This window comes from Macaca thibetana, chromosome 6 (genome assembly GCF_024542745.1).
Source record: "Macaca thibetana thibetana isolate TM-01 chromosome 6, ASM2454274v1, whole genome shotgun sequence".
In the NCBI taxonomy this organism is placed as follows: Eukaryota; Metazoa; Chordata; class Mammalia; order Primates; family Cercopithecidae; genus Macaca; species Macaca thibetana.
This window is the reverse complement of record NC_065583.1, coordinates 88,799,195-88,871,283: the sequence shown is the minus strand read 5'-3', so window position 1 is coordinate 88,871,283 and position 72,089 is coordinate 88,799,195. Positions and strand designations below refer to the sequence as shown.

Genomic DNA, 72,089 nt, shown 5'->3' with positions numbered 1-72,089 from the left:
ATCTCAAAAAGAAATATTTATTATTTTTCCATAAAGGTTTAAGATCAACAGTCCTCCTATCAAGGAGACCTCTTCAGACAAGTGATGATTAAAAAATAATTTGACATTGATTTAATTAAAATACTAGGTTTACAGATTTAACATTTTCAGATTTAATGTCTTCATAAGGCACTTATATAAGGGTAAAAAAGAATTAATTTAAGATTAGTAGAACGTTAATTTAATTAAATTAAACCAAATCTTTAATTATTCTTAATTTTCTTTTTTTGTGTGAAGTTTGGCCTTTAGTAAAAACTTTTTGCCTTTCCTATCACAGGTAAACATTTCTTGCTATAATTCAGAAAGCTGCAATTTGCAATTGTGCCTGAAAACTGTTCTGGCATTATCTAATAGCTGGCTGTTATTAGATAATGTATTTTACATAGATTAGCCTCAATTAAGAGTCAGGAAGAACATCTTTTTCCATTTTATTTTTTTCCTTTTTCTGAATGATGAGTAACTGTCAGTGCGTGGACACCTCTTTTCAAGGAATGTGTGAAACTGTCACCCTGCTACATCGGCAGGACAATCCAGATGTTACACAATATTAAATCTGGGGCTCCGCATCGTGATGATTGTCAACTGAGAACAACCTAATCATATGCCTGAGTCTTGGTAAAATGACACTTTTTGGAGAGTTGAAGGATGCCAATAGCTTTTAATATTTCAAACCAATATCTTTCTTGTGTCAGGTTTGCAATATTTTCTCCTAGGGTAATATTAAAAATATTTAAAAATCTATTTTGGAAGAGAATTGGTTATAACTTGTGATCAGATTTCATTAGTACTTACAGAAAAAGAATTCTTATATTTTCGACGTTTTCTCTAATCATAGCTATCGAGTCTGAGGAATTCTGATCTGAGGACAATGTACGTGCCCCACTGGCATCACAACCTGTTTATGCAGGTAATGGCTGGTTTAGGATACCTCCGAACTGTCACGTACCATTTGAATTAATGAGGCCATACAGGTCTAAGGTCCCGAAAAAGGCCTCTCTAGATTAGGGTCTATTAAACCTGCCACAAGCTGCTTAGTGTTATGAAAGTGACAACAGAGGCTCTTTGGTTTAGCATTCTTTTCTTTTCTTTTTCATTTTTTTAATATTGAAAAAAAATAGTTTCCCATTCTATAGTAAACACTCTACTAACTTACAAGAATTTGAGTTCTTATAGGATGAAATGTCTATGGATTTATTAGACACTCAACAAATGTTTTAAGAACATCAAAACTCCAAACAAGAAAATATCAAAAATAAAAATTAGGTAGAAAAGCACATTTAAGAAACTACATGGTAACTTAGTAAATGAGGCAGTTAATATCTTGTTTTGTATTAAAAGCAGCTAAATTTTAGCAAATTAAAATAATAGAAACCTTAAACAAACTGGCCTGTTTAATCAGGGATAAGCAGGAGCATTATCCATCATTATCCATTATCTCTATTTAGGTAGAATTCAATATTTAGTTGGAAGAATAAAATATTATGATATAGTCATATGAAAAACACAAACATCAACAAATAAAGAAATGGTAATTAGCATTCTTTAAAGAGCACTAAAGTTAACATCATTCTCCTGATGATAACTTTATTGTCACAATATTGGCTTCATATTTTGGTGTGCATTCTTTGTTTGCTTCCTGTATGATTGCAAAATGCTCTTAAATGACTACAGTTTCTCTGAACCATGAATATTATTTCATTAATAGACTTCTGTTTTTACTTAGGAAAATTTGAGTGTAAAATCAATTTAATGTTCTCAAACCTATTAGGTGCTTAGCCTTTAATTTGCTGCACATTAACATTAAATGGTCAAAATATGAGGTTATTTTTGGAGTGATTATTATGATGGTGATAAGGCCTGACACTTGCGCCACTTCAAACACGCAACCACCAACAGTTCCATTACAACAAAAGAGCTCCCAGCATAACACATTTTAATAGTCAGAAGAGTTGTGAATTCACAGCTTTGCACAGCAGGTGTGGCTGCACATCTTTGCACCCCTAAATACACTTGCTCATCTAATCTGACAGATTAGACAATGGCACAAAACCCCCATCACCGATGTCTAAACAAAGACTTCATTTCAGAAGACACAAAGCTTCATGCAGACTGTGTTGCCACTAATAACTTTTCTAAGCGGAAAACAATGTATATTTTACTAATGAAAAACAAATTGCAGCAGGGAAGATGAATGTCTTGACTTTTCTGACATTTTAAATAATTTGCCCTCCCTTCCCTTTTGTGCCTTTCATATTTACCTTCATATCAATCTTTATGTAATTTTGTTAATTGGCCATGGTGCTGACATCAGAAAAATGGTAAGCATCACAATCGCAGTCCAGGACCTTCAAACCCATGTTGTAAGGGAAAAACGATTTTGCTATTTTTTATAAGTAAAATATATGAGAACACAGCACCTTTCATCAGAACCAGAGGTAAGCTGGACTTTGTGGTGCCCACACTGTAGTGAAAATACACTCAAAAGGGTTGTAACCTGATTTTCTATGCAACGTCATCACAGCTGAATGTTCAAAGTGAGAGTGAAGATGTGCATATTTACCATAAGGAAATGGACTGAGCATTAATAGGCTCGGGAGGCTTATTTGGAGGCAGCTGCACTTATCATGAATCAGGAAAAGGAAATAGCAGCCCTGGTGAGCTGTAGGTCAGTCAGAAATGTCGACTTGAGAGATTCATAAATCTCTAGCATGACTTCAGTCACTGACTTGCGGAACCTCCTTCTAGCATTCTCCTATAATTTAAAGATTATGTAAGGTATATTGTGAGTGTGTTTGATGAAAATATGAATTTAGAGATAAATCCTGTAAGTGCTCTGAAGCCGCAGCTTCTGCCGTGCAGTTACACTTCAAACAGGACGGGCTGCTAGTTTTGTCAACAGTAGGAGGTCATGGCAGCCTGCCAAAGAAAACAAACCTTTTTCGGTAAAATACTTTCAGTTCTAAGTAGTCACAGAATATCTCGTGTACTGTTTTATTGCTGATATTTAAACTTTGATAGATTGTCTTTTGCTGACAATTTCTTGAGTCAGAAATCTTAATCATAAAATGAAGTGTGGAACATACACTAGTGAGACAATTAATCACAGTAAAGTCTGTCTGGCAAGTTCAAATAATTTTTTGGTGTTTTTTGCCTTGGTGCCAAGAGGGGAGGGGTATGGCAGGAGGGAGTGGTACAAGTTAGAGGGTAAACTATTTCTCTGTCATTTTTGTTGTTGTTCCCTGAAAGACTGATGATGTATTTTAGTAAGGAAAATCCTGAGCCTTTGAGAAAAATGATAGAATTTCTCCACTGAAGAAATAGTTTTATTAATAATTATAATAAGATGCAATGTCATTTTAATTTATCAACATGGTATAATTGATCCTAAAATAAAAGTATTCTGCATCTGCCTCTTTGTGTAATTGGATACAATATTTAAAATATGAGAGGAAACATAGAACATATATTCAGATTTGTCATACACTTAATAGCCTAAATTGGAAATTAATGCACTTGAAAATATTGCCCAGGTAAAACATGATGAAATATGATGTAATTGATTTCCAAAAGCACCTCTCACCTTTAAGGCAAACATTCTGCTGGATAATCAGTTACTGCAATTTTCATTTGCATTCTCTGACTCTCTTTGATTTGCAAAGATACCTCTTTTGAAAATAAAAATCCATTAATGGCCTTCCATCCTGTGGTTAGAAAATAAAACACATGGTGACTATAGTTATAAACACCAAATTCTATTAAATGGGTACAGGGTACTAAAAGTACCTATTCCATTTTCATCATTGTCATTCATAAAGAGATTTTTGTTTGACTTTTTTATTTTTACCTGTTAGTATTATTCAAGCCCTAAAGATATATAAGAATACATGCAAATTTAAAATAATATAGATGAGGATTTCACATATTCTTAATGATATTCTGGAGTTGTAAGATATAATTAATATCATAGAGTGCCTGGAGAACCCAGGCAGAAACAAAATGAGAATTTAAGTCTCAGTATTACAAGAGTGTTGATGCAAAACTCATAGTTCTCGCTGTCTCCCTTTCTCTCTCACTCTTTATTTTTTCAGAGCACGGTTCAAGTGTTTTAATACTTATCTTGGTATCTTGACTGGTTTTTAAAGCAACCTGTTCATGGAGAACTCTGACACCTTCTGTGCAGGCATTATCAGCACAGTGCTATCTGTAAGCTATGCATGGCCACCTTTATTGTTTTACTGTTTTAAAAGCTATGTTCCACTTTAAAATTACATTAAGAATACAAATTTCAACCTCAAAATTATGATTCTGTACAACAGAGGTAGAATGTATGCTTTGTAGCACAAGATCCCTTTTATTTAATATTAAGCATTCATCCTCTCACATTTTTCTATTTTTGAAAACCATTTGAAATGAATAGACATACACCATAGGATTCTAGACCCTGTAGAATCCTAGGGCCTGTGGCAGACTGAAGCCTAGCAGCCTCTTGTACAGACACTGCCAGCAGAATATTTGAAGTTGATGCAGCTTAGGAAGAGGCTGATCTTCACAGAAAAGCCAGAATTTCTAAAAAAAAAAAAAAAAAAAAAAAAAAAAAAAAAGTTTTTAAAGCTATTTTACCCCTAATCATAGACAAGCATTAAAGATCTTAAAACATGACTGTGATCAGGCAATTTTTTTTCTGGCATACTTTTTAAGTGAAGACTAGTGTCTGCACAATTTAGGATGAAGGCTTGACGTTCTCATATATCCCATATAGTCTCCTTTTGAAAGCTATCATCTATATGATGTTCCTGAGTAGCAGCCTGTTCTATTCGTTAATATCGCTAACATTAATGGAAAAAGCACAAAGATTACTCTGAATTGATGTGAAATATGCCTGGTCCTAGCTATCTTATGGCTTGACTGAGATTGGCCATCACGTATCCAGATTCATCCCTTCATATTAGTCTACTGACAAACCCTCATTCTTTCTTTTCCTTTTTATAAGTATCATTGCTTACTTCTAACCACACATGGAAAAAATAAAAGGTTATCACTAGATATTAAGGAAACAGAAACAATGAGAGATATAACATTCTTAACCATTGGTTTCCTTTAACAGAATTAGTTTAGAATTTTAATTCAAGTTTTAGCTCTGAATTAACTCTACCTAGAATTTCACCATTTGGTCAGCACAAGATATTTAATATAAAGTTCCAATACCATTTATTTAGCATTAAAGATATTGACTTCACAAACTGAAACTGAATTTCTAATTGTTTACCATTAGGAAATATTGCATTGATGTGATAGAAAATAAACTTTTTTGATATTTCCCTTAATGCAGCTATAACACCAAAAATCTCCACTGTAAAGATTTTTCAGTTGTTAATTTGGTGGATAATTAGCATTCTATGATTGCTGTCATGTGACAGAACAAATATTGGGCCACAAAGAAAGGGATACCAGAAGGGAAATCTACAGTGTGAGAATCTGGGGATATGGCTGGCACAATCAGAAAATAAGGAAGTTTATTTATCTGCTGATACCTGTGAATAAAAATCAATAATTTCTGCTGTCATCTTATCACATAGATGAATATTTCTTCATATAGTAATTAGTTGTAGCTCGTTACAACATAATACCTAGAGTTCAGGTATTATGTTCTCTACTGAGGTCAGCAAGCTGAGTAAGATATAGTACTTGTCTTCAAGAGAAACTTAGAGTTTAACCAGGAAAATTCACAGCAGTTCCTGGAGCCCCATTAAAGCATTTATGACCCTCTGTTGTCATGGTCTGCAATCCCAATCAGGTCCACAAGGCTGCCTGAAAGTTCTTTTATTTTTCTGGTCAGCTCTCTCATCCATTCTTCACAACAAATGTTTCAAACTCAGTCCCCTCTCTCCAAACCATTTACCCTAACCCCAATCCCTCAGCCTCAGGACATAACCTTTACTCCCACTCAGTAAGGAAAATAAAAGTCACCAAGAGTCAACTCCTTTCACTCGCTGACATCCAGCAGATACCTATGCCAAGTCCTTTCCCCTCTCTCCTGCCACTTTCTTTACTCTACCAAAATTTCTGTCACCAGGGCTACACATGGATAAGGTTTAGTCTTTCTCTTATTTGACCTCTGTGTAAGGTGACACTTGCAAGGACTCCATTGTTATCAAAACATATTCTTCCCTTTGCCTCCCCCTTTCCCCCAGGCTTTTCTAAATGCTATACTTTTTCTCAAACTGCTTTACACATTCCTTCTCTGGGAACTTTGCCTGGTTGCTTTCCTTTGCTTGTCTCTTAAATACAGATTTTTTAAAATGTTTCTATCTTTAAAATGTATGAAAGAATTATTATAAAGCCTGGCATAGCAAGAGTGATCAAGATTTTTGTTTGTTTGTTTGTTTGTCAGGAGCTAAACAGATTTTTTAAAAATCCTGTCACTTTTTCTCATATTTTTCACTATATTTCAGACAGCCACAATATTCAGTTAATGACCATTGTGTACACAGCATCAAATTACGGAAGGACTTTCATCCCTGGCTACAGGATTAACTCTTTTCTGTGCATTAAGTGAGGCTCGCACTAACCTTTTGCAATCATCATTAGCATGCAGGAGTTCCCACCTGTTGTGCAACACATCAACTTTTGATTTAGTACAATTATGGATCAGTCTGTGCTCTCTCTATACACTTTTTCACAAACTTTCCCAAGTATTATGACACGAGTACATCCACACCCCTCAGAACCAAAGTTACTACCTCAAGAATTTGTATTGATGCTTTGGAAACCATTGGCCCCTAAAGTTTTCTATAAAAACTAAAATATAATATTACTTAGTAAGTTCATTTTAACTGCAAAAGTAGCTTAGTCCTAAAAATATACTGAATATGTGTTAAGTCACCATATTTTAATATATAGCTTGGTCCTTTTCATTATGTTGAATATTAAAGATGTCACTTTGGTACATGTTGGAGTCATGTTGCGGTGGCAGTTGGACTGGGGCATGGTACCTTATAGCCCAGAAACTATCGAGAATGTTTGCATAATTGTTTGTGAAGCATCCTCAGTTGCCATTTTTTTTTACTTTATTTATGAAGACTGGAGTTTCTTAAATAAATAAATAAAACGTTCATCTATACAATAACTATCAGGACGAGGAAGTACAGATTTTAAGTAACATTAACTTTATGCTCAGGGCATGCATGGCACCCAGTCAGGTTTGCTAAATTAAATAGATTTTATTTTTGTACTCTTGGAACTTTCTTGATAGATTCATCATCAGGATTATTTATGTTGCTTTGTGACAGCAAAATATTGAACTATAAGCATTAGTGGAAAGAACATACATTGAAGAGATCATGAAGATGATGACTGGTTTCTCTGCAGAATTGATGTTCTTGTGAATTATTTTGCTTAAGGAAAATATTATTTTTCCATTAGTAAATTAAGAGAGGAAAAAATTAAATTAAATTAAATTAAAAATTAATTTGGAATTTCATCTTTTGTAAATCTTTAGAAATGGGAGATTTACCCACTTGCACATGGTCCTCACTTGTTGAAGAAGAAAGTCTTACAATTACATGCTATGACAATTGAGAGAAAGGAAGACTCAACTAAAATCCCTCTACTCAATCACTCTACACTTTTACAGGCAGTACCTATGTTTTACTCTCTTCATTCACCAGGGCCTGACAGTAGAGAATGGAGCTAGGGAGGTAGGGGGCAGTGGAGAAGTAAAGATATAACCTGCTGGAATGGAGGTATAGACATTAGAGAATGTGTTTTCCTGTCTGTAGTGGCATTTGACAGAAAAATTAGAGCAGGCACCATCTTCCCTTTCATCCTTCCCCTCAAATAACCTCTTGTTACACTATCTTCACAGGGTATGGGGACAGAATAAAGAGGATGCAGGATGGTAGTGATGGGGGTTGGACAGGGTCTTGCTAGAGCTGCAGATATCAGCTTCACAGATCTTGCTGCTTTGCCCCCTTTGAAGATCTCTATTGTACAAAAGGCTTGTCAGTATCCCTGATAACTACTAGGTTGATCATTTAACCCTCTTATCACTTAAGAGCTATCTCTTCCTTTAGTGCTGAATCATCACAGTGTGCAAGAACAAGACATGCCATGTACATGGAAAGGGGGCATAATATGATGTTTAGAGGAAAGCAAGAAATAGACAGTTTTCATTGATCTTCAGAGTCAGAAATACAGACCTGAAAGGAAAAAAACAGGGATGTGAGAACTCTAAATTAATAGCTATAAAATTTGAGATGTGGTCAGATATTGAACAAGCTCCACTGTGAACAGAGAAATCTACTCTATGAGAAATACATTGTTAGGCATAATTTGGCCAATAATCAGCACTCCGGATAATTTAGGGGTTTGCAGATTCAAATTTTAGATTGTTAGAAATTATCTACGTTCATTATATAAATAAGAAAATTGACTCAAAGAGACCAAACTCCCAAACTCCTCTAAGAATCCAATGTCAGAGCTGAGAACACTTTCTGCATCTATCTTCGAACTCAGTCCACCATGTCACATCACCTGTTTCTAAACCTCAACCAGATGTCATCTGAATTGGATCCAAATTATAGCCTTTACCTAGGAAAGTGTAGGTAACCACGACACATTTTACATAGGTTACCAATAAATCATTTCATATAAATAATACTTTTTTCTACCTTTTGACAAAATTATTGTTGCAAAATTGAATACCTTCAGAAAGTAGTTTCTTAGAGGCACAAAACCACTAAGCTACCTTTAAAAGTAAAGCAATAACTAGAAATAATTTACTCTTTTGTACACAGTACTTCTATGTTATGAGAAGCTATGAAGAGTTTGGGAAAAATGATAAGGTTCTACTTGAGAATACTCTGTGTACGATGTAAACGTACTACAGCAATTTAGAAAAACCCTGGCAGGGGGAGATCGGGCAAAGTATCTTATTCCCAGAGTTACAACATAATATTATTATACTAAAATGTTCAGTTTTCAACCCCCCCTAAAAAATTAGAAGGCATGCAAAGAAACAGAAAATTATGGCTTATAGACAGGAAAAAAACAATTAGTAGAAACTGTCCCTCAAGAAAACCCGCGCATTGGATTTACTAGACAAAGACTTTAAATAAGCTATTTTAAATATTTTCAAAGATCCAAAGGAAACCATGTCTAAGAATTTAATAAAAGTATGAGAATGACATTTCACCAAGTAGAGAATATAAAAGAGATGTAATATATATGCATACATATGTGTGTGTGTGTATAAATATATACACACACACACACATATGTAATGCACAGAGAAAGAAATTCTAGAGTTAAAAGTTACAAAGATTGAAATGAAAAATTGTTTTCAGGTGTTCGATAGCAGATTAAAGCTAGCAGAAGAATAAATCATTGATCTTGAAGATAGGTCAATTGAAATTATCCAGTCTGAAAAATAGAGAGAAAAAAATAATATTTAAAAGTACAAAAAGAAGTTAAGATACTTGTGGGACATCACCAGGCATAACAACTTATATATAATGTGAGTCTCAGAGATGAAAGAAAAGGGACAGAGTATTTTTTTAAAATGACTGATGAAAAACATTAATCTACACATCCAGGAAGCCTAACAAACTCCAAATGGGATAAATTGTAAAAGAGTCTCAAATCATAATCAAACTCTTAAAGACAAAAAGAAAGAATCTTAAGAGCAGCAACAGAAAGGGGACTCAACACATACAAAGGATTATCAATAAGATTAAGAACTGACTTCTCATCAGAAACCATGGAGGCTAGAAGGCAATGGAGTAACATACTCAAGGAACCAAAAGAAAAAAACTGTCAATCAAGAATTTTATACATAGCAAAACTCTTCTTCAAAAATTATGAAGAAATTTAAACATTCCCAAATAAACTAAAACTGAGTTTGTTGCTAGCATATGTGCCTTACAAATTGTTCTTCAAGCCTACATAAAAGGACAATAGACAATAACTTAATTCTATATGAAGAAATGAACACTGGTAAAGAAACCAGCACAGGTAAATATAAAAGGATATAATATATAAAAGACAGCATTAATGTATTTCTGTTTGTAAATCCTTCAGCAAAATTATGTGACACAATATTGATATTCAAAATTTAGATGTACTTCTATGTGATAGCAATGAACAATCTGAAAATAAAATTAAGAAAATAATTCTATTTATCAATTATTAGTATAATTCTTAGAATCTCCTGCTCTTGCCCTGGTGGGAGTGCAGTGGCTTGAACACAACTTACTGCAACCTTGAACTTCTGGGCTCAAACAATCCTCCCACCTCAACTTCCTAAATAGCTGAGACTACAGATGCACACCACCACACCGAGCTAAATTTTAATTTTTGGTTGAACCCAGGTTGATCTTGAACTCCTGGTCTCAAGCAATCCTCCTCCCTTGGCCTCCCAAAATGCTGATATTACAAGTATGAGCCATAGCACCCAGCCCAATTCCATTTATAATAGCATCAAAAGGAAAAATATACTTAGGAAAAACTTCAACCAAATAAGTACAAGATCTGTACACTGAAATTTATAAAACATATGGAAAGATGCCCTTTGTTAGTAAATTACAAGGCTTACTAATTAAGACGGCAGTACTTCCCAAATGATATACAGATTCCATGCAATCCTTATCAAAATTCCAAGCACCTTTTTTTTTGCAGAAAAGACAAGTGATCTGAAAATTTATAATGAAATTCAAGTGATGTTAGACAGCTAAGACAATCTTGAAAAGTAAGAATAGTTGGAAGACTCACACTTCCATATTTTGAAACTTACTGTGAAACTACAGTAATCAATACTGTGTGGTGCAGGCATAAGATTAGACATATAAATCAATGGAACAAAATTGAGATTCAGAAAATGAACCCATTCATCTATATTTAATTACTTTTCAACAAAGGTACCAAGAGTATTCAATGAAGAAAAATAAATTTTCAACAGATGGTGTTGGAAAAACTGGATACTCTTGTGCAAAAGAATGAATTTGTATGACAACCTAACATAATAAACAAAAATTACCTCAAAAAAATCACAGACCTAAATGTAAGGCCTAATACTATAAAATTTTTGAATTAATAGGTGTAAATCCACAGGACTACTGATTTGGCAAAGATTTCCTAGATATGACACCAAAAGCACAATAGACTAAAGAAAAAATAGATAAATTAGACTTCTACCTAAATATAAAAATTTATTGCATCAGAAGACAACATTAACAAAGCCAAATGATCACAGAATTAAGTGAAAATATTTGTAAGTCATCTATCAGATAACAGTCTAATATCCAAAATATAAAAATAACTCTTACAACAGAATGAGAAATAGCCCAATTATAAAATTGGTGAGGGACTTGAATAGGCCTTGATTCAATGAAGATTTGGAAATAGCCAATAAACACAAAAATGCTTAACATCATTAGTTATTTGGGAAATGCAAATCAAAGCCACAGTGAGATACCACCAAACACCTCCAAGGATGGCCATTTTAAAAGAGAAAGAAATAAAAAATGTTGGTGAGGATGTAAAGTTAGAACCATCATTGAAGGTGGGAATGTAAAATGGTGCAGCTGTGGAAAATAGTTTGGCAATTCCTCAAAAATTTAAGCACAATTACCCTATGTCACAGCTATTCTTTTTCTCTACGTATATACCCAAGAGAAACAAAAACATATATGCACACAAAATATGCACACAAAATATGTACGTAAATGCCGGCAGCAGCATTATTTCCAATATGCAAAAAGTGGAAACAATCCAAATCTCCATCAACTCATTAATGAATAAATAAAATGTGGTATATCCATGCAATGGAATATTATTTAGACAAAATTAATGAAGTACTGAAACATGCTACAACATGAAAGAAACCTGGAGGTATTATAATAAATTAGTGAGTGACAAAAGACTACCTACTATATAATTCCATTGATATGAAACGTTCAGAATAAGTAAATCCGTAGAGACAGAAGGTAAAGACTTGTTTGACAGGGTAGGGGGGAATAGAAATTGGTCGTCGTTGTTAAAGGATATAATGTATCTTTTAAGGGTGAAAGAATTAATGGTAATGGTTGCACACCATTGCAAATACACTAAAATCCACTGAATTGTATAGTTTAAAAAGGTGAATTCAGGCTGGGCGTGGTGGCTCACGTCTGTAATCCCAGCACTTTGGGAGGCCGAGGCAGGCGGATCACGAGGTCAGAAGATCGAGACCATCCTGGCTAAAACGGTGAAACCCCGTCTCTACTTAAAACACAAAAAAATTAGCTGGGCGTGGTGGCAGGTGCCTGTAGTCCCAGCTACTCGGGAGGCTGAGGCAGGAGAATGGTGTGAACCCGGGAGGTGGAGCTTGCAGTGAGCCAAGATCGTGCCACTGCACTCCAGCCTGGGCGACATAGCAAGACTCCGTCTCAAAAAAAAAAAAAAAAAAAAAAAGTGAATTCATATTGTATGAAAGTTTTCTCAATAAAAACGACAGAAAAGGAATTATGGAACCTCCATTCACCTGGATTCCCAAGTGACTATAAAAAGCAGAATCTTCTTGTCAACCACATAGACAATAAAGGGGAAATTAAATTTGTTTTGAGCCACTGAAATTTGGAGTTCTTGTGTTAGCACAGTATAAATCAATTTACTACTAATACAGCTAATGAGTAGGAAATGTCCACAGATTACTTTAGAAATCCATGCCCTTGGTGGCGTGCACCTGTCATCCTAGCTACTTGGGAGGCTGAAGCAGGAGAATCGCTTCAACCCGGGAGGCAGAGGTTGCAGTGAGCTGATATCGCTCCACTGCACTCCAGCCTGGGAGACAGAGTGAGATACAAAAGCATCAAAACAACAACAAAAAAAATTCATGCTGTGTTAAAATCTCCAAAATCCAATCACCTGACAATATATAAGACTACCAATTTATTTAGCCTTTTAAAGGTCAATCCTGGTTTGAGATCAACTCTATATGTCATTGAACATACGGAACTACTTAAAAGTGACGTAGAACTTAGTGAAGACCGTAAAACCAAAAAACAACCTGAAAATCGTTGGAAAAAAAATCTATAAGGAGTATCTGTTAGATGTTTCCAAATTTTTATTTACTTATTTATTTTCCTTTGACTTTACTTTTCTCATCATCTTAGAGGACCAAAGCAAGAAGATTAGATACTGGGTAATTACTTTCCTATACATCAAATAATTTCCTTTTGCTGTTTTGAAAAGTAAACCTTTCAAATAATTGTAATATCCTTAATATTGATGTATGAATATCACTGTGTCACATTTAAAGTGAATAAAATTGATACAAATTGAAATTGCAGCAGGTTAGTGAAAGACTTACTATATAAGCATCTGCCGAACTTCAATTTTTGCAAATCACTTTATAATTTCAAAATGTATCCTTTTTCCTACTTTCAAAATCTTTACCTGTCACAATAGTACTATTAGTACACTATTTGTTTAAAGTTTTCTAAGAATTCTCATAAACGTCAGTGTGTTTACGTTAATTATGTGAGGTTCACATGAGATTGATTTTGTAGCTTAATTTCCTCCTTAAGGCTCACAGGAAGATTTCTTCTTGGATTGTATATATGTAGATGAGGATTCTATGCCTCAAGAAGACCAAAATTATGTCCCAGATTTTTCATATATCCTTGAAATGGCTTTGCTAGTGTCACAATTTTTATTCCCAACAAAGAATAAAATTATCTGTATCTGCCATTAGTATCCTAAATTATTGTTGTTGTAGTCATTTGACAAAGCAACTGTAATGAGATATTTAAATATAAATTTGCAAATAAATCAGTTTGCATCACTCTTTTGCTTAAAACACTTCCACGTGCTTAGACTAATATCCATAAAACTTAACATGGTTTACACAAATCTGTGTGTTCTGTCTCCTGCCTGTACTTCTGATCTTACTTTTCTCCAGAATCATGAGCTCATTCAAGCCTCAGAGCCATCCCTTTTCTAGTACATTGTTACCTTCACTCCAGATTTCACATGCTGGGGTCTCACCTTTGTGATCTCAGGTCAAGTAACACCTCTTCAGAGAAAGAATTTTCTCTAACAATGCCAGGAAAAATCCTCCTATTACTTTAAATAACAATATACTGTTTAATCAGATTGATTTACTTACATAAATGTCCTGGGTTATTTATTAGTTTACTTGTTTACTGTTGGTATTAATATTATGCCTCTAGAATAGAAGTCTATGAGGGCAGATGATGTACACTATGTGCCTTGAAGAATGCTAAAATTGTGGGAAGAATAAAATAAATGAATAATGCCTTGGATAACTCTGACATTAGATTTGATGCTCCCCACCCCACTACCTAACACATGCATATCTTTGCACACAACATTCTCCAAGTCGTTCAGCAACTCCTTTGTCAAGATTAATCTTGGACATTCACAGATTAAAGAAACCTCTACAATCCAAGTCAATTCTAAAATATATTAATAACCATTAATTTATACCATTCAATATTGTGCAAATAGCAAAAAAAAAAAAGTCTGATTTTGGACCATGCGTTGTTGCATGGAGTCTGCTTGTTTTCCTGGACCTCAGTGAGCATTTTCTATGCTTGTCTAAGGGCAGGATTTGGCCATGTGTGGTTAGTTGATTACAACAAACATATGGGGAAAATGGCTGAGAATGCTCAAATATTAAAACCATATGTTACTGCATAGGAAACTATGCCTTATTAAAAAACAAAATAAAAACTGAGAATCCAGTTAGAAATATACATTTCAAACCTTTTCTTTAGAAGCTTAACAGCAATCAATTTATTAAAGACTTTCTTTTAGATTGAACAGAACCTTTACATGTCAAACCAGCTACTTAAATAAAAATATTTCCTTTGACTACAGAAGGTTACAAAAATCAAACATCTTGCAAAATTTTCAAAACTGTTTAAAAGTGCCTTGAATCCTGTGAGATTTTTAATATTCTATTTTAAATGCCATGAGGACTTCACAGATTTTATATATACTGTTTATATAAATGGGAAGTTTTTACTATTTTCTCAAATACTATCATACCATCTTCATAGGAAAATGGTGCAGACAAGGAACTTGACTGTCATACTTAGAAAAGATGTTAGTCTTGTAATTAAAGACTAAGAAAATTTAGATCAGAATAGCATTTATACCAGAAGTAATGCTGGGTATCATTGGAAGACCTTAGACTCACACACATTTTCTTCTAATCCTCTGATGAACCTTATTACTATCCTTCATCAAATCTAAGGTGCCATTAATTATAAAATGCACCACCATTAAGAAATAAAAAACGCTGCCAATTTAGCTATGATATAATGCTAAAATGTAATATAAACTCCTGATTTCGAAGAGTTTAAAATGTGAAAACATATGCATGTTCAAATCAATAAAGTATGGTGGTTATACAAACTTGAATTTTGGCTTCATGTCTTAAAATAAAATATAAAATATAAAGCACTTAAAGAAATTTTTAAAATGTTGTTTTGGTCCTCTCACATTTTCTTTTTCATTTTGAGGTCTGTTCTCTTAGCTAAGGAGCTCAATGTTTCCTCCTTATTTTCACCCCACACCACCTCCCAGCCCTCTCCATATTCACACAGCCCTTCCTGCAAATAGTCTTTTCTGAGCTTCCTCTTCCAGGTAGGGCCAGTACTCCAGAGTTTTCCATATAACTATCCCTCTTTATTGCCACTGTTAGATATTGATCTGGTAGATTACTGTGGGCTAGGAAATTTGATAGTCAAAGATAACCACATGTTAGCGGTTTAACAATATTTGCATTTTAACTGTGGAATCCTAGATTCACAAATTTTAGCTCAAATAAACCAGTCTTTTACAGTGTGTTTTGAAGTATAATTGCAGGCTACATTTTGAAATATACAGACACTTAATCCATGCAAATTATATCCTCATTTCCATTTATATCTATAGGGAGGCAATATGTTATAATACAAAGAACATGATGTTTATGACTCATTGAGACCTTTTTTTTAACATGTACTATGCAATCTAGAAGTTGTTTAATATCTCTTAATTTTATTTTCCTCATTGTTAAAGTGAAAATCATAATAAACACATTTCATAAACTGTATAAGCATTAACAAGATACCAATTATGTAGGCTATTTTCTAGTATATAACCATTCTCCAACAATGTAAAATGATATATAGTGATATAACTATATAACATATAAGCATATATTATATATGCATATGTTTTAGACCTATATAATATATGCATATGTGTATTAGTCTGTTCTCAGGCTGCTAATAAAGACATACCTGAGACTGAGTAATTTATAAAGGAAAGAGGTTTAATTAACTCACAGTTCAGCATGGCTGGGAAGGCCTCAGGAAACTTACAATCACGGTGAAAGGGGAAGCAAACGTGTCCTTCATCACAGGGCGGCAGCAAGGAGAACTGCAGAGCAAAGGGGGAAAAAACCCCCAACGAAATCATCAGATCTCGTGAGAACTCATTCACTATCACAAGAATAGCATGGAGGCAACCATCCCCATGATTTAATTACCTCCCACCAGGTCCCTCTCATGACATGTGGACATTATGGGAACTACAATTCAAGATGAGATTTGGTTGGGGACACAGCTAAACTATATCAGTATCTAACAGGTAAATATGTATTCATATACACATAGTTTCTCTCTTTTGAAACCTCCATCAAATTGTCAAATTATGCCTAAGTAACATTAAACACCTAACCTCTACTAACTCTACTATAAATCACTAGCTGTTATTCTTGATGGTTTTCTATCTAACTTTGCATGTGCTGTTTGTGCACACATAAAAATCTTCACCTAAGGATCTAGGCAGCTATAGAACTATTCTGTGTCATGTCAATTTTTTGAAATTATTTTATTCATCCTCACATAAATAAAATGAATTATCTATATCACTAAAGTATTTTTGAGTATTTGGTCATTATGCTTTTCTTTCTATGCAATTTTTTCTATTTTATTGTAATTCAAAACTTTATTGCTTTCGTAATAACACAGCCCTACAATGAGACTGTCACACCTTATGAATCTGTTGATTTATGAATTTCTCTGATAATTCTCCTCTTTCCTAATTTGTTCTTTTCCCTCTTCCCTTTATTCTCCATGTCTTCTGTTTAATTTTGCCCTTTAAAAAAAAAATGGAACTCCCTTCTCACCTTTTCATCATCTCTCTTCAAAATTCCAGGGTTTCTTCTCGTACTGCAGACTATAAATCCAATGAACATGCATTTATTTCTAACTTGCATTTTAGATAGTTAAGAATTAAAACATATCTATTGATTAAAAATTAATTTTGCTCATCCCATACTTAACTCTATCTTTCCTTATAAAGTTCTATAAATAATTTTTTCAACATGTTTATGTTCTCTGAAATCTGAAAATTTTAAAACAAATACAAATGCTAAACATTTTAAAAGAAACATATGGACAACTGTAGCAAACTTCTATTGCATGGAAATCCCACTACCTATGGAGAGGTTATTAGATATTGAGACACAGAGGGGAATTGCCAGAAATGAGGGAGATTGGTTTTCACCAGATACAACAACGAGAGTTCCCCTAACAAACCTGGCTGCTCAATTGCTGTCCTTGGAATTGGACAGAATAAGAGAGCATGGGACATAGGTTTAGAGTGTGATTTGATGGGCATTCTAGTATATATGAAGGTAATATGATGTTTAGTACAGCTTAAAGGAACCAAGAAAGAAATGTGAGTATGGATGCAAATGTATATACATATTTTATATATACATATATATCTACAGTTTTACCATCCTGATTTCTGAAGTATCACTGCTACTTTAAGCTTCAAACTGGTAAGAATAAGCTGACTAATAATAAAGGCAAATACCTTGGTATATTTTTATGTATGTTCTTTAAAATACATTTTGTTTATAAATAAATAAAACCTTTCAGCTTTCTCTGTATCTAAAACAATACTTGTCTAATTATCAAATATTTAAAAACAGTTTTTGGAAAGAAGGGTAAGTCAGAGCTTTGCTAAGTGACATAAAAAGCTGTTTGAGAAGACATCATTTTTTAAGTTATATTTTAAACATGATGAAATTTAAATATCTGCAGTACATTTAAATAAATACACATAATAAGCAGATGGTGATGTATTATCAGAGCTGGAGGAATAAGAAAACTAAACAGGTGATGTAGGCTAGGGAGGCTTATATCTAGTGTATAAATTCAAAGTCATGAGGCTATATGACGTTTTTAAAGACAAGAGACTATAGAAAGATTTACAGGGAGTTAATAACAGAACTTGGGCAAGTATTCACATCAAATGATAAAAACATAGAGGAAAAAGTCAAGTTATTTAGAGAAAATCTAAGACTATACAGGCAATAGGAAGAAAAATGAAACATTGTTAAGTAACATTGGAAAAAAAACAAAGCATGAAAAATGCAAAGAAAATGGTAGTGGCCAACGGTCTCAGATTCTACTGTGAAGTCTAGAGAAATGAATATTGATAAAATATAAATGGATTTGTGATTGGTGACCTTGGGGAATTCAAATTCAATACAATTGTTGAGGTGATATAATATGCTTAGGAAGTAAAGGAATCAAGGAAAAGAGAAATAAGATGGAGCAAGACTGCATAGTAAAGTGAAATCCTTTTAAAAATGGACATACTGGAGAACTATGTAGACAATGGTAAATGTTCAGTGGTTAGAGAAGACTTACAATGTAGAAGGAAGAGGGTAATTGATGGAGGAGAAAGGACAAAATTATGGACTTGACAGTCAGTTTAAACGTTAATGGAGAGTTCCTGAGTGTGTAGGAGCAGCTGCTGACAGGAGCTCAGCATATGCCAGTTTTAACTAGCACCCCTAGGCAGATGAGTCCCAAATACTGTCTCTTGACTTGACCTCTTCCCTGAACTCCAGTTGAGTGGGTGGGCTTGTCACTCAGGGAAACACCACAAGTGATGCAACCATGTTCCTATCCAACTCATTCCATTATTAGTCTACAGACACACATCTATTTCTGTCTGCCAATTTGTCTCTGTTAGCTTCACCAAACCCGTACTTTTCTTTTCACACTTGCCTTCCAAAAATACATGACTTAATACATTGACAGTATCACTGCATGTGATTTGAAACCTAGAACCTAGAAAAGGAAAAATGTTGAATGGATCAATGAACAAATGAATGGATGGACAGACGCATAGGTGGGTGGGAGGATGGATAGATGATTAAATTTATTGATTGCTTATTATCTACCAAGTACTACTCTAGTCCTTTCTTATGCAGGAGTGAAAAAGAAATAATTTTTCTGCCTTTACTGCCATATTTATACAAAAAAATTATATATTAATTTGTAATAAACACTAAGAAGATCAACAACGCTTAATGAGAGCATTGACAATTGCAGACTGCAGGAGCTATTTTCTATTGGTTGATCAGGAAAGACCTCCATGAATAGCTGACATTTGAGCCTAAAACTAAATGAAATGGGAGAACAAACTACACTTGATACTTGGGGAAAGAGTTTTGCAGGTACAGGGAAGACCAAGTGTAAAGGTCCTACAGTAAGAATATACTTCACCTGTCTGAAAACCAACGAAAAGGCCATGTTAGCTTGATTAAAGGGCATGAGGAGGAAAATGAGACCAGAGTGACAATGGAAGACTAGATCATGGAGTACCCTTTTGACCAAGATATAGGTTTGCTAGATTTAGGACATAAGGGCACAGAGTGTCCAGTTAAATTTGAATTTTAGATAAACAGCTAATATTTTCAATATATCTATGTCCCTCATATTGTATCACACACAGGCATTAAAAAAGTATTTGTTGTTCACTCGAAATTCATATTTAACAAGGTATCCTGTATTTTATCTGGAAACTTTAACGTGGTGACATCTTTGCATTTTACTCTGACAAGGAATTGTGCTGAAGTATTTTGAATGAAGAAGTAGAATAATTGCTTGTATGGCAAATAAATAATAAAGTGGTAAGGATAATCACATGAAGACTGGCGAGAGGGCTATTGTTACAGTCAAGGCAAGAGATGATGGTAGCTTGCCAGAGCGGTAGTGGAGAAGAAAAGGTAGCAGTAGAAAGTAGTGAGGAAGTTACCAGTAGTAGAGGTGACAGATTAGATTTGTGATGAAAAAGAAAGAAAAGAGTCAAAAAATATTTCCAGATTTATTGCCTAAGTAACTAGGAAAACAGAGCTGACATTTCCAGAAATGGAGATTAGAGGAGGAAAAAAATTGAGGCATAAGATCTTGAGTTAAAAATTTTGATTGATGTGTATTTTCCCTACCATAAATTTCATCCATTTGAACAATAGCATTTCATGATTTTTAGTAAATTTAGAGTCGTGCAACCACAAATACAATCTAATTGCAGAATATTTTCACTCCCGCCGAAAAAATTCTTTTAGCCTATTTGCAGTGATTCCGTATATCCACCTCAGTCCCTTGGCAACCACAAAATTACTTTCTGTCTCTATATATTTGTCTTTCCTGAACATTCCATGTAAATGGAATCTACAATATATTGTCTTTTGTGCCTAGTTTCTTCTACTAAGTATTATGTTTTGAGGTTCACCTATGTTATAGCATATATCAACTCTTCGTACCTTTTTATTGCAGAATTGTATTCCATTGTATGGATAGATCACTAATTGGATTGTTTCCAGTTTGCAGCTATTAGAAATAATGCAACATTGAACATTCATGTACAAGTCTGCATATAGATGTATGTATTTACTTCACCTGGGTAGATTCCTTGGAGGAAAATTTCTGAGTTATAAGGTAAATTTATGTCAATAGTTTGGTTTTGAGCTAATCTCCAGTAGAGATTTTGAGTGGGTACCTTCCATATGGATCTAGAGTTCAGAAAAAAATGTAAATGTAAAATTGGAATTTAACATCATAAACATGATTTTGAAGTCACTGGGCTGAGTAAGGTAACATAAATAGTGAATACAATTAGAAAAGAGAAAAGGTCTAAAGATTCACTCTTGGCACACACTAATTTAAAGGTTAGGAGATAAGGAAGTTTGATGAAAAGAGAAAAAGAGCAAACAGAAAAAGGGTCTAAGCAGATACTTTTTGTGTCCTATCATATCTCCTTGACCAATTTTTAGGCTCAGCTGAGCTGTGGTGGACAGTTTCAGTACATGCTAACAGCCTTCCAAGTTTTTCTGCTTTACTGCCTCCAGACTTCTTACAAAGTGGAAAAGCTCACTCAGCTCTTGTGGTGGTGTATGGAATCAAAGACCACAGAGGTAATTCTTGGTAAAGAGAAGATGGGATACGGGGATTACAAAGGCCTCAGTCTCCTATTCTTTGGCAAGATAATTCTGAGACTGGCTCAGCCCATAAACGATCCAGGAGATTTTGCTGTAAGCAGTTTCAGAATAACAAAAAGACTGACTGGAGTTGATTCAAGAAAAAAATAATGGAAAGAAAAGAGAGGAAATTGAGATGCCTCTAGGATCTATTTCTAGGAGTTTTGCTGCAAGGCAGAGGAAAGAAATGGCATGGTAAGTAGACAGAGATAGGCAGTGAAGACAGTTCAAAGGAAGGATTTGTGTTAAAGGTGGAGGATGTTACATTGCATTTGCACAGTTTAAGGGAACAGTAAAGATGCAGGAGATAGAGGGAGAACTGCTGGAGTGATATCTTTGAATAGATAAGAGATGTGATGAGGGTGCAAGTGCAGAGTTTTATCTTAGAAATAGAGAAAGGCAGAGCTTTTGGATATAGATACGAATATATTGGTACATTTAATAGTGGAAACATGTGCTCGCCTCTTGACTCGAAGAATAAATTCCTGTCCAGATAGTGGATAGCCACCTTCTATTTGAACCCACCAACAAGAAGGAATTTTTATATTTTAAAAATAACCCATTCTGTTTCAGACAGTCCTAGGGTACCACAATTTCTTCTCCATAGTATTGAGCCAATGGGTAGACAGTAGAGGTATAAAGTCTTAGGAATGGATGGTAGAGGCACATTTGTTACAGAATAAGAAACAACAATTATAGCAGATGAGGAGGGTAGGGCAAATATTCTCATCTACCAGCCAAGACTAAGATTGGAAAATACTAATGCAGGAAAACAAAATCCCCAGGGGAAAATATAGTTTTGACAGTCACAAGTATTAACAGACAAATTTAACCACAAAGCAAGTACAATGTAACTTCTTCAGCATAAGTAAATCTGTTTTATTTTATTTTATTTCACATTTGAAATTCTCATTCAACCTTATTGAGTTGGGTACTGACATAAAGATTTTGATTCACAAGTCTTATTGGAAAGGTGTCTCAAGTAAAATCACATAATAAATTGTTACAATAAAGATTAGAAATCTGCTCACTTTAGTTCTATTTCTGCCAGTCTCAGGCTGTATAGTAATTCTTGTCAATTCTAAAGAAAATAACGACTTATGTTAACATTTAATTGGTACCTGCTATGGTCTCACGTTGATAGGTGACAGAGGTAAAAATGTCTCCTTCCTGATGGCATCATTTCAGCAAAGTATTCTTTAAAAACTCTGAGAAAAAGTATATGACAACATACTAGTATTCAATGACTTTATCTAAGAGGAGGCGGTGAGATCATGACAGAGCAGGAGTCCCAGGAAAGGGGTGTTAAAGTATAATGAGGTTGAGTAAGGGGCAAAATTTCAGACAAGAAGCCAAAGTCCCTTCACTCCTTGTAAATTTAGTCTTATGTCTGTACAGTTGGATTATATCAGGGCTTTTCAAACTCTTTTCATAGATTTCTTTGTAAGCCACATTAGCTGGAAAGATCTTCATGGAGAAGGAAGTTAAGATGAATGATCAGAGCTTTAATACTCTCACTTATATTTCAACCACAGATATCTTTGGAAAAGTAAAAGGGGTTCCATTAATTTAAAAAACTTATATGTGGAAAATCACTGTTTTATATGATCTCTAAAAGTCCTATCAAACAATTCCATGAAAAGTCTCTAAGGGCCCATTGTACTCATTGGTGTGATCCAAACCGAAAATGTGTCCTGGGGACTGCATCACAGATGCCAATTTAGATGATAAGTAGTGGGAAAGGGGCAAAAGGAGGCAGTGGTCTTTGTAGGGACCAAGTAGACAAAGGCATTGGATGAGAGAAAGACAATTTGCTGAAATGTAAAGGCAGAAAGGAAGTGGAAATATATTGCAGACAAGCTGCCTAAGATCACATTTTGTCTCTGAAATGCCAATTAGAACATCCAAATAAAACGCTATGAAGTTATAATTATAAAATATGTCTACATATATACAGACATATTTATATATTTATGTGCATGTTTTATATAGGCACCCACGCCTTATAAAATTATATTGAGAGAGAATAGTGAAAACTTATCTAAATGTGTGGCCCATGCCATCTAAAAGTAGTCCAGACAAAAGATAAGAAAAATACAGCTTATAATACACACCCAAAAGAATCATGATTGTGGGGGTAATTCTAGTATTCCTTTTATTTATCATTTAATCCAATTTGAAGAGTCAAACCTGTCGACTGAGGTTTGACTTTTCCTCCCTATACACAGTATTAAACTTAATTATAAGTTGATTTTTCTTGTTAATGAATTCTCCTTTGAACAAGCTAGCATTTTATTTAAAGCAGTTCTCAAAGCTATCAATGATATCTCCAACAAAACAAAGTTACAAAAGTTTTCTCATTAAAAAAAATAGGTAAACTACTGTTTAGACAAGCCTGGAGGTATGATGTAGGTTTTTGCATTGCATAAATAAATGCCTTCGTTTTCCATGGGTTTCTTGCTCAGATTCTAATTTTCGATGCCAAGGGTCATACAGTCTGTTTTACATGAATAAGTCAAAAAAAAAAAAAAAAGGCAATATGTTCTATTCTTAGAACCCCTACTTTTCCTACAAGTAATTTTTTTTTTTAGTGGGAAGAGAGTAGAATCCATCCTTTCCCTACTCACCTTACATCATTTTTTTCTGACTAGATAACAATAAAATAATTACCTTTACAAAAAATACAGATTTTTTATGCTAAATACAAACTTTGGTTTATCTCATGTGTATACAATTAGTGTGTATATCTTTGGAATTATGGTCCAAAACATACATTTTTAATGTATTTTATAAAAAACATTTACACTTTAGCCTGCTCTGACTAAATTCAACTGGTGCTACTGTGTTTCACAGCAAGACTAACTTTCTGACTTTGAAAAGTGTTCTTCACGTTGCTTTTTATATGACATCAATTTCATTGTGCACCAAAGGTGACTGAGAAACATTTTATTCGTTAAAAATATTACAATAAGTGACTGTCCTCCATGCAATTTCCAAATAAGAATCAATCAAATCTTGTGTGGCGATGTGCAAATTTTCAGTCAATTTTAACTGGCTTGGTTCTTCCGAAGGTTAAGGTAGTTTAATGGTTGAAAGCACATTGCAGTGCAGCTAGCTGCAAAAGTCAAAGGCTAGAGGATGAGGATTTTATTTCCTTTTAGCTTTTGCCATGTCTGTTTTCTGTCCAATCTGCCTCTTGCTGCCATTTAACCCATGCTTTTAAAGACAAGAGGGGTTGAGATCTTGAGAGCCTCTGGCTTCATTTTAACAAGGCATCGCTAGCACTTTGGTACATAATTTGTCATAAATGTCAGAGGTCACTGGGTGTTCGAAACCTACATCCAGCACATGGTCATTATGACAGCAGTTATGTTTCAAAGGCAAAGGATGTTTTGTGGTATTTACTTTAGTGTGTTGGTGCTATACCTCAGAGTATATCTGAGAAGATTCTACTTTAAATGAAATCATACTTGTGGTTATCTGCCTAAGAAGCAGTAACAAAAAACAGATGAGCTTTCAAAAGATACTCTATTTGGTTATTCTGAAATAAAATGTACACCAAGTAGTACTTTTTCATTTTTACCTCATGTTCAAGTGCTGATAATGAATTTTCCAGCTTCACATTTCTGAGAAGAGTTATAAAAATAAAATTAAGCAAATTATTAAAATGTGCTAATGTGAATTTCTATACCTAGCTTAGATCATTTAAACTGCCTAAAATTATAACAGCTATAGATGAATCTCTATGCAACAGCTAAAGATCATTATCTAATAGCATCATCAGATGGAACAAATACAAAGTAATAGATTTCACTATACCTCTAAATTTATTAGTTTAAATTTTAATAATTTCTTCATTATTTTACTCTATTTTTTACTTATGCTATTTTATACTAAACATTTTTCAACAGGACCTGACACCTAAAATTGAAAAGCAAGATTCAAATCCAATCATATTTTTATGAAATAATCCCAGCAGAATTGGTGAAGAACTAACACTTTATGTTAAATGAAGAGGTCCATGATTTCTCAAAACACACTGAATTTTAAGGCATGAGTTTAGCAACAAGAAGCCCTGGACATAAACTAGTCAGGCACCTATGATAAAAAAGATAAAAATGTTCTTAAAACTGGTTGAAAATAAAAAGTGAGAGAACTCTGGTGCCGCCCTGAGAGAAGTGTACTATTAAATGTCTGAGCCTGTAGGGAATGTGAATGATTATTTCCTAATACAGCTGATAAAATGGGCTAGGAAAGATGCTGATACAGCTGTGGGGCCTGGATCTATCCACATAGCCGTGGGGACATCAACTCTGTTAAAAATCAACCAAACTTCCTGGGAGATCCTTCACTAGTGTTGCTCATAATTTTATCTCACAAAATATAGAAAGGGTAACAAGAATTGTTACTCTGAACTTCACTTTGAAACATAAGGAAGAATTGCTTAATGATCTAGCAGTGACAGCAATCTTGGGGGAAATTAAGACATCTTATAGTTAGAATTAAGTTTAGCTGCATGCAACAGAACACTCAAATTAACTAGTTTAGTGCATAAGATTTCATTCTTTGCTAAAAGGTACAGAGGTCAGCTCACCAGGATTCGTGTAGCGAGATCCCAAGTGCAGGTCCCAGGCTCGTTTCAGCTTTTCATTCAGAATAGAACAGGTTAAGAGCACAGATAGCCCAACTTCACCACCTCCTAGTTATTTAATCTTTGGCAAGTCACTTCATCTCCCTCTGCCTCAATTTCTACATCTGTAAATAGATTTATAATCACTAACTATAAATTACTTTAATGAAAATTGTTAATTGGAACTGTGGATAGTAATTTGTAATAACTACTCAAAAGTAATAGTAGCTAATGTTTAATGAGTGCTTCTCATTTTCAGACTCTATTCTTAACTCCTTACTTGCTAAATAAGGTACCAATTGTATAATGCAGGATCAAAATGCTGGCCCAGGCAATGCATCTGCATGATTCCTGCTCTTAAGTACTACTTAGGATGAAGAAATTGAGATCCCTAGTTTATATGATTGTTGAGAAGCATGTATAAATTAATACATATAAAGTGTGAAGAATCATTCTTGCTACATAGTAAGTACTAAATATACTGCTGGCTATTACTTTATCTTCTTTATTACTACTGCGTTTCTGATGTGTTCATCTTCACCCTAGTCCAAGATGACTGCTAAAGCTCCAATCATTTCATCCTCATTAAAGAAGCTTATGTCACCTTCCTTTAAGGACACTTTCTGCATATACATAATCTCTATTTCCATTAAATTTGTCAAAATTTAGGCCCAAGAACATGCTTTGCTACAAGAGGCTGAAAATATGGTCTTTATTATGTGTTCTGGTAAAATTTGTGGACTTTTTCACTCAGAAAATAAAGAAAAATATTAAATACTGGGGAGACACAAGCAGCAGTTTCTGCCATGTTACCTATGAGTTCATAAAAGTATAAAAATTGTCTATTGGAGATTCTCAAACAGACATGTAGGTTTTTAGAGCATTTATTTAAAAAGTAGGCAAAGTATAGGCATGATGTGATGTCTAGAACCTCCTCCTTTGCCTTTCCACCCCCAAAAATATTTTTAAGAGAAAAAAGGATAAACAAAACAAAAATTAAACCTATGTATAAATAAAGAATAAATATCTAAGGGAATAAAGAAGGAATATCTAAAGAAATTATATGGATTTTTTGAAGAGCTCATCTTTATAAATAAAAGAGAATTTCATAGACCTCTAAGACTAACACTAAGAAATGAATGTCAAAGGAGAGATAAAGTTTTATAGATAATATTGAAAACAAGAAAGTCAGCTTTAGCTGTCCTTGGTATACAAAAATGAGCCAAAAGACAGAATCACTCGGTTTGGGAAGATGGAGGTGAAATCCACAACTACCCATCTGTTATTCTTTATTTTTAACCTCCAATGTAAAGACTCTTGATATTGAGAAGAGCATAACAAACATCATCAAGACAGTTACATGTAGCTATTGTGCCTTTCGTGCATGGTGCTTTGCACATGCTGTTTCTCCAGTCTGGAATACCTTTCTTATCTTCTTCACTCAGTTAACTCCCACACAACCTTCAAGAAATAGTTCAAACAATTCTAGAAAGCTCAGAGTGAGTGGGAGAGTTTCAAGAAGACACTTCTGTGCAATGAGATCCAAGATCCTTCTTACACAGGGGTAGGGTAGGGCCAGTTGAACTCAACCAGATAGGTCAGACTCAGAATTTTGGTTCCATATGCCAGAGCTCCTCCTAAACAAGGAGGCCAGAAAAAGGTACATCTAGCATATGAGTAAATGTCAAAATGAGGACAAAATGGGAGACAAATTCACACATCAAGTCCAGTGAGCTGAAAACAGGGCATAAGTAACCCTTCATATTAGGTAGAAATGTCAAAAAAAAGTAGAGCAATTAGGTAATGAATCTAATTTGAGTTTTAGCGATTTCCACAAATGTCTTTGGACGTCTTCAAATGTCTTTGGATATCTTAAGTTGTCTTTTCTATTTGTCAGTTTCAGTTTTCTCAGCTATAAATGGACTTTCAGGACAGGTTATGACAATTAACTAAGAAAACACATACAAAGCACCCTGCTTTGTTTTTGGCACAAAGTACTTGTTCAATACTATGTAGCTCTAAAAATCATGAATGATTGAATACCTTGCCTAAAATAAAGAGTGGAAATGAATCAACAGTTTCCCAATTTTCAAAAAGAAGATGGCATTATCTTCACTTGAATAACATGCATACCCAAATTTGAAGTAACTATGCTTTCTTTCTACTTGACTCCCAAACCAGATCCTCCTGAACTCTCTGCCAGTTTCTTCACTTTTTTGTCTCTGTCAATGTCTTCACCTTTCTGGGTTATACAGGCTCAAATATTTAAAGCCCTGTTTGATTCTTTCTGCCTCATCCTTGCATTATTCACTTGTCAAGGTTTATGTAGATTCTAAATGCTCTGTGTCACTCACATCCATTTCCATTAACGGAGTTTGAGCCCTCACTCCTTTTCTCCTGAACTGTTTAAAACCATCCTACCTGCTCTTTCACCTCTTTGCCACCCCCATAATAATGCATCCTCCAGAATTCTTCCTGTCGAATGTCATCTCATTTACTTTAACACATCATTTCAATCTGTCAGTATCATTGCAAATCCTAATTCTGTCATCTACAACTTATTATCCCTCCCTCACTGTATCCCTTACCTTTGCTTTCTATATTGTTTTCCAAATTATATAATTTAAAAATATGCAATAAAATGAAGTAAACTATTTGCCCCACATAGTTTGAAACCATTTGCAAGAGTGATATCAATTCAAACCAACTTAATAAAATAAATATGTATATGTTTCCTTCCTTCTCCAAGGTGGTACGTGTGACAAAAGTATTTTACAGTCTTGCCAGGGATACAGGACTGGTTTAAATTTCTAGATTTTCACTTGGTAGTTATTTGAAAACGTATTTTAAGTTCACTGAGTAGGCAAAATGGTAATATTGATAACTGGACTATGTTTTAATGTTAACAAAATTATTGGTAAAAGCAATCCAGCTCACTGTTCAGAATATGAGTGCTTAATACATTACAATTCAAAAAATTTAACCATCATACTAAATCTACAGAAATACAAAGAGCGAGACACAACTATTGTTAGAAACTTACAGCCCAGTTGAGAGAGATTATCGATGTGATAAGAAAAATGCACATATATTAATACAAAAAGCTGAATGTAATAAATCCTAGTGAAATGCAAGGGGATTCAAAGCATGGAGAGGTCACACCAGTCTCGAGGATAGGCACTAGTTGATTGTTCTTGAAAGGGACTTAAGGGCAATTGATTTGAGGGGAATTGGTGAAAGTTTTTAAAGAGGGAGTTGAATGATTAGAGCTAGACTTTAATAAAACTCGACAGAGAAACACGTGGGTTATATCATAGGCTTAGGAAGAGAAAGCCAGTAAAAATATATTCAAATTGCATTTTTCTCTTACTTGACTCCTAAGCTGCATTTGAAGCTATTGACATTACTTCTTTTTTGATCGAGTTCCCAATCTCTTCTTTTTTCTTCAAGTTACCTCTCTCTCAAGTTCTTGTCAAAAATCTTTGGTTATTTTTCAGTCTTATTTCTGACACCTTTTTCTCTACTCCTGTTTAACTATTGATGTCTCCAAAGTTCTTCATAAGCCTCCTTTTATATCATTCCATTTACACTCTCTTTACATAAATTTATCTGGATCAAGGCTTCAAATCCTGTCTATATCTTGGCAATTCCCAGCACTAAATATCTTTGCAGAATGCTCTTTTGACCTAGAGATTTGCCTTCATCTGGCTCTTAAACTTCCACAACTGAATATTCAAACACCTCTAACTCAAGCAACTCACCATCTTTAAAATGAACTCTCATTTATTCACTTATTCCACAAATAGTCTCTGAGCTTGTATTCTGAACTATGTGCCAGTTGAAGGTATTAGTATTTGGGCTTCACCATCAAACAGAGAGATCAATCCTTCTAAAATGGCATTGAATTCACACAGCCAAAGGGTTTTCAGTATGGTAATTCTGATCTTGACTCCCCTCTACTACCTTTTTCAAATCCTTCATTTGCTTGCCAATGTCTTCAGGATAAAATTCAAACTTCTTAGAACAACATTTTCAAAACCAGGACAAATAAGTGATCTAGTCCATACTTACCTACTCAGATCTTTTTTTGTTTGTTTGTTTGTTATATTTTGCACTTTATGTAACTTGCAATTCACATATGAGCAATCCCAACAAGTAGCAAGGGCAAGTCTTAATCTTTGCCTTTGCTATTTCCTCTATCTGAAAAGCTTTCTCCTCATGATTCCTTTCCCATCTAGCTAATGCCTACTCACTCTTTGAAACTCAGCATTGGCTCTTCCACAATCATTCTTTTATTTCTTTAACCTGAATTATGTGCCCATCTCTATACTCCTATGAACATTTTGTATACTCCATCATAGCACTTACCTAAATCTATGACAAATATTTACTTTTTAATCTCAGTTCGAGTTGTTTCTGAGCTAATGGAAAATGGGGACTTTGCTGTTCTTCTCTCATTTTCTGTGCTACTTATCATGTTATTCTTTCTCAGTTCCAAATCCACTCTTCTTTCCCTGCTTTGTAATATTATATATAGCTGGACCATGTCAACCTTTCTCCTTTGCCCAGTGACTCAGTGTTAGACCTGCTAGTACAGAGGTCTGCAGGAACATAAGCAAATATTAGAAATAGACTTTCCTTAGTGACCAGCCCATCCATATCCTCCGACTGTTTTCTTGACCACTTGGTAAGCCTGTTGTAGGGACCAGGTCGGGCTTGTGCCCTCCAGCAAGTCTCTCAGTCCCTCAAAAGGGACATTCCTAAGGCTGAGTGACACACTGCCCCACAGGTTTCCCATCCCTTCTATGGATCACTTTTTTCTTCAGCAAGTTTCTTAACCATCAGCAGGCCATGTGTTTCTGTGATAGTCATACTTTCTCCCATAAGGTCTGAGTCTGAGTTAAGAGAGAATTCCTCTTGTAAGTTCTTAGTTTCTTCTTGTTCCCTCTCCCTTAGCCTTAGATATAGTAGCTGCTTTCTGCATTTACTATTTCACTTGAATTGGAGTCCTTTTTTAATCGTATTTATTAGTTAACAATTCTTTATTTTATATATACCCTGTTCATATTATGGGTGTAGTTTTCTTCCCCTGGCTGGACTCTGACTAATATATTTCTTGGCACAATGCTGAGTATGGATTGAGAGCCAAGGAAATTGGGGTTAGATTTCTGACATAATGATCATGGAAAGGTGCTAAAAGTCTAAACTGCTAAGTCAGCTGGAAGGGCTAGATGTGAGGATCATTGAGAATTCAGACTTTACTGAAGATGGTAGCTGACTACAGATGAGGGGCAAGATGGAGCTAGTGATAACCAGCACCAAAATTTTGAGGCTGAGACACTGGGAGAATGGTCTTACTGTTAAAAGAAAGAAAGAGGCAGCTAAGGAGTTGGATTTCTTTAGAGAAAAAGATGGTAATTTTCAGTGACTTATTTTTTAAATAACACGCTTATTTTTTGAGAGAATAGAGTTTATTTTTTTGCAGTGGACGGAGAATATGTGATCATATCAATCATTTTACTCCAACTGGTAAAACACAATCTAAAAAGCTCAATAAATGTCTTACTGGGCAAGATGTCTCCTTCTTGCTCACATAGCAGCTCAATGTCAGCTTTTGGCTGAAGAGCTCCGACATGGTGATTTGGGGACCCAGGATCCCTTCAGCTCATGGCTCTACTTTCTCTCTGGGAATCCTTGGTTAGAGCTTCTGCATCTGCTTGCAGATGGGGGAAGAGAGTGAGAAAGAAAAGTGGCCAAATTCAAATACCTGTGGCACGATCAAGTGAGAAAATAAAGAAGAAAGAAGAGCCCATACCACTTTAGTCTTTTTTGATTATATTAAATATCCAGGTTTGTGTGAAGCAATCCCAAATGATACTGATATCACTGTACTATGAGCTATAAGAGAAATGTTTTAAACTTCCCATTTTAAGGAATAGTTTTTTTATTATCATGGCTTATAATTTGGGCTTGTTTGTAAAATTAGTTAATTAGCTTGTTTTCAAAACAAGGGCTCTATTCAGTGATTGCCAGGCGTATTCCATGAAATTTAGAAGAGTTTGCCTCTTTAAATAAATGGGGGCTACTGACAAGGACTACTCAACTTGTGAAAGTCCAACTTGCAAGCATCCTTAACATCATTTCAGGACAAAAGTCACCTAGCCAAATTTTTACATATATAACAATATAACAATAACAACACTCACTGAAACTTCACTATATGACACGTCATGTCATGAAGCATATGGATTATTTCACTTAAGCCTTACAACTGCCATGAGAAATACTGTTTTAGTCTTTATTATGACAGTTGGAAATGTACTTTTTTCAAAACTGGGAACAGACAGAACTTCAACTCTGTATTCTACTTGAGCCTTTTTCCTTTCTCCACTTAACTCCTCATTCCACTGTAGCTTATAGAGACTTCTTTGGAGAGTTACTATTTGGAGACAAGTTGTAAAAAAAAGAATGTCACAATTTTTCCTGCTGAGAACATGCTTTTGGTTTTGCAAGTAAAAATTCAAAGTTAATTCCCACAAAGAAATAAACATTAAAATAAAAGTTAATCTGCCTGTATTACTGTCATAAATATAATAATATTTTTGTAGAATGAGACTTGATGAATATTTTCTGTATAAACACAAATAATAATGACTAATGCCTATAAAACATCTATGTAGTTTCCCTTTGAATTTGGAATTAAATATAAACTCTTTAAAAGGAATTTTTCTGTTTAATATGGCTCTTGAGCCATATCTCCAAATTTACTTTGAGTTGTTATCTCATTTTCTTATTTTGCTTCAGTTGTAGTGGTTGTGTTGTTTCGTTTTCCTAGGAATTCTAGAATTTCTAAGCTCTTTCCATTTCAGGGACTTATCACATAGCTGCTCCTTCTCGGGAAGTTCACTCTTTCAACCTTCCCTTGGCTGTTCCTTCCCATCTTTCAGGCCTGACTTAAATTTCACTTCTGAAGTGAAATCTTCCCTGTACGCTAGATTCTTCTAGTATTTGTGTTTCATAACACTCTTTTAGATTACTTCATAGTATTTATCAAAATTTATTATAATATATTTATTTTGCTTATTTATTTAACATAAAAGCTTGTGCTTGTCAGGCCTCTGAGCCCAAGGCAAGCCATAGCATCCCCTGTGACTTGCACGTATATGCCCAGATGGTCTGAAGTAACTGAAGAATCACAAAAGAAGTGCAAATGCCCTGCCTCACCTTAACTGATGACATTCCACCACAAAAGAAGTGAAAATAGCCAGTCCTTGCCTTAAGCGATGATATTATCTTGTGAAATTCCTTTTTCTGACTCATCCTGGCTCAAAAACTCCCCCACTGAGCACCTTGTGATCCCCACTCCTGCCCGCCAGAGAACAACCCCCCTTTGACTGTAATTTTCCTTTACCTACCCAAATCCTATAAAACGTCCCCACCCTTATCTCTCTTCACTGACTCCTTTTTCGGACTCAGCCCACCTGCACCCAGGTGAAATAAACAGCCATGTTGCTCAGACAAAGCCTCTTCACACGGACGCGCATGACAGTACTATTAATTCAATCTTATATTCATTCATTCAACAAATCTAGAGAAGGAATGAGAAGGATAAGATTATAATTGGATGTGAAAAGTCAAGGATTTTAATATGTGTAAAAAAATGAACATATTTGTTCCAGTTTTTTCCAGCTCTGTATTGTTATGTAATAAATTATCTCCTAAATTAGTGGCTGAAAACAACAACCACTTTATTATACCTCATGTTCTGTGGGTCCAGAATTTGGATGGAGCCTGGCCAGGTGAATTCGTTTTTCCATGTTCCAGGGATGGCTGTTACTTGGCAACATTCAGCTGATGGATGGGCTGTAGCACCTAGATTGAGAATAGAAGATGGAGGACAAGGCTCACCTGGACTTGGTGACTGGATCCTCTTTAACACAGAGGCCTCTGGTTGTTCAGGCTTTTTATATGGCAGCTCAAGGGTCCAAGAACAAGTGTTCAGCAAACAGAACAGAAATATCATGGCCTGTTGTAAACTAGCTTTGGAAGTCCTAAGTGTCATTTCTAGCATACTCAATTGTTCATAGTAGTTGAAAACCCAGCCAGATTGAAAGAGAGGGGAAGTTGACCCTATCTCTCCATTGCAAAGTGTCAAAGAATTTGCAACCATGTATTAAAACCTAAATAGTATTCACATTCTCAAATGCTATGCTAATTGAGCTCTGGATAAAAGAGATTTGGAAGTCATTGCTATTCTAATTGAGCTCTGGATAAGGAAGTCATAGCCTTACTCCTAAGGGGTATATAAGAATAATGGGAAATTGGCCCATAACAGTTACAGTTCAAGGAAGCAAAACATATTCCACAGAGTGTAAATACATCTTTACATGGATATCCGAAACATTCAAGAAAGAGCATCTCTTTCCCTCTCTTGTCTACTCATAAAATCTTATTCATTTCTAGATTCCAGATTAAATGTCAATCTTGTAATCTAAATTAATCACCAATTCAGATTAAATAGTAACACTTTTAATTTGAAGTCTTTCTAAATCTGTCAGTCAGAACAAATCTACCATTCTACTCTTCTCCTAGAATACTATGAAAGTATATTTACTATATGATTTATCATCATATATTCAATGATTCCATATTTTTTTTCTGCTAGACTGTGTGCCTAATAATCATAGTGCAAGCTTTTGATGTGGCAGAATATACACTATATAAATGGATATTCAATAATGAGTACTTCTTTTTAAAGTTTTTTTTTAAGAAACGAGATAAAAGTGAAAATAATGAGTACCTTATAAAACATAAAACACAGCAAATACGATCCATAAGTTTAGCACAGAAATCTGAACCATCAGTTGAACAGATTTTTGTGAACTACAGAGTGTATTTATAACAGCAATACCAGGAGTTTGAGACCAGCCTGTGCAACATAGTGAGATTGTCTCTAGAAAATAAAACAAATTAGCCAGATGTGGTGGCTTGCACCTATAGTCTCAGCAACTCGGGAGGCTGAGGCAGGAGAGTCACCTGAGCCTAGGCATTTGAGCTTGCAGTGCGCAATGATCATGCTATTATGAGACCTTGTCTTCAAACAAAAAAACAAACTCTTAGAGCAATAACTGGCACACGGTAAGCATTTATCAAATAAACCTCATGGTTCTTTGTATTTCAATCAGAGCAATTGGCACACTTAGATATGAACATGCCTGACTTTTTTCTGTATTTTGAGATCTTAGAAATCAGTAATCTTGTCTCATACAACTTGCTATCCCCTATAACATTTTAACAATACTTTATAATTACAATTCGCATTTGGTTTACAGAGTTTTTTCATGTTTATCATTTATACCCTTTTAAAAGATGCTTAAAGCAGTGGTCAGATGTTTCCACCTTGTCAAGATGAGATCTGAATATAAAGTTATCCATTCAAAAAAATAATAACCTTTTGGGAAATCTATATAAGTAATTCCCCAAGTAATTTCTGAAATTCTGTGTTTCTGGGAATTCTATACAATTTTGAATAGGATATTCATTAAAATAAAACATACATACTGAAAAAGGCACAAATAATAAAGGTCTCCTAGACTAATTTTTATAAATTGAACGCAGCTGTGTAATCACAACCTGTATTATATATTGATAAAATTATTTTATAATTAAAATATATATTTGTATTAACACATCTTTTCAAGTGTAAAATTACCTTTGTTTTGGCATTTATATTTTAAAGTCAAAAGCAAACGCTCTTCAAAGGCAAAAGAATTAAATTGCTAAAATATAGTAAGTATATCTGCACTTCCATAGTCTTGCCAAATGCATAATCGGGAAAGGTGCTTTGTGTCAGGGTTAAGTGTTTGCTTTAGAAGTCAATGACTAAAATGTTTTTAAGATTTATCACTTGTTATCTCAGAAGAAAAATCTACCATTTCTATAAGGCCTTATCAAATAAGCTGTAAGCTATATAACACATGTATTAACATATAGTAGTATAAATAATGATAAAAATATGCTTATATTCTACACTTGGATTTTCAGTAATTAAATTCACTCATTGTATTAATAGAGTTTCCCTAAGAGGCTAATCACCACTCACAACACTGAAAAAGTTAATAATGGAATTTAAATGACACTTTGAAATTGTGGTTGAATCCCTCATGGACATTGAAGTTTTATTTCCCATCAAGACATCTACCTAGAGAATCTTCAAGATTATAAAACACACGTACCTTGATATTTAGTGGGGAAAAAATATGTTTTTTTTCTTTCTTTTTTTAATACTTCCTCTTTCCAACCCGCATTTGGTCAACTTTTTTCTCCTCATGTAGTGTATACATTCTGAATGATACCTCTTCAGACATGGATTTTCTTTTTCCACATAAGAGCAAGGAAAATAAAATGGTATGCAAAAAAAAAAAAAAAAAAAAAAAAAAAAAGATATTCTGCCTAGAAATTTAAAGTTGGTATAAATTTAAAGTTTGTCGGAGTAAATTGTGTGTGAGTTTGCATCTCACGTGATTCACATGTTCTCTATACAGCATGAGTCTTATAAAATAAACAGTTTTTCTTCAGACTTAATTAAACAGAATCAAGTTTCAGCCATAGCATTTAGTCTTGGATTTCAGAATGCTTCTTGTAGAAAGTACTAGGGAAATGGAACGTACAGAAAAATCAAGGAATGGCAGGTAGGTAGCCACTAATTAATGAAAAAAGGCCCTAAATAACTCTAAATATTTAGGCTTGATAGTTTAAATGTGCTTACAGGGGTGGCTATTAGCCTGTTTGAGAGATGGTCAGTTCATTCAGGGGACAATGCATGTCCCTCAGAGACACCGCTGTGAAGAGGAACAAAGAACCGGGGCAGCCTCACCCTAACCCATTCTCTACTGCAACACCCCTTGTTCACAAAGCCTCTTTCAACTGTCCTTTATTCTAGATGTTTACTTTTTCTGATTCAGGTCTCTTTTTGCTATCTCATGCATTGCATTTCTAACCCTCCAGCAGGCTGGACCCCAAACATGAGCTACCCACAAAGGCTGCCACAGAAGAAAACAAATCTCAAGACACAAATTCAATAATTTTGTATAAACACTTTGTGAATTTTTCACTTTTTACAAAACAATAACCAAACGCACCCTTGTGCAAGCTCAAATAAAGCTCTTGGAGAGAAATATACTGTAATAACAAGTTAAAGTTATAGTATAAGCATTTAGAGGATTCTTTCATCTTAATATTTCAAATAATCACCTATTGGCAAATATTACCACCTGAGTAATAGAAGAAGGGTAGAGCCAATATTTGTTGTGTTATAAAATTGCTATGTTTGGTTTTGAGTTTGATTTTTAGGTTTTTGTTTTTATAATTCAAAAATTTTTAAATGTGTGAATGTGAGATAAATGAATGTGTATATATGATAATACCTTAGAGAATTATTTGTACACATAATATTTTCCTAGAATATGTGGTTTTATATATATAAAGTTATACCTGAAAATGAGTGTGGTGTGGCTTTTAATTAAGGCTTCTTCTAAGTTATTAATTAAAAAAAGAACCAATAAAACAATGAATTTCTAATTTTTTGAAAAATATCATCATAATCTGGTCAAAAATATTTACAATGCTATTGCCATTGACAGTTGGAAATGTCAACAGTAGCAAAGATTTACTACACAATTCTCTGAAACATTTATATAAAATTGAATAGATTCTATTCATTCTCAACATTTGAGAAGAAACTACAGTATAATTTAAAATACATATTAAATAATAAGAAAACTAAAGAGTGGTAAAACCTATGAGAAAACTTTATTTTTAATTTGGATTAAATTACAGGTCATTGAATCTAGTAAAAATTACTGACTTACTATTCCATATTTTTATTTTATAAAAAACTTGCTAAATTAAATTTGTTTTAATAAGAGGCCTATTTCAAGCCTTATAGGAATCCATATCATAGTAATCAAGATTTGTAACAGCATTATACAGCTTTAATGCTGTGGATTTCTTTCAGGCCCTTTGACGTAAAAAGTTAAAACAATTTTCTATATCAAGGGGAAATGTTACTATTTCCCAGACGACCACCTTTACTTTAGAAGGGGAACATCACACACTGGGGCCTGTTGTGGGGTGGGGGGAGGGAAGAAGGATAGCATTATGATAAATACGTAATGCAAATGAGGAGTTAATGGGTGCAGCACACCAACATGGCAGATGTATACATATGTAACAAACCTGCACGTTGTGCGCATGTACCCTAGAACTTAAAGTATAATTTTAAAAAAAGAAATATGTAATAAATCATTATTAAAGATTTCCTTAAAAAAAAAAAAAGAAACATGCTCATATTCAATCTATTATTTACACATTTGTTTTAAAATTACTTAAGATTTTATCTCCCTAATCAATAATAAAAGAGTTACATAAACACATTTTTAAATTTCCCCGTTTTCTTTAAACACATAGCTCATGTATGTATTTTTAATTGGGACAACGCTGCTCTTCCAAAATCTCAAACACTTTTAATAAAGTGCATGTGCATGCAAGCAATGATGACCCTTAAAAGCAGTCATAAATTTAGTCGCTGGGAAATGAGAAGGCTTCACAGATGACTTAATTTGCTGTGGGAACCTGTGCTTCCTCCATGTGTAACCTCTGCATTTTGCTGTCTGTGACCTTCAGCAACATCCACCTGCTGGAAGCCATGTTTGATTCTCTGACCAGGGAAACGCCTGCTTGACAGCAGAATGGTATCATAGGACAGTGTGATGGAATTTTTCTTTCTCTGTCATCATTAAGGGGGTTCCCCCTATGGTGAGGGGAATGAAAAGTACGATTTAATGTTCTCTGGAGAGTGGCGGGGGGAAGAAAGGCTCAAAGCTTCACATGCTGCTTTCGGAGTGGGTCATTTCAGTCCTTGTGGCGAATGGGATGTCCCAGTGGAATTTGCCATAGACTGGTCTGAAAAGAAAGGGATTAAGACCCTTTTAAGGATGGAAATGTAACAAAAGGACCACTTTTATGATGTAGCAGCATAAAATAAGGGCTCTATTGTACAACTGATTGCTAAAGATCTTTGAATTGGGTAGCCTAGCCTGGTAGGCCCTGTTTCCTGAGGGTTTAGAGGCTTGTACAAATGATATGTCTATACTAGAATCTGAGTTCTGCTCTCATTTAGGGGCAAGTAAGAGATTATCAGTTTGTTCCTACATGATTTTTTTTTCTACACCTACCGAAAAGTGGCCTGTAGGGAGATTATACTCTAGTGAAAGTTGCTGCTAATTAAAACAAGTAATTAGTGTTCCTCCAGGCTTTGCGGTTTCACTCACTTTTGCCCGCCAGACAGCATTAGTTTAAAAGCAATCCAATTTCTAGCAATAACAGACTGTAAAAAAAGTCATTTAACAAGTACATAAGTGTAAGGTTACAGTTCAGGCATTGATTTATCTTTTCTGGGCTATTTAGAAATACTGTAGCAAAGTTGAAGAGAAAGAAAGTCAAATAGCTTTAAAAAAATAATGTTAAGGAAAGAAAAAAGACCACATGCCTCAGTCCATTCACCAAAAAAAAAAAAAAAAAAAAAAAAAAAAAAGACAAGCAAAAACTGGGAGCATATAAGACTTCCTAAATTGCATTAGGAAACCAAAATTGGATTTAATGCTGTTTTCTCATAGAACCCTCACTTAGCATTTTGTAAACAGATCATTTCATTAAGTCCTTTTGTTTCTTCTCCCGCCTTTGCTGAAACAGGGACTTTTTATTGACTGATTCTCATTGAAATGAATTGGAGCAGTAGAGTTGAACACAACACGCTATTACCTCCTTTTTTTTTTCACAATTCCAAAATGACTAGCATGGTTTTATTTTGCATATCTGGTGGGAGGATTTAGTTAAACTAGAGAGATCTTGAGAGAGATTAAAATATTTTATTATAAAAAGATATAACAGAAATTAATATTAAAAAAAAACCATACCTACATTGAATCATGCCCTGATAAATTCTTGTCTAATTGCTCAGTTTTTGTAACCTGACATCCTTCTATAATTGCTGCCTTTGCTGCTTGAAATGATCTATTTCTGAGGTTGGTATCATCAAAGACATGTGTGCTATTGTGCAAGCAATTCAACATAGCTCATCATTAAAATCAGCTGTAACTCTACTTTCCCTTTAACAAATGAATTCATAATACTTTAATTAATGCAAAATTTTCAGATTTGTAGTTTCTCCAATGCTTATTTTTTTAAAAATGCTGACTATTCCTCTACAAGATAAAAACTTTGCTATGTATTTCAAAGAGCGCTATTGATATAAATAATATTGTATGTGTGAAAGTCATTTATTATAAACTGTCAATGCCACAAAAATGTTTGCTGTTATCCCCTTTTCAACTGGTGGATTCCAAATTTAGTGATCTTTTTCAATTAATTACAATTAATTATTAAGTAGCCTGAATTTTATCATTACAGGTTAATATAAGACTGTATACTTATTGTATTTTAAAAATTAATTTTAGAATATAAAAATGTTTTTCATAAAGACTGGCAGCTTTTTAAAATTAATAAAATAAATTTTCATCATGTGACTTATAAACTCTTAACTGTACTTTAAAGTTTTAGTATATGCTTTTCCTTTCCTCAAATTTATTTCCCATCGTATTTATAGAAGAGTTTGGAACACCAAGCTTAAAAAAGAAATTTTGCATGTAAGGGTCAGTAAGTAGACTTTATCTGAATCTCTGCTTAACTTTTAAACATACTGTGAGAAGAGAAAATAACTTGGTGATAACTTATTTTCCTAGGAAGGAATATGTGAAATAATGAAGATGACTTTCATTAATAAGTGCATTCCATGTATAGATCATTTCCCCAATAGAAACTTACAGTTTCCGAAAATCTAAAATCAATTTATAATTCTTGTAGAATGTCAGCCATAGTAAGCTGAAAATGTTTCCTTCATATTATACCTTTTTCCTGATAATTAGAGCTATGCTCAACTGGCATTTTAAGATAGTTTTTTTTTTTTTTTTCTTTTTGTTTAATGGTAGAAAACCTTCTTTCAAAACCAGTCTTTGACAGTATTTGATTTTCTGAAATTGAATTCAGGCTACTTCTATCAAGTCTCCTTTTGAGCTAAGAACTTGCTTTTCATTTCATAGTTGATGAGCTGGAGAATGCGACTGGCAGCACAGGCCTAGGGCACCAGAGGGCAGCCTGTACAGATACCTGTAAGAATGGTCAGCACTCTTCATGGATGGTGATGGAACCATCAGGGACACTACAAGAGCGTTCATTTTATGTATTAAGCCAGATTTGCACAACAATACCATTATAATACAAATGTAATCTTTAGAAGTAATTTTAAAGCAGCAAATGTATAAATGCCAACTCTCAAGTAAAAGCAAACAATTTTCCTAAGCCAAATGTCTTTTATAAGAGATTTCAATGGTCATTTGAATTTAGTTTAAGGATCATTTGACCTTATGATTCACCCGATTCTTAAATGCACATCTCAAATATAATTGTCTTCATTTGGAGTTGATGTATAAAAAATAAAAACAGTGAAATAACCCTTAGTGATTTGTTCTACTGCTGTGCAGTGCTTTTGTCTAACTACAAGAAACTCTAAGTACACAATTATCAGTATTAAAACTGATGTCTCCAAGAGTTCAATGTTAATTTTACTTAAAAAATGTATACTGAAAAAATGGCTTCTCCATATTCCTTGTAATATGGCTATTTAATCTAAGTTCACCCAGCTCAGCCATACAGTCTTTTGAAAACAGAGATGATTAGATCTTCATATAATGTAATAAAGATCAAAAGTGTTTATGAAATTTAATACAATTAAATTTCTTTGAATTTTATTAATATTTTACTAGATATAGGGGTAAGTATAAACTTTTATTGTACCAATAATTCGGGAGTTTCTGTAAGATATAAGATATGTAAAAGATTGGACAATCTGTTGAAGCATGCTATCTAAAGATCAGTCTTGTGTCATTCTATAACAGGAAACACCTCTACCATCTGTGGAATTTATCCTCTACACAGAAGAACTGAGCAGGAAGACTAGAATTAGCATTTATGAAAAGCTGCAAAATGCCAGGCATCAGGCCAAGCACTTTACATATATTGTCTCATTAATTATAACAATTTTGAAGATAAGCACTCAGCAGCTAAGACAGATTAAGTAAAATACTCCACAAAAGTTAACTGAAGGGGATTTATTTTAAAAATCAACATATTTGTTGAAAAATATTTATGGAGTACCTACAATGTACCAGCCATTGTGAGAATCACACTGTGGGCAGCTGTGGACAAGAAACATGAGCTCCCTGCTGTCTGGAAACGTACATCCTAGTAAGGGAAGAGATGCTACACACATGTAGACAAGCAGGTAAATAAATATACAATATACTGATAATTATATAAAGGAGTTTAAGATATTTTATAATCAATTGTTAAATAAATTTGTTCACAAACTGCTGCTGAGTTTTTCCAGATTATTTTGACTTTTGCAGCCTAAATTTGGACTTTTACATTTGGTTCTATTTAATTCTGTACATTTTAGTCAGTTTTTCTCATACTTTAACTTCTTTTTGATCCCTGAGGTTTTCATTCACTGAAAAGGTATGGCCATGCAGACCATACCACTTATGTTATGCAGACCCATGCCAAATGGTACTCACTTTTTCCAGGTAAACTTTCTTCTTAAGAGATTTTGAACGCTACTTCAACCCTCACCCTAGAGAGAATTTTTGGTGCCAATTTGGTCTACTGGCTTTTGTCCCATGCTGTCTTGACTTGCCCCTTTTTCTCTTATGTAACTCGTCTGATTCTGTTTTATGAAGGAACTCTTTGGTTCCTTGCATTTTTTCATCTTCAATATTATAGCCACCATTCACTAACTGTCTCCTATGTGCCTACCACTATTCTAAATATGCATTTCTTTACAATTGGGTCTCATGTAATCCTCCAATTGACATACAAGAAAAAGTATTGCTGTTATCACCATTTTGCAAATTAGAAAAATGAGGTACGGAGAGATCATATCCCCAAGATCAGACCTTCAGTAAGTGATAAAGCCAGGATATTTAGAAGAAGCCAGTTCAGTGATGTTACTCTTCATTTCATATTTCAGAGTCTTTATAGCACTGAATCCATATTCCAATTTAAAATGAATAGCCATGGAATCCAGACTCTTTTTCTCTCAACATTTTTAAAATGTTACCCTGAAGTCTAGGGTACAGGTTAAATTATGTTCAGTGTTTGTTGTCATAGTTGTTATAAATTCTGCGTTAATAATATCACAACATCTTGCATTTCCAAACACCACTTTTCCAAATCATGCTTCAATAGCAGGAAAAAGGCAGAGTAGAAAGGGCATGGGCTGTGCAGTCAGTTATGGTTGCATTCAAATCTAGCTCTTTTGTTTTACCTATGTCACTTTGGGCAATTTATTTAATTTCCCTTAGGCTCGGTTACTTTTTCTTCTCATTAAGGATAATATCTGTTTTGGGGGATTGCTATGGGAATCAACTTAACACAAGTAAAACTGTTTGGCACATGCTTTGCACTCAATAATTTTGTCTTTATGTTTACTTAGAATTGAGATTGAACTTGTGATTCTTTTTATTTTTCTGCAGAAGTTTGAGAGAGATTTTTTTCCCCAAAAGTTGAGTCATTTTGTCAGATGCTCTGTGTTTAGTTTCATGACTTACCATAGTCTGCATAGAGTCTGCCATATATTCACTCATCATTCATTCACTCATTTATTTAGCAAGTAAGGCAGCAAGCAAGCATATGTAATAGAATTATTATGCCAGACTCTGTGCTAAACAGTGATTCAGAGGTATGTGAGAGCAATCTAGAAGTTCACAATCATATAGTGACAGAGGTATGAGAGAAATAAACAAGGGAGCTAAGTTTATATTAAAATCTGAATAGAGACAGTATTATCCAGATCTTCTCCCTGCTAAGGTGATCTGTACTCAACAGCTCCTTACATTTGGTTTCATCCATAGTTACCTAAATGTCCTTATAAGATTCATTTCTTCTCTGAAATGCCATGCCTCTATAATCGTGTCATGGTTGGTTCTCTTTTTAAATTCTTACTTAAATGACATTGACTACATTCCCTCACTAAGGTTTATAGAATTTATTGGAAATAGAATGCCTAATTTACAACCAGTATCACTTTGCATCCTTTATAATAGGTCAGGTTTGTACATAACATAATGTTTTCAGTGTGGCCAATTTACCTGATACCTAGCTGGAAATTTTTGTAACAATCATTTGCCCTATTTTTTCTAACACGTTTTGGGGACCTCCTATAACCCCTTTTATTTTTTCTTCATCTTTTCCTTTGTTACTCAAAGTATCTAATAGTTTTATCTGGGCATTCCCCCACTAAAACCTTCTATTAAAGTAATATTTTAAAATACATATCACATTGACCTGAATATGTTTGGATACATACAGCAGAATACTCAAGCAGCCGCAATGTGATACACATTAATACACACTTGAAGACACACTTGAACTTCAATCATGATATCCTTGGGTTGAACCTCTGTAAAGAATTAAGGTAGAAAATTTGGCATACTCTTGCCTGTTGGGAATAAGTTTACATAAGCAAAGACAGAGCTTTGGTGGCAAACTACCACAGTCAAACTTACAGATGACATAAAGAAGGCTTCAATTGTTGACCTTTTCTAGCATTCTCTACTTCCAATATTCTGTTATTCTTTCCTTTCAGTGCATTTATACCACATTCTTTGTATTATCACCTGCCTCTATCCTAGTATGTAAGTTTCATGAACAGAAGAAAGTTCGGTAACTATTGTGTTACCAGGATGTTCCTCAAATAAGAATGAATGACATGAACTGGTAATATAGCACTGAAAATATAGTAAGAGTTAAATGTTTTAGTTAGTATCATATAGTATTTGGAGAGACACTTTCTTTCTTTCTTTCTTTGGAGGCAGAGTCTTATACTGTTGCCCAGGCTGGAGTGCAGTGGTGCGATCTCAGCTCACTGCAACCTCCGTCTCCCAGGTTCAAGCGATTCTCCTGCCTCAGCCTCCGGAGTAACTGGGATTACAGGAGCATGCCACCATGCCCAGTTAATTTTTGTATTTTTTTAGTAGAGACAGGGTTTCACTATGTTGGCTAGGCTGGTCTTGAACTCCTGACCTTGTGATCTGCCCGCCTCGGCCTCCCAAAGTGCTGGGATTACAGGCATGAGTCTCCGCGCCCGGCTGGAGAAACATTTTTTCAAGACGAAAAGATGTATTCTAAATTAGAGCCACATATGGAAATTAGGATTCTTGCCTCCTCCAACTCTAAACTTACGCAATTGTAAAACCCCTTTGCTAGAAAATGCCAATATCATATCTCTTTTGGAGAGACACTTTCTAAAACAGATATGATATTGGCATTCTAGACCAAAGGGATTTTACAATTGCAAGAGTTTAGAGTTGGAGGCAAGAGTCCTAATTTCCATATGTGGCTCTAATTTAGAATACATCTTTTCGTCTTGAAAAAATATTTACTATCATGGAAAATTTATTGCTATAGCTGTAAAATAATGATCAAGCTGTAGAATGAAGACTAGGAAGCTCAAGTTTTCTTTCATTCCATCTTTACAACAATGATTTTATTTATTCATGAGTGGAAGGTTATGGCACTGAGAATAGAGATGTAGATGCAGAAAAGAAAAAGGTTTAATCATTGCTCTTGAGCATTCTCTGGCAAAATAGGATAAGAAAACTTACAATTGAATCAGAATGTATGAAGGACTAGCATCTAACTAAATGTGGCACAGAATTATGCTCCTAACAGAGATTGGAGTAAGGGAAGATAAAGTAAGTAAATCTCCAAATGGAGACAATTAATGAATTGAATTTTTAAAAAGTAAAGAGAAGTAAGGCAGGATGTTCAAAATGATGAAATTCTAACATGCTCAGAATAATACTTTTATCACGTGGACTAATACTTTCCATGAATTAATGTTGATTCAAGCAATTTAATTCATGATTTAATGTATGTGTTCTTTGGTCCTATACTAAAGAACAATTTGCAACTCATGAACTTTAAGTATAAACACAAATAATACTCTTGTTTCTTATTTAGTTCATGTAAATATTTCAGCAGCACAATGAGAGCAACGAACCATATTTTGAAGCCTCTGCTCCCTACAGGTAAAAGTTTTCCTCTTTATTTCCTTAATGATTTCAAACCTGCAAAAGTGTCATCTGTATTCCTTATGACCAGTTTCCTTTGGCTAAATTCAGACTTTTTCCTATATAAACTGTTATCAACATAGCCACCAAAATTGTACTCAAAAGAGATTCAATATTCCTCCACATTTTCCTTTTTTTATGACTTCCCTTGCTACCACACACAATTGACCACAATCTCCTCGTGGACAATTTTTATAGACTTACCTTTATAAACTTCCTTGTTTTCCTAATGTTTTCTAATTGATTCTCACTAGAATTTAAGCTCCAAGAAAGCAGTGTTCTCACTTGTTTTGTTCACTGACATATCCCAAACTCTGAAACAGTGCCAGATGCATATAGGCACTCAAAAAATACTTGAAAACAATACATTGTTCACTTCCCACTTTGTAGGAAAACAGGTAGAGACTGCTAAAAACATGAACAATGTATTTTTAATCCTTCCTGTCCTTTTCACTAGATGTCAATTTCTTTTTTCAATGACATTATATGAGAAAGATTGTTTAACGTTAGGATAGAAATACATATTCATTGCAAAAAATTTAGAAATAAAACTTATAATTTCACTCTACCAAGATAAAACTACTGTTTATATGTGAGCATATATAGTTTCAGGGTTTTTATCTATGTGTATAGATTGGATTAATATTTAATTAGATCACAGATATACAGTTAGGAACATGATAGAATAAATGGTGAATACAGAAAAGTTCAACTGAGATCAAAGAAAGAGACACACTTTTTCACATGCTAAGTGAGATTAAAAAAAGATCAATTTTAACATTGTTAACTAAGCTTGTAAAGACATTAAAATCTGGTTACTTTAGCTAACTTTCCTGGTAGGATGTATGACCTCATTAATCACTTTAGAAATCTGAAAATTGATTTAAGAGGCTGTCTCAGAAAGGCTGTCTTAGTTAGTTCAGGTTACTATAACAAATTACCCTTGGCTGAGTAGTTTAAACAACAAACATTTATTTCTCACAGTTCTGGAATCTGGAAATCTGAGATCAGGTGCCAGCATCATCTGGCAGTGAGGGCCATCTTCCACGCTGCAGAAAACCAGCTTTTCCTTAAAACCCTCTGCTAGTTCTCTGGCGTCTTTTTCTAAGGGCACTAATCCCATTCATGAGGGCTCCACCCTCGTGACCTAATCACTTCCCATAGGCCCTACCTCCAAAAAGCATCACTTTGGGGATTATATTTCAAGATATGAAATTTGGGGGGGAGGGGGCACAAACAGTTCATAACAAAGATAAAGCAAGATGTTAATTTATCCTTCCCACTTAGGATGATAGGGTTAACAAAGAAAATAGTGCACCTACTTAAAATTTTTTTTTAACTTGCTGTTGTAATTTAAAAGCCATTAACCACCTACTCTTGTCTCATAATCATTGGAATTGTTGTTGATTAACCAATGAATGCATAATTTATTCTGAAAAATAAGCTCACATGGCCAGTTTTCAACATGTTTATAAAAATTGTGTTTATTAATTTTGGCTGGGCATGGTGGTTCACACCCGTAATCCCAGCACTTTGGGAGGCTGAGGCAGGTGGATCACAAGGTCAGGCATTCGAGACCAGCCTGGCCAACAGAGTGAAACTCCAGTGGCGGGTCTCTGTAATCCCAGCTACTCAGGAGGCTGAGGCATGAGAATCACTTGAACCTGGGAGGCAGAGGTTGCAGTGAGCTGAGATCGTGCCACTGCACTCCAGCCCAGGTGACAGTGCAAGATTCCATCTCAAAAAAAAAAAAAAAAAAAAAAAAGTACTATCTCCTAAAATAACTCAAGTCTCCTCCAAACTTCCCAAAGATGTATTTTTCTTCTTATTTCTATGAAAGCACCCATAGTTACCTTGAAAGCAGGACTGAAGCTCCCTCAGCATAAAGAGCACTACAATTGAAACCCACAGGCCAAGATCGAATGCCTCGTTCTTTATTTTTTCACCATATGACATTAAACAAGCAACCCATTTTTCCAAGTTTTCCTGAGCCTGGAGCTTCACCAATGAGAAAAGTAGGTGAGGTCATCTCTAAAGACCCTATCATTCTTATATTTTATAACCTTATAATAAATCACTTTATATTACAAAGATCTTTAGGGTTCTGTGTAGTTAAATGTATTTCATATTTTAAATTTTTGTTGTTGTCATTTTTTTTCCTGTATGTTTTTCTATAACCACTTTGATTGACAGGAGTCTCTTTACCTGTCCTTTGCAATGCTGCGTAATCTTTAGCAATTAGGTTAGTCAAACTGACATAAATCATGACTTCCTTCCTACTACAAATTTTTATGTGAAATGTGTACAACTAGAAACGTGGGCTATGGAAGTTTCACACAATTCAATTTTTCCATTATAAATGCAATCTATTTACTTTAAAATTTTTCTAGCGGTTTAAACTTTGCCTGAACCAGCAATTTAGAGCAGTCTCTAAAAAAAATAAAATTAAAGAAGGTAGCATTCATATTTGTGCTGACCTCCAACTCACACTGTGTGTCTCACAGTGAGTCTTAGCATGAGACATGTGATTGAAGGATACTCCCGTGAAACAGCTGCTCAGAGGGAAGGATGTATGATCTGAGTCCAGTTCAGAAAAGACAGATGTCCACCTGGAAATCCCTCAGTCTAGTAGAAATGACAATCCTGTGTGTTGTTGTGTCATCCAAGAAGCTCAAAACTGAATGGGCATACAGGCAATATTAATCCTTTGAACCTTCAGAGGGGCCACTGCTTTGTGATTAAAGATAGGTCCTAGTCACCTGGTCCCATTAGTTCATGAATGATGATGACCTTTTTAACAAGACTCTGAAGTCAGCTTTAAAGTAAGGCACCAAAATGGAATTTAATAAAACACAGAACCTAGAAAATTGAAAACAGGAAAAAGTTAAGGTACTCTAACATTACAGGACTTGAAAGCATTCTTCTTCTTCTGCCATATCAAGCAACCTAGTTTTAAAAGACCCAGTAAAGAGAAAAATAACAGTGATAAGGTAATGAATATTTTTATGGAATGGTTACTGTACGTTAGAAAATGTTTTGAGGTCTTTATTAGACCAAAACAGAATAATTCAGTTTTAATGCCATAACAAACATTACATTTAAAAATGTAAGTTGAGTTCTGACAGGGTGTAGCTTTATATAATCTGTAGGTACTTAATACATGCTTAAGGGAGAATGATGAGAATATTGATCACTATCTATCAATAGTGATAGAATATGAAAACAGAATATGGCAAAAGGAAGTTCTTCCCTTCTGTTTATGTAGTCATACTTATTTACCTTATTTTAATTAAGAAAGATATGTTAACTTAGAAAACCAGAATGAAACTAATCTAACTTTCAGAATCATCAGTATGAAGAAAAACTTTGTTGAGGGCTTATTTTATTCCCCAAAATTCAGAAGATTAAAACCATTTTTAATTTAATGTGGCCATATTATTTCCAACCTGAATTTCAAATAAATTATATGACCTATTTCAAGACATATACAACTGTTTCAAACACACTTTGAAACAATTAAATAGAAAGTTTGCGCCTTCTTTGAAGAATGTGGTGTACACTTCATTTTTTTTTAGTTTAAAATTATGCCCATGGTTGAAAATTAATAAATAAAACTTCTAGATTTTAGTTTAGTAACCAACTGTGAAAAATAACCTCTCAGAACTGTATCAGGTTTTTTTTTCCTTCTTTTGCTCTTTCTTTCTTTTTTCTTTCTCTTACTTTCAATTGTATGATAAATTCTGGATTATGTCTTACTAAGGCTTCAACACTACATTTAATGAAGTTGTTGAACTTTTAACCTTTGAGTTCAACACACTTGAAAACTACCACCAATATCTACTGCACTTTTTTCTGTAGTTCTGTGTCAAATATAGTGAGGGTCTTTTCGTGTAGGGGACTATTTACACAGGTTCTTTGTAAAAACAAATGGAAGGCATTTCATTTTTACTGGTCTTTTTTAAAATTCTGGAAGAAAAACATGCTGGGGTTCCCTAGAACAACCTCCTCCCCTATCCTGCTCCTCTGTTGGTAATTGCTTTACAAATAAAGAGTTCCTGAGTGTCAGCTTCCAGTGAAAAGTCATTTATTCATAACCAGACATCCAGCTTCCCAACAGAAAGGATTGTTTTTTCCGAGATCGTCTCATATCTTTCAAACTCATCCTGTCTATTCAGCCATGCATTCTGCCTGCAAGGCAGCACAAGCAGCATTTCTTAGTTTCATAACCAAACAGTAGCAATGCTTTCAAAGGAATCAAAAGGAAGGAACTTTTTTTTTTTAATGTAGGATTTATACTTACCTTTTCCTCTTTGTGTCATTAAACCGTTATAAATGTTGGCCCAAGCTCCGTTCTTCGATAGGGAACCAAAAAAAACCAGGCAATTCTCTGTCTTATTTGTTAGAGGAATAATCTGATGAGCAGTGAACACTAGAGGGGGAGCTTACCCGTTCAGGAGCGTGAGTGAAAGCTTCAGACCCTCTGGAAGAGGATCAGAGTGATACCAGAGCTGCTGACTTAAACAAGGCAAGCTAAGATTTGGTCAGCAGAGGTTCCAAAGTCAAAAGGTCAAGAATGGTAGGTAGCCAATTTATTGTCACTTTCCAAAACGGCAAGAAATCAGTGACATTGAGAAATTTAACTGCTGCTTATACCATGATATGGAATATTTTAAAAATCTCTCTGGAGGCAGCTATACCATGAGGAGTAGGATTACAGAGGCTTTCTCCCCTTGACTAGGACTCTCTGTCATTTAAATGTCTAAGGAATGATGGAATGAATTATCATAAAATTTTGACAAATTTGATGGCTCAAGCAAGAGGGGAAAATAGGCATTCCGATTATTAGGTTGTAATAAGACATGACATTTAAAATGAGTTTACATGGCAGTTAGACAGACCTTTGCTTTTTTCCCCTTGGTTTAAAAACACTGGGATCCTTTTATTTGGAAAGGAATTAACTTATTTCAGTTTCTCTTCTCTCTAGTTTATCAATTATGAATCCTATTACACCAATTATACATTTCCATCCCTTGTAACCATAGTCCAATTGCTTTCCACAATTTGCCTAAATTTAAAAAAAAAGAACATACCTTGAAAGCAGTAGAATATTTAAGTAGAGATATTTAGTATAATTTTGGTAGAAAAATATAAGAAATATAAGTTGTTTTTTCATTTGTTATTAGGTTATTTTTTTCTGTATCATCTTATAACATCTAGATAAGATGCATTGATTTAGAAGAACAAACTATACTTTTCAAAAAGAAATAAAGCAGTAAAAGTGATTAATCAAAGAATTGAAAAACAACAGTAATTTTCTCTGATGCCATTCACCCCTACTTCTTTACCAAATATAAACTTCTCTTTCAAATAATCTATCTCTCTAAGTCACATGAGCAATCCAAATTATTATGTTTATATTATTTACTAAAAATGTTTGGCTTAAAAAAGATAATTCAATCACAATCTGCTCTTTGGAAACATCGTGAAATTCTAGTTAAAAATTAATAGAGTCTGTGGCATTTTAAATCTATGTACCATTAGTATGTTAGAAAACAGATATTTCTGTAAAAAAAAAAAAAAAGAAGAAGAAATAAAGACTTTTTTTAAGAACTATGTTTAGCATGATTTTAACTTTGTCAGACTCCAACTACTAAAAGCGGAAAGAAGTCCCCTGACTTTAGAAAGTGAGCTCTGTATAGATGGCCTGATAACTGATCACCTGACTTTACCTAAACTTGCTTGAATTATACGAACAAAATAATGTGGATGATGAAATTTTTCCCCAGCAATACATAAAAATGTAGATTTGTCTTTGCTTTCCGAGAGACGTTTTGGAACCGTGATGACCAGATCTTTAGAATTTTCTTCTGATTCTAGTAGTGCAATCCCCAGAGGTTAGTCAAAAGCTAGTAGTCATTTCCCACAGACCTGGATAGCAACAATTACTTAGACAGTTTTTATTTCCATAACTAAATAAAAGAGCAGAGGAAGTGTGAATTAAATGTAGTTATTCTAAGTTTCTAGGGTTTACCGCATGGAAGCCAACTGTTGAACTGCTAATGAAAACCAATTTTGAAGCTGCTGAGCTGGCCTTCGAATGCATCCTTCATGCTCTGCTCACAGGTACCTGCAAATTGTGTAGGTGGCCAAGCAATGAAGACATACCTTGAGCTTGGAGTATGCAGTTTTGGGGTTAAGCAATTTGGAGGAAGCAGGAGCTGGCCAAGTAAATGTAACGTTTCCTTTGTATCACTGGAACTAGAGCCATTTTGCTCACCCAATAAAAATGTCTAGCTAGGCCGGGCACGGTGGCTCAAGCCTGTAATCCCAGCACTTTGGAAGGCCGAGGTGGGCGGATCACGAGGTCGGAGATGGAGACCCTCCTGGCTAACTCGGTGAAACCCCGTCTCTAATAAAAATACAAAAAATTAGCCGCGCGTGGTGGCGGGCGCCTGTTGTCCCAGCTGAATCCGGGAGGCGGAGCTTGCAGTGAGCCGAGATCGCACCGCTGGACTCCAGCCTGGGCGACAGAGGGAGACTCCGTCTCAAAAAAAATAAACAAATAAATAAATAAATAAATAAATAAATGTCTAGCTAATAATTTTGGTCACATCACAGGAAAAAAAAAAAAAAAAAAGATTGCCTGTTAAAAAAAAAAAAAAAACTTCTAAATCATCTGTGAATATTAATTAAACTGTACTGGAACGTTTCAATTCCTTAAGTCAGATCCAAAAATACAACAGAAAGAGAAAGGGGACAGGGCCTATCAGTAAACATAATATGCTTAGAAATTATATCCAACATTAATCACATTTTTCCTGAGTCCCTTGGACTGTGCAGTGCTTGAACGCTTTCTGACCAATTATTTCCTTTAATACATGAGACATTTTTTCTTTTAATTTTTTAAAATTAAATGTACCTAAATTTAGAATTTTTCTCTTATTCTAACTTTATGCTTAGTAAGATAAGATTTTTTCTTATTCAATTTCAGTTTTTCCATTTTCATTTTATTTTTGGAAGGTGAAAATAATTGATATAGAAAACAAAATATTATCTCCTGGGAGTGGTAGCTCACGCCTGTAATCCCAGCATTTTGGGAGGCTGAGGCTGGTGGATCACCTGAGGTCAGGAGTTCGAGACTGGCCTTGCCAACATGGTGAAACCCTGTCTCTACTAATTATACAAAAATTAGTTGAGCATGGTGGTATGGGCCTGCAATCCCAGCTACTCGGGAAACTGAGGGAGGAAAGTCGCTTGAACCCGGGAGGTGGAGGTTGCAGTGAGCTAAGATGGCACCACTGCTAAGATGCCTGGGTGACAGAGCGAGATTCCGTGTATAAAAAAAAAAAAAGAAAAAAGGGAAGGAAGGAAGGAAGGAAGGACAAGATATCTGGCATGTTTATTTTATGCATGTCATTTACTATATTAAATGTGTTTCTCGCATTAACTTTATTGTGCCAAAATTGCAAAGATGAAAATATTACAGCCAAGTCATTAGTTAAGTCTCTAAACATCATTTTAGACACATAAATAAGTTTGACACCTAGAAGTATGAAATAGAGAAAACACAAAATGATTACTGTTCTTATAAATTGTTTAATAGAAAATTAGCTAAGTATTATGGTTACTTGACAAAAAAAAAAGTAATAAATTTTCCTACGGTTTTTATTTATAAGAATAGATTAGTATAAATGTCTCTGATAATGATTACCAATCCAGAATGAGAATCCATGTCATTGTTCTTTAAGGTTTTTTAAAATATCATTCCCAAACATTTCATAAAAACAGGCTTCTGTTTTTTGTTTTTTGTTTTTTTTTTTCCTGTGGCCTACTTACGGCATATTTTACTTTGAAACATAAAATGAAAGAGAGAGAGAGAGAGGTGAGCATGTATTTGTAAAGAAAAGTAATAAAAATATCCAGAATCTACAAATAACTTAAACAAATTTATAAGAAAAAACAAACAACTCCATCAAAAAGTAGGTGAAAGATATGAGCAGATACTTCTCCAAAGACGACATTTATGTGGCCAACATAAATGAAGGACAATATGAAAAAAGCTCATCATCACTGGTGATTAGAGAAATGCAAATCAAAATCACAATGAGATACCATCTCATGCCAGTTAGAATGGCTATCATTAAAAAGTCAGAAAACAACAGATGCTGGAGAGGATGTGGAGAAATGAGAACACTTTTACACTGTTGGTGGAGTGTAAATTAGTTCAACCATTGTGGAAGGTGGAAGACGGTGTGGCAATTCCTCAGGGATATAGAACTAGAAATATCGTTTGACCCAGTGATCCCATTACTGGGTATATACTCAATGGATAATAAATCATACTACTATAAAGACACATGCACACGTATATTTATTGTGGCACTATTCACAATAGCAAAGACTTGGAACCAACCCAAATGCCCATCAATGATAGACTGGATTAAGAAAATGTGGCACAGGTACACCATGGAATACTGTGCAGCCATAAAAAAGGATGAGTTCATGTCCTTTGTAGTGACATGGATGAAGCTGGAAACCATCATTCTAAGCAAACTATCACAAGGACAGAAAACCAAACACCGCATGTTCTCACTCATAAGTGGCAGTTGAACAAAGAGAACACATGGACACAGGGAGGGGAACATCACACATTAGGGCCTGTCAGGGGGTGGGGGTCTAGAGAAGGGATAGCATTGGAAGAAATACCTAACATAGATGACGGGTTGATGGGTGTAGCAAACCATGATGGCACATGTATACCTATGTAACAAACCTGCACGTTCTGCATATGTATCCCAGAATTTAAAGTATATAAAAAAGAATATAAATATTAAAAATAAAAATTTTTTACTAAAGATTTGAAATCAAATGACAAGTTTGTTTCTTTACATAGAATTGTGTTAGGAAATGTGGTTGACAGTGGAAACGCATATGTCTTTATTAGCAAATTGTTCTCACAGAGGTCAATACATACTTCATTGATTTATTGATTCAATAAATAAATATTGAACACCTACTGTGTAGCAAGCGCTATATTCAAGTCTGGCTTATTTTTGTGAACATGGCAAGAAAAGTGAGCAATATTATGAAGCTTATACCATAGTAGAGGTTTAGGTAAACAAATCCACAAGTATGACAAAGCAAGAGAAGGTTACTATTGCATATAGAAGGAAATCCCTTCACCCAGATTTCATTAATCTTGAAAGATGGTCAGGATAAGTGGTAAAACTGGCCTGAATGAGTGAAAAAATAATGTAGAAAGAAAGAGGAGGGGATTTGAAAAAAAAGAGACTATTACTAAAGGAAAAATGAATGTGAGAATGCAATAGTCCAAAGAAGAAGGAATGGGGTGAAAGTAATAGGTCCCCAAAGGCCATAATATAAAAGGAAGTTGTTAGCCATGTTATGAGTTTGACTTTATCCAGAAGTAATGGAGAGCTATCGAATGGTTTTAAACAACAGAATGATCAAACCAGATTTGCATTTCAGAAAGCTTCTTCTCACAACCATGTGGGGAATGAAGGGGGACAAAATTTAAGGCAAGGAGTTCATACAGGAGAGATGATTGTAGTCTAAACTAACACAGTGACAGTGATTATGGAGAGTAGCAGCCCTAGAAAACAGCTATTTAGAAGGTAGAATGGGCAGAGGTTAGTCTTGGCTTGGATGTGAGAGAAAAGGGAGAAGTGGTAGTCAAAGATATAAGCAGTATACAAATCATACCAAATTATTTCAATGCTACATATAATTTCCTTATATGTGCTAATCCACTATATACCCAAATATAAGGAAATGATACCATAAAGAAGAAGGTGTCATAAATAGAAGTTTATTTATCTAAACATTCTCCATAATCTCAAATACCATGATGATACTTTGACATGCAATCAGTTTTTCTCATTTTTCGGGGAACACAATTTTTTCTTAACCATTTTACTTTTTACCGATACTTTTCAAGTTTAAAGAAAATTGCTATGTTTTCTATAAAATTACGTAAAACAAAAATGTCCAAAAATAAGAAAAATTATGGCCTGTATAGTATCATCAATACTTGCCAAATGATCAATTACATAGAAAATACCCAATAACTTACAAATAAACTTTTTTCCCAGTCTTAATAATGACAAGGTCAAACCAAAAACAGCACTTTGTGGAGAGATATTATAATATTTAGAAATGTTGTTTGTATAATTATTTATGTAAGTATACATCAAAATATGTGCATTAATCTTTTAATTTGGTTCTATTTATCTATTGTATCATTCAACAAACTATCATTTTATGAAATATAAACATTTATGCAAATTTTATATGAAATTATAAAAATCAAGGGAATTATAGGCTTACAACATTCCCTCATTCTAGGTTTATTATTTTTAAACATTGTTGGAGAGAGAAAAAGAGAGACAGAGACAGAGAAACAATTTAGTTAGCACCAAATAATTCACCTCCATTCTGAAAAACTGACCTGGGGAAAAGATGAGAATAACCAGGCAATAGTGAATGTAGATATTTGCCTAGAACACTTGATCCCAACATTTACAGTTTTGATAGTAGTATGCTTTTGGTTCCGTGAGAAGATAAGTGAGGTCAGAATCCACTGATCTGGCAGTTTCTTTGGTTTCATAATAAACATCCCAGTGGTTTAAGCAAAAAGTAGGAGTAGAACATAGGGCAGGATGAGAGTGTGGAATTTTGTTAATTTCCTGCTCTTGATTTGGGTGTCTAATACACACTTTTCTGAATTAAAAAATGTTTTCACTGCCCTGAAGTCAGAGCAAAATCAATATTCTTTGAACCACTTGTGTCACCCTAGATCTTCCAGGAATCAAGATGAATATGGGCAGGTGGGGTGTACCATGGACTTGCTAGTTGGCCAGTTGTTGACATTTTTTGAGACTGTCAAATACAATTACATCTGAAATTTTAATTGATAAATATTTCTAAAATATACAGCCAAGTATCTCTAGCCTGCTGGTAGGAAAGAAGTTAAGTGGAGACTACTGGCTATGAAAAATATAATACAGAAGATTTATCTTGTGGTGGAATTATTCTAATATTTATGAGGACAACTTATATATTACAAAGAAAGTTCCTTATAGGTAAGATGCCATATACTTTTCCAGTTTATTTCACATTATTGCTGTTTCTTAGTTTTATTAATAATAGTACCGTTTTGTTCTTAAACACATTTAACTCTTTGCAAGCCACTGATTTCACTGGGTCTTTTGCTGGGCACCTTCATTTCTTTCTCAATCAATTTCACTTAAGATTTTCAAGTCTCTTAAGCCTAGGTTTGGATGATAAAACACATGGTTACCCTCCTACTAGGACTTTAGGATCATAGATGCTTGGGCAATACGGGCATATAGTATTCTAGGGTGAACCTCGTATTTTCAGACATTATAAAATGACATAGGGTTCAATATCAAATGGTGACATGATGTATTTTGACATTCAACTGGTTCTGAAAATGATAACAATAAAGATAAGAAAATCCTAAGATAATGAAATTATGTAAAAATTGTGTGAACAAGGCACTAAGTATGTATGCTTTGTGTAACTGGTGAAAATAAACCTTTGGTTACATAACTTTTATTGGTTATTCTCATGATTGCATTATATTTTAAAAGTTATGAAAAAGTAAGATCCAAAAGTTTCTCTGACTCGGGTCTCCATGAATGGTATTAGGGATTTCTAGTCTCATAAAAAGTAAGATTAATGTTTGACTATCAGCACACTATCTTTTGTCATCCTGCACAAAACTTTTAACTTTGGAATATCGTTTTACACTAGTAAACCATTGGGAGCTTGTACTCACATTATCCTCAGCTCATCCAAATGAGCTCACTTGGTTAAATGGTGCAAATTAAGGAGCAAGTTTTATGAAATTTGTAAACCTTAAGTGAAAATGATAAAGAAAGAAATGAAGGTGCCCAGCAAAAGACACAGTGAAATAAGTGGCTTGCAAAGTGTTAAATGTGTTTATTTGCACTTTCAAAGTTCAAATTTCCTCATACATTTTCATACTGATGGAGATAAAATGCTAAAGTCTTAAATCCCTCTATGCCATGCTGAGTTGCTAAGGGCTGTTGAGTTTTTGTTATTTCTCCTCTCGAGTTAGCTCTGATTATGCCTGCTGAGTGAAAAATTTGTATTTGCCGACAGAAATAGGAACCACCCCACGTGCACTTGCACTCAGCAAATGCTCCAATACATCACAAAGATTTGCTCAACCCACCTTCAGAGGCCAAATCGAGCATGTTATTTTCTGTTTAGATCTGATTCTGGAGCCTATCAGTCAGGAGTGTTTTCCAATCTCTGATTAAAGCAAGGCCTACAAAGCTGGAAGTGTTCACACACAGTCTCATTAGAGCACTGGATAGAGTGACCCAGGCCTTCTAACACAAAGCTCTGAGTGAACTTCAAATATGAGAGTGCATCAATCAAATCCAAGCAAGGCTTTTATGTCATTTTTCTACTTTGCCTTTAAAGTCCTATAGGAATGCCCTTTCCAGCTGTACAGCCGAAATGCATTCAATAGAAACAAAAAAGCAAAGACCCCCCCCAACCCCCTGACCCCTCCAAATGGGTATAATTTTTACCTCCCCCACAAAGCATTAGAGAGTCTTCTGGCATTTTAAATTATTTAGCATGTTCAACAATACAGCGGAGAATATATTCGCATCACTCAATGGCTCTGTATTAATTATTAGTGCCCATTTGAAAGGGAAACCAATAAGGTCAAAGGCAATGAGATTGCATATTGTATGTTTTAAATAGAGGTAGCTGAGAGACTGGGGGGAAAATAAGGCAATGCTGATGGAGCTTTTTTATGCCCTGTCCCCAATTTTTGCTTTTTTGGAGTTGTCTTATATCATTAAGAAAACAAAAAAGCAAAAGAATAAAATGAAAAAGCATCACCAAAACTCGTGGCAAGAAAGATGATAAGGCATAAGTCTGAGAAAGAGGAGTGAGGCATTTAATGTTTGTTTTACATGCTGCTCAGGGCGCTAGAGTCATTTTCAAAGATACATTTTTAAAAGATACGCATAACGGCAAACAATATAAATTTGTCCACTAATATCATTAGAGGAAAATGCATGAGTGCAGTTAGTAGTGATTATTAAATTTAAGAACTTTTGCTCCAAACATTGTGCCAAAAAATATTATACCACAACATCAGTATGAATTGAATAAAATGAGCTTTCGAATCCCGAAAAACAAAATAATTTAAAAGGAGAAAATATATCTTCACTACAGAGTAGATAAAATTTCCTGAATTTTATACCTCTTTGTGAATAAGTCAATGGTTCAACTATGGAAGATAATCTATCTTGATCCAATTAGAAAAAGCGATGTACCAAAAGTATAGTGCATGTTGTAATATAGGGCAAATATATCGTTTATTCAAGGGAATTCCCTGTATGTGTACATTTGTTTCCATTTCTAGTATTTTTAGGCAAATACTAACCACAAATAGCACTTCACCCACTCAAATATATTGCAGCATGTAAAAGAGTGCTTGAATTTAGAGCAATATATATATATTTTTTTTAATTTAGCATGTGTTTCTTTACAGGGCTTCAGATGTTTGGAAGAATTATGCAGATTTTATAAATGAGTACTAGAGCATTATGCTACTTGATAGTGTCCCATCTGTGCTTCCCCTGTAGTGTTTGACAGGGCATCTGTGTAAATTGCTTTTTTTTAAGTTAATTAGTTTATTACATAAAACTTAATACGCTACCTGATAAAAACTTTTGTTCATTTCAGCACTTTTCCCCTCTGGAGCTGATGTTCATCTTTAGTTCTCATCAGGCCTAACTTCTTCCTTTGTAGGTTCCTAAACTGAAATAACAAAATAATGCTGTTTTCATCTCTATTTTATCAGGCATATTGGATTCTGCTTGTGTGATAATAAATATTAAGATTGTAACTACTAATTTAAGTTGATTACCTCAATATTTCACATTTTTTAACATTGCTTCCCAACAAAAATATTTCCTAATGTACTTTTAAAGAACATTTTAAGAATTTTTTTTTTAAGGAAACCAACTTCCCAGAGATCAAATATACACAGTCAAGAAGTGTGTACAACCAATCCTTTTCTCTCGAGGGTATTCCTGCCTCCATTTAAACTGTTTAAGTTATGTCGGTATAGGACCACAAATCTTGTTGAAATGTAACAAACAAAAACAAAACACATTATAAAATCAGCTTGTCATTTGTATTTTGTTTAGTAAAAAATATCAGAAATATTAAATTATAAACTACATTTTTCACTTTCATCTCAATATTTGTCCTCCAGAAAAGCAATGTGAACTGATGGAAAGAGGCATCCAAGACAGGAAAGAAAAATACCCAAAAATTTTATAGGCAATATCAATCACTGGGTAAAGGAATAAGTTCTGAATCAACATATATCAGCCGTGTAACACTGGGAATTTTTTTTTCACAACTCTATACTCCACTTTCCTTATCTTTGAAATGATCTCATAATGATATTTACCAAATAGAGCACTTGTGAGTATGAAATGAGTTTATATTTGTCAGTGCATAAAGCAGTATCTGGCATGTAACAATTACTCAAGAAAAAAAAACAACAACAACATTGGCTATTATCTCGATATATCTGAAAGAAGTCACTGTTGTTTTTTCAAAAACTAAAATACCTATTTTTATGTAAGATAGAATATTTAATTCCAGAAGACTAATCTTAGCTATTTTGTGAGATATATCGCCTTTTAAGAATAACCAACAGGATAATGCTTTAGAAATAATCCTATTTTATAAATCTTTTAAATTGAAGACTTGGCACATAGTCGGCCAGTTTCGAATTACATAAAAACTTTGATTTTTGATTTAGTGCTGTTGTTTATTTTTCTATCATGATGGTCATTGTATATGTGAGATCCTTATGTCTTAAATACCATATAGGTAGACATTTTTATACTTATAAGGCCATAAAAATTATTTGTCCAGTGATACTATTTATTTAGTGAACACTGATATTATAATCGATCTATAATATGATGTGCTAATATGTGTGCTCCATTGTGCTCTCAGTCCAATAGATTATTATCTAGATTATGTATATTACATATATAGATCATATATAATCTATTAGACTGAGATTATAATAATATAGATTTGAGTTTGATCTTGAATTTACCTTACCTAAAGTCTTGGAAAGCCTGTCAATGAGGTGTGCTCTTGTTCATCTTAAAAAGTCAATGCAAGTGAACCAGCTAGAAAGTAGAATCTGGAACAACTTTTCAATATGTGAAAGTCAAAATCAAAATGTCAACTACTCTGACTTGGATAAAATTGAGTTATCAACTAAACCCTCACACTATATAAATGGATAAGAATTCAGTAAACTCCAAGAGGGTTCTTAAACTCACATATTATATCTATTCTGTCCAATACTATAAAAAGTTTAAAAATTGTTCTGTAGGATGGAAATACTTGTAAGCATCTTGCCTCAAGGTTTAAAATACAAAAGTTTCTAACAGTTACTTAACACGTAAGAAAAAGAAAATAAAATTTGACACCTGTCATAAAATCTATTGAAGAAAGAATATTTATAGTCATAGCTTCCCTTTCCTGTGTGAAAAATGATGCATAACACAATCTTAATTGAGAAGCAATAGTGATAATTCACATTAAGTGTACCAGATATTCTAAAATTTGGTCTCTACATTTTCTCTTCTTTTCTTGGTAATATCACCTTAACAAACACCAGAAAATGAAAATCACACAGACACACACACACACACACACACACACACACACACACCCCATTATGAAATGTTAAAATCAAATTAAAAATTCCTAAAGTTTGGAGAGATTTAAGTAATAAGAAATATTTTATGGAAATCAAATCTATATATGACTTCCCAGCCATTGATGACTCTTAATGGCATGTGAGATTGACAATTACTTAGTTTTCCCTTGATAGAATAAAAGCAGTTATTAATCACATACCTTTGCTTGATATTCCACATTGTGCTATAAGAGCTACTTGAAGATGTCTGGATTCCATCCTTACAATTTATGTATTACAAACAAATGCTGCTTTGGAAAAGTTGGACCAACTTATTTTTTCTAAGCTTTATTCTATCTATTTGGCAAGATGTTCAAGCTCGTTGGTAAATATGTTAAAATTAATGTCCTCTTCTCTAAAAGCAAAATAAGTCATAATCACAAGTCTGAGATCATTTCCATGTTTTAGCCAACCTGATTAACTTCCCTTTCTTTAATAAAATTCAACCATAGTTTAATTTTTAAGATGGCATACCTTTTCTAAAGTAATACTCCTTAATTTTATATTTGTGAAAATGTATAATTCTGTGTCTCTCTCCAGTATTGTCACTATGAATTGTTTTATCCAAAAGATAAGAAAAGAGACTAGTTTTTCAAAAACAAAAACTGTTAGAGTAATTGGAACTGGTCAAATGAGAAATCAAATATACACACCGCCAGTAGCACTGACAAAGCAAAAAGTATCCAGCCCAAGTTAAAGAATTTCCTAAATTTACTAATCATTATTTTTTAGACCAAGTTTCCACCCACCTACCCCCACCATTATATCAGGTTGAAGAGTCTAAAAGAAGATAGACCCAAAAGAGCAGTTTAAAATGCTTTAATTTTTTTAAATGTGATACTGTTCTTTTTAAGGGTTCTTTCATATGTGATCAGTCAGAGATACTGACTTTTGTGAGTTAACACAAAAGTGAAATCGCACTTTTAAGTGCTGTCTCTCTTTGGAGATTTAATGTGCTTTGTAATATCTCTGAGATCAGTCAGGGAGAGACGAGAAGAAAGAAATTTGATTTTGAGTCTGGACCAAAGCTCGGTGACTTGAGAGGCACCTAAACATAATGAAAAGGAAGAAGTTTCAAAGAGAAAGTTGGCAGCTATGACCAGAATCCACAGGGCTAGCAGGACTGACATCAACCAGAGGCAGATTTAGAGGGGTACCCTATGATCTCTCTTGATACCATTGACACTTCAAGACCCAGTTTCATTGGGGAACAGTCCAGTAAAAGAACATCTCCAAAGAACACAGCATGGTTGCAGTATTGAGAAAGACATGAAAATGCAGGCACCAAGGGCCTAACGCTGTCCTTTTCTCCTCCAAAGATCACATACATCTGGGGAAAGCAAAAGTCAACATCTGAAACATGCTTTTTTCAAGCTTGACTTAAATGATATAAAGTTGGCCGTATAATAGCTAGATGCTTACCTTTGTGACCTAGGTTCAGTCCAATCTAAGAACAAGTTATTAGCTGATTCCTGGTAGTCTTCACTTACCTCCTGGTGAATAACTTTCTACCTCATCTTTTTTTTTTTTTTTTTAATTAAAGTAACCATCAGCTAAACGTGTGTCAAATATTGAAAATCAGCACAGAACACCCCCATTGCTTTCACCCTCATTGCTTTGTTTCCAATGTTTTCAATGATCTATGGATTTCTGACATTTCTGAAGGTTGCAATTTATGCCCAAATAGCTACATATGAAATGTAAATTCTAAACTTGGTATAGAAATATCTAAACACAAAATAATAGCAATAGTGATCATTAAATTAAAGAAATCATACAAATATTTTAAACTAGAATGTGTTTGTTGACAAAAGGGGTGAGTGCTTAAGTTCCATAGGTAAAGACTTACATACCCATTCGGCTTACACAGTATAAGAAAATAAAATATTTAGAACAGTGACTGTTAACCACATGTGAGATTTGAAAGTTATAGACCAAATAGATTTATCATGATGATGTCTATGATAAGATGGCATCTCACTCCAGTGATGTGGGCTAAATTAATTGAATTGTAGCTACAGAAAGTTTTATAAATTTGCTTACATTAGATTTATTTTCAAAATAAATAAAAGAATTGAGTTACTTGTCAAAATAAGGTAAAAAAAAATACCACATTTAGCCTAGATACTGAGAAAATACTTACAAAGACCTAATAATTACCATTTCAATTTTACTTATACTTCTTCATAAAAATTACTGATTTAGGATATATCTTCATGACATCAAAATATCTGATCAATTTGACATAAAGATTCACTTAAATTTAGTAAAATAATAGTCAAATGTTTCATAGAACATTAAATGAAACATTTTGTTTTAGGGGGTTATGATAGCATTTTGTGCGTACTTTCAAAGTTCTTTAACTTAGGCAGAATTTTAAGAAACTGAAAACTTCCACACAGAAAAGCCAATATTGTACTTTTACTATTATCTAATGTATCTTTTTGGTGGAACCAATTCTGGAGAAATTCTTGAAAATTCATATTTTTGAGGTAACAAAAATTTGTCTTTTTTAAGTTATGAAATAAGGTGATGTAGCAATATGTGATTTTAGTCCTAGCAATAATCTGAATTTATGGAGTTTCTTTCCCTATTGTGAAAAGTCAAATAAGATTATCTGGTGGTGTTCTAAATACTGGCAGGAACACATAATTATACCACAAAGTGTAAGAAATTCATATATTAGAAAGGTACTTTTTAGTATATAGGCTTCAGTTATTTATAAACAAATGTTAAATATCAATGATATAGTTAGTAAATTAAATTACAAAAGTGTTCTTTTGTATATTACACGTATTAAAATCAAATCAAATTCGTGTTTTTTAGTGTTCCAACCCTTTGTATCTCTTTTAGAAATGAGCTTTTAAGCATTTCTTTTTCCTCTTCAAATCTAAAAAAGTATTTTATGCTAACCTGGAATACCTAGACTAAATGTAATCCTTGGTTATATTTTGAAAAGGCTATATTTTGGTCTGTACAAAACTAGCACTCTCAGGAACCACATACCCTAGATACGCGTTTATAATTTTGGGCATGCACTATTACTAGCCAACTCAAATTCTATCACAAATAAATACGTCCCTGTTAGTGTAGGGTATGCCTTTTCTATCCGTTACTCTAGACTTCAAAGAGCTAGCTATAGTTTTAATATTCTGTGAGTTTCCTATAAATAATGCTTGTGATTTCTTTGTAAAATATCTGTATATACCAATCATGTTTATATACTCATAAATGTAAACTAACAGGAGGAATCACGATCCTATGGCAAACATTAAGAGTAATAAATATCTTTCCTCTATTCTTAAAAGAGAATAATTGTTTGTATACATGTATCCATATGAATCTGATGTCAATTATTTAATCCCACAAACATTTTTTCAATATTTACGTACCAGGTTCTGAGGATCCAGAAATGAACAAAACAGATGAAGTTCCTATTCCCATAGAGCTTACATTTCTAGTGAAAGGAGATAGATATTAAATAGATAAAGGATTACTATATGTCTGTTATTGATAAATTCTATGAATAAGATGAAGGCACGGCACAAGAATATAAGGAGAATGTAGTGCACCTATGATTAACTTTATGATCCAACAAATATTAATATAATGGTCTTTCTCCAGTTGGGTTTCCTCTCATGACATGTCTCCAGCTCAGTAGCAGTGAATTTTGTTTTGCCTAGAATATAAAGTGGAAAGAAATAACAAGGGAATTTTAGCCAGGGAAACTGATTGATGTTCTATGGCCTAAAATAGTTCCTAATGATAAAACATTTAGATTCCAATTCAACTAACACATATTGGACATAATTATATGAAGGAATGTAATTCACATATACATTTCCCATTATTTAAATGTTCATTTTGGTGTCTGCTATTCTGTAAGTAATTGTGATTTATACTCCACAAAACATTATGTGATCAAACAAGTTAACATTCTTATCCTTGAATCTCTTTTATTGCTATATTGTTGAATACACCATTACAAGGCAATGAATTTATTAGAATAGTATTGATCCATGTGCTCTCTTTAGCTTGGTGATTACTAAAATCACTGATAAAATATGGGTGAGTCTTGGTTTCCAAAACGGCCCAGTGAAGAATTCATTTCTGAATTTTAGTTACTTTATTATTAATAGCTTTATCTTTACATTCCAACCTTTAAAATGACCCATTGTTTCAAATTAAACATTTTTCTCAAAATAGTATTGCACTTCTTGATTTCACAATTTTTTTTTTTTACTAATATATGGATGAGGATGATAAAAATATTCTGGGAATTAAATCATATCAAATTGTCTCCAACATAATCCACCAAAAGGAAAATGATTAATAAATAAAGAGATTTATTCACTGTCACCAATTTTTTAACTCATACTCCATAAGTTGTTTATGTAGTTAAATAAAAATATGATTGTCATGATTTGTAATTATTACTTTCAAAGTACACCAATTTATTTTCATGAGCTAAGTTAGTAAGCCTGTAACTTCTCAAGGTGCTCTTTGAAACAATTCAGTTATGACTATTGGAAAAAGAAGCAAATGTATCAAGAACAGCTGCTTTTTAGGGCTAATTTTTCTAGGTAAATATCTAATTTAAAGGGAAGATATTTCCTAAAATATTTCCTACCCAATGATTCTGCATTCAGGAGCTCCATATCCTATAAGCTTTGGTTGCCAAAAAAACTCATTTGAAATTTTAGTAACTATATTTAGTACAGGATTCCATGAATGCAAAGCAAGCATACCACACATACCATCTCATTAGTTCTCCATATAATCTTTAAAACTATTTTAAATGTATTTTTTGAAGAGCTTAATTTGACCCTGAATCTTCAGCTCCTTCAGAGGACATTTGAAAAGCTGTGAAAGAGACTTTTTTCATTCTGTAATTCTGCAATATTCCTGTTGTACCATATAGAAAAGAAATTAATATAATGTTCAAATGATAGTTGCAAAAACATGAAATATGGGCTTAATTTAATTATACTTAATTGATATCTTAAACATCACTTTTTGTTATGGAAAAAATCATGTTTATAGATATGTTTAAATTGCTATCTTTCTGCATTTTTACTGCCCCAGAAGACAAAAGGAATACCCCACAACCTTGTTTAGAGGAGGGCATGAACGAAGACTCACACAGCAGAAATTATGCATGTTTGAACCACATTGAATGCAGAAATTTCTAGACTATTTATTTTTCTTTTCCAAAAACATTTACATTGAATAAAATTAGCCATAGATGGTGACAAATTTTGTGTCACTCTTAATAGATGTATCATCTACTGTTTGAGGCCAAGAAATGAGTAGTTTCCATAATTAGTAAGGGAAATTGAATAATTGGACTGTGGTTTGTGAGGAGGTTTTTTTTCCTCTAAGAAGGAAAACCATGTAATCTGTAAGTCACAGTCAAGTGGGTTTACTTGATTCATTCTTTTTAAGCACACGATTATCTCATGTTCATTTAACATAAGCTACAAAATAAATGTTCAAGCATGGAAGTTTTTTCCCTTTCACCAGGATATCTGAGGTTTTTTTTTTTTTAATTTGACTTAAGAGTTTTATTATAAAATATACTCTGTATTTAATTTTAACATAAATTTAGAGAAAGGTTAAGTAAAATAAAATTGTCCCCCTAATAAACAAAAACATTTGAGAGTCCATATATGCATTATAACACTGTGAAAAGATAAAAATAATTTGATTCATATTTTCCTCTGAAGCAAAGATTTTATTTTGAATGAGCACCATATAAAAATATTACATTCACAATATTATGACTTTATCCATTTTATTCCCACAGTTTGTTGTATAATGGAATGTATTCTGGCTGGGGCAAAACTTTCAAAAGTTGATGAACTAAGCAAGTATATCCATTGCTTTTCAATCATTCATTCATTCATCATTTCAGCAGATATCAACTGAATATCTATTGTGTCTCAGATGCAAGGGATATAATAATTAAAAAGACAAAGTTCCTGCTAAAAGGAACTTGCAGACTAATTCAAAGAAGGAAATGGGCAATTATCATACCTAATTTGAACTTGAAGAATTTGTTCTGTCCAAATTTTTCCTTATGATTTTAAATATTCAGCGGGAGAGAAGAGAGATTGGTCAATGGGTGCAAACATACAGTGAGATAGAAGGTATAAGTCTTAATATTATAGCTCAGTAGAGTGACTATAGTTAGCAATAATGTATTGTATATTTCAAAGTAGCTAGAAGAGAGGGCTTGAAATGTTCTCAACTTGTAATGATGAAGTCAGGTTATCTGGGATATCATTCTAACATAGAAATGATAAATACTCAAGGTCATGGGTATCCCAAATAATCTGACTTGAAATGTCCATGACCTTAAGTATTTATATGAGTATTGAGTATTTGCATAAGTATCTTGAGTATTTGTATGAGTACCCAAATAACCCGACTTGATCATTACATATCCATGCATGACAAAATATCACACATACCCCATAAATATGTACAATATTATGTATTAATAAAAAATTGAAAAAAAAGTTAAGATTTTAATTCATCTTGGGTTTTTTAATTAATTCAATAAATTGGTACTAGTTTCCTCTGTCTAGTGAATGACATCCCCCCAAAATACCCAAATATCCATTGTCTCTGTTACTTTTTCAAATTTCTGACCCAAGGCTGGTTATGAAAAATGTTGAGCAGATCAATTCCTTCTTCAGATTCTCTCTAAGAGACTCATCAACTTTTAAGATGTTGTTGAATCATCCATGAGCTTAAAGGAAGGGGATTTCAAAAGGACCTGTGGAGTCCTTTAGAAATCAGAAACTAGAAAAAAATATATATAAAGATATCCTATAACACCAACTTTGGTGGATTATCATTGGTGTTACATTTTTAGAGAATTTACAGAGTTCTGAGTACTGTGAGGCACATATAATGCATACAACACTTTCTATATAGGAATTATTTAATTAATTGTCTTGCCATGTATATAATATAGTACTTGACCTCTGGAAGTTTATTTTCTTTGAGTCACATATGTAGCTATATATGTTTGTGTTTATGTATATGTGTACGTACACATGTATATAAAAATAGAGAAGTAAAAGTTCTGGGGTCTCCAAATTTTAACATTTCCAATAGCTTTGCCTGGCTCCTACAATAAAGTTGTAGCCCTTTCTCAATGCACTATTACCAAGTGTTGGCAGCAATAATATGTCTGACAGTATTATAAGGTCATTCTCAGAAATACCATCTCAAAGAAGCACTAGCCTTGGGCACATTGTTTGAGCATGGTAGATGATTAGATTATAAGAATAAAAGTGGGGCAAGGCAAATTGGGTGTTAAGTATGATTTCATTTCTAGAAATATCCTAGTAGTTTTATGTCACAGCTATATAATTCTTAAAGTTAGAATTTTTTCAAAATGTTTGATTTTTAATGCATATTTTTGTTAACTTCACTGAGAAGTTTTTTTTTTTTTTTTTTTTTTTTTTTTTTTTGAGACAGAGTCTCGCTGTGTGGCCCAGGCTGGAGTGCAGTGGCCCGATCTCGGCTCACTGCAAGCTCCACCTCCCGGGTTTATGCCATTCTCCTGCCTCAGCCTCCGAGTAGCTGGGACTACAGGCGCCCGTCACCACGCCCGGCTAGTTTTTTTTTTGTATTTTTAGTAGAGACGGGGTTTCACCGTGTTAGCCAGGATGGTCTCGATCTCCTGACCTCGTGATCCACCCACCTCGGCCTCCCAAAGTGCTGGGATTACAGGCTTGAGCCACCGCGCCCGGCCTGAGAAGTTTTCATATAACATTGTCACTCACTGTATTATTTTATCATTACACATAATATTATTATATCCAATATTTTAAGAATGCACTCACTCTTTGGGGAAAACACACCTAAATTTGCTTTGCATCTGCATTGCTATATAATTTGTATTTTTGAGTGGAGTTTTACTTTAGCAATACTATAAGCAAAGAGAAGAATAATTTTTAGCAATCCCTCTATTTTTCATGGCTACGATCACTGCTTTCATAGCTATCCTTCTACTGTGTCAGTTAATATTAACTCCTCTATACCTCCCTACAATAGCATAATGCAGATACTAATTTTCTGAGGACAAAGATTGAAGTTTGAAATCATTGATTGTAGTCACTATCTAGTCTTTAAATGAGAACATCAATAATGCAGACTAAAAGTGAGAAATAAGTAAAGTTTTCCTTTGATGTCACCAGTTTCTGCATTTAAAAAAAAATATTTTCTTATCTTGGTGACACCACTTCCATCTCCAGATGCTTAGTAACTTAACGATCTCCTTATTGACCTTCTTACATTTATTCTTATAATGTTCAGGGAGACCGTCTATGGCATAGGTAATAACTATGTTAACTGTCTGCCAGGTATTTGCATTTTATCACATTATCATGTTTTCAGCCAACAGACTATGTTACTAAGGATGGTAAGTATTTAGGGACTAATCTAAAATCTTTCAGAAATCGATAATTTGTGGGCAGTTATGTGTATAGGGAGAAATGGTTTTCTTCAGTGGTTCAGCAAGCATTTATTTGGCATTCACTATGTGCAAAGTACTAAAATGGCTAGAAACATGGAATATTCCACATCACACACAGACACAGTGCTTTGGCAACAGGGTCTCCATTATACATTCCAAATTACCTTGATTGTTCTATTCATAGAAATGAGTTGATTTAGCTATGCATACAAATTTTAACAATCTCATAATACTACACATCACAACTTGAATTTTTGAAAAGACATTGTGATTTTTTCCCCCTTCAGGCCTAAATACAAGGCTTACCTGATTTAATAGGAATGCTTGGTTTGTGTTCACTGTGAAAATATTTCAGTCATATTATCTGATCTTTTGCTTATCGAATATTACTAAATGTCTGCTGCCATTTTCTCTTTTTGCTCCTAACTGAATAACTGAACTTTTAAAGGGGTGGTATCATAAATGGAAACTCAGCACCTATGTATTTATATTTTGTTTGGAGAGGAAAAATGATGAAAGTGAATAAAAAGGACATAAGTTTACTATTTTCTTTCTTCCTCTGCAGACTGAGGATGATTTTATGAAAAGGGAAACATGAACGTTTCCCAAGAAGATACATGTTTATTATATCATGGTTGTGCCTATAAATCTGGCTACCATTAGCGATGATACCCCTAAAACAACTATAGGAAAATTAGGGAAACTATCTTTTCTCTGGACTGGGGGAAACCTGGTTCTTCAGGCTTACTCTTCTGAGTTGGTTTCTTCACTTTGAAAGCATCTCTTGCTAATATTTACTCTTCAAGGGGATACTCTGATAGATGGCAGAGAGGGCTGCCTTTTTTTTCTGCTCCCATTACCTCTCACAGAAAGAGATGTGTTTCCTCTGCTTCCAACTGAAGTAATTGTCCCATTTATCACATATTTCATTGTGGGATAACAAATTACCATACTGATAACTCACCTTAATAGCTACTTGGCTAGGTAAGTATGCCCACTTTATAACAGTATTTTCTGAAAATTTTGATGGCATCTTGAGAGATTATTACAAGTGTTGTAAGTACTTTCAGTAATTCTATTCTAGATGTCTGTTTCACAATCAGATTCCAGTGTCCTGCTCCTTATAGGAGTGATACAAGAAGACGAAGGCAGAGGGAAAAGTGTGTTGACATGGGCATAGAAAAATCAAAGGACAAAGAGGATTGGTGTTCACTGCTTGCATTTAATATAGTGATGAGAACAACTATACCATCCTGGTGTTATGCTCTCATCCAGTATAGATAGTCCAGGAGAGGGAGATTAAAGATGGCTAAGTGGCGTGTCTTATCGGAAGGTTCCGACTGACACAAACTCAAAAGCTTCATGATCCAGAAAGGCATAGGGACAGGTGGAAGTTTCCTGTAGCCTCAGCAAGAGGCAGAAATACTAGTGTTCTGTGCAACAAAGAGGGTAAAGTAGCTGGTAGAAAAAGGTGGTCATTTGGACATTAAGAAAGGCCAAGTAATCCTGAGGGGAATAAT

General features: G+C 34.0%; 1 long non-coding RNA gene across 1 annotated transcript; it reads right to left on the bottom strand.

The window, feature by feature from the left end:
- Nucleotides 1–17,218: 17,218 nt before the first annotated feature.
- Nucleotides 17,219–50,691, bottom strand: LOC126956413 (uncharacterized). Its single transcript, XR_007726324.1, has 3 exons — nucleotides 50,550–50,691; nucleotides 22,495–22,581; nucleotides 17,219–17,268 (listed from the first exon to the last, which is right to left on the bottom strand). It is a non-coding gene; the product is annotated as an uncharacterized LOC126956413 (long non-coding RNA).
- Between the last annotated feature and the right edge of the window lie 21,398 nt (nucleotides 50,692–72,089).